This window comes from Manis pentadactyla, chromosome 4 (genome assembly GCF_030020395.1).
Source record: "Manis pentadactyla isolate mManPen7 chromosome 4, mManPen7.hap1, whole genome shotgun sequence".
In the NCBI taxonomy this organism is placed as follows: domain Eukaryota; kingdom Metazoa; phylum Chordata; class Mammalia; order Pholidota; family Manidae; genus Manis; species Manis pentadactyla.
Window position 1 is genome coordinate 109,927,331 of NC_080022.1, and position 72,089 is coordinate 109,999,419.

At 42.0% G+C, this 72,089-nt stretch overlaps 1 protein-coding gene, 1 long non-coding RNA gene and 1 other non-coding gene across 3 annotated transcripts; 1 reads left to right on the plus strand and 2 right to left on the minus strand.

Annotated features, from left to right (window-relative positions):
• The first annotated feature begins 19,548 nt into the window (after positions 1 to 19,548).
• LOC130683414 (uncharacterized) lies at positions 19,549 to 29,027 on the plus strand. The gene is made up of 2 exons (XR_008997116.1): positions 19,549 to 21,444; positions 24,940 to 29,027. It is a non-coding gene; the product is annotated as an uncharacterized LOC130683414 (long non-coding RNA).
• A 73-nt stretch (positions 29,028 to 29,100) lies between these two features.
• On the minus strand, positions 29,101 to 31,940 carry LOC130683221 (uncharacterized). The gene is made up of 4 exons (XM_057499474.1): positions 31,930 to 31,940; positions 30,690 to 30,798; positions 29,838 to 30,163; positions 29,101 to 29,735 (listed from the first exon to the last, which is right to left on the minus strand). Exons 1-4 carry the CDS (start codon positions 31,938 to 31,940, stop codon positions 29,405 to 29,407), a joined length of 777 nt encoding a protein of 258 aa, XP_057355457.1. The 3' UTR covers positions 29,101 to 29,404.
• TRNAQ-CUG (transfer RNA glutamine (anticodon CUG)) lies at positions 30,635 to 30,706 on the minus strand. The gene has a single exon. It is a non-coding gene; the product is annotated as a tRNA-Gln (tRNA).
• Positions 31,941 to 72,089: the final 40,149 nt, after the last annotated feature.

Sequence of the window (72,089 nt, forward strand, 5' to 3'; positions counted from 1 at the left end):
TTCTGGAAATGTTACAATTTTACCCACAGACTGATACTGGTTTTTAGAGGTATTTTGCCCTGGGATTTCCTCTCCCTGGAGTCACACAGTTAAAAGGAGAAATAAAGTTTAAAACCCATTTACTGTTTACAAACTGCAGTCCAGGGCCGTCTCTCTCCTCTGTTCCTGAAGAAGCAAGCAAGCAAGCAAGCCAGCCCCTCCCTTTAAACTCTCAGGTTCAAATACACCCTCCATTGCCCAGGTAATTACCCACACATATGGAAATAAACTTCTCTCCACCCCAGAGGATATGCAAATGCACTAAAGCCAGGCAAGATACTCTGGAAATGTTACAATTTTACTGACACTGGTATATGTTTTTCATACCATACTGAGTTCTCTTTTCCACAAAAATATTGGTAATGTGAGTAGAATTTCAAAATGCAGGATATTTTTTTCAGTATCGTTGAGCTTCTAGCTCAGAGCAGACAGACAAGGGAAGAAAGAAAGGAAAGAAAATCCTTTGGAATTTCTGGATCATGATGTTCTAAGGTCATAGTGATTGTGACTTGCCCAAGCTCTGAGGTGACAGGCTGTGACTGTGGGTTAATGGTGTGCCCTGTGGCTTCAGCAGCCAATAGTCAAAACTGATTTACAGCAGGAAGTAGCCTGGTTTATGGGAAGTTTTTAATTTATACTTGAAAGAGTAGATGATTGTTTTGTTATAAAAGTAATTGTAAGATAAATTCTAGCCGAAATAATCAGGCGAAGAGAGGCAATAAAGGGCCAGGTAGTTTATTTGAACGCAAATTCCTGGGCGAGGTTTCTCAGTCTACAGAAATGGAGGCTGGGAAAGTCACGCCCAGCAGGGCAGGCAGCAAGTTTTTAAAGAAGGTAGGGGGAGGCAGAGCTTAGATTTTTCAGCGGGGGTCGAGGATTGGCTAGCCTAAGGCGCATTTTTCAGGTTGGGAGGGGGCAGCGGCCGGGGACTTTAGCACATCATCAGTGTCTGACGTGCTCACCCCTCCCCCCAGTGCCTTCAACCTTACAGTAATAAAGTCATGATTATTGACTTCATTGAAAAATAAAATTATTTTATCTTGTTTTATTAAAAATAAAATTATTTATTAAGAACAATTAGGTTAATATTGTTTGGCCTTTGGGAACCATAGGGTTGAGTAGAAGAGTTGAGAAGTTTTTCACCACCTGTATCTTTCTACAATTCTTTGATTGTTATTTCACACACACATACACGCATGTACACACATACATTCCCTCTAGGAGCAAAAGACTGAAGAACTAGAGGACAAGTTCTGCCTTCACCTTCACATGACTGTTCTCAAGTCTGTGCTATCTGGTCACTATGAAGGCATTTTAGACACTCGAGGAATATATCTTTGTTACCACCTGTTGTAGACTGAATGTTTTATATGTCCTGAATGTCCCTCCCAAATTCATATGTTGAAGCTGTAACCCCCTATGTAATGGAATTAGGATAGGTCTTGGGAAGTAATTAGATTGAGATGAGGTCATGAGGTTGGAGACCCCATGATGGGATTAGTAGCCTTATGAAAACAGGAAGAATCACAAGCTCCTCCTCTGACTCTCCTGTGAGCATACAGCAAGAAGGCGGCTTTCTACAAGCCAGCAAGAGGGCCCTCACCAAGAACTGAATCTGCCAGCATCTTGATCTTGGACTTTTCAGCCTCCACAACTGTGAGAAATAAGTGTCTGTTGTTTAGGCCTCCAAGTCTATGGTATTTTGTTATAGCAGCCTGAACTAGGATACCACCAAAAAAAGACCTGAAAGGACCAAAATCAGACTTCAGGTTAATCTATTTTAGAATCATCTGTTTCTATTGTCTATGAGATGTTTCTTAAGCTAATTGTTTGCCTCGGCTCAATAGACAAGGGTTTATAGTAAGTATCCCATACCAGCATAGACCAAACAATTCCATAAGAGCAGTAGGATAACTACTGTTAAGTCCCTCACATAAAGTTCCAAGAATGCAATCTCTCCTCTTACCACCACAAGAAAATTAAAAAGAAAAAATCCATTATCTAAGTCTCCATTTGATTAAAACTTTAAAAGTCTTCCCTTTCCCATTTTTATTTGCTCAGGACCAACCATGAAGGTCCCCTCACGAGGGTGAGTTCTGGGTTCTTCTTCAGCAGCAGAAGCCTGGGCTCTCTGTCACAGGAGCATTGAGAACAGTGCTTCTACAGTTCAGCGAATCCAACCTTCTGAACCACCTCCCAAGAATCCCCAAGGATCAGGAGAACAAGCGAGGACTGCCACAGCACCAGTCCCTTACCTACTAGATTCAGAGCAATGTGTGAGACCAACAAGCAATAACATTCCACAAGCAAAAGTGATGGGTTAGTACTATTAAATGCCAGATAGCATTGCCAAGAAAGGAGTGTTTTCTTGGAATGTGGGAATATGACAAGGTACAACTTCTTTTGATTGCAATTAGTCAGGAATTAGCTAAATTAGAAATGCACAAATACTTTATCAGGAAAGTCTACTTCCAGGAATCTATTAGAAAATCCTTGCACAAGTGATAAGAATATTTAAGGATGTTATCTGAAATTATTTATAACAATGAACATTGGAACCAATGTTATATCCAATAATTGAGAAATGTTTAAATATATAGCTGCCCATCCATGTCATGAAAGGATATGCAGTTGTTTAAAAGGACAAGGTAAATCATGAATATCGTGATGAGATGCCTCTGAAAAGAATTATAGTAGTTAATGTTTAATGAACATTTAGTGAGTGGTCAAATACTTACGTGCATATCTCATTAAAATTTAGATTAACCCATGAAGGAAGTGCTCTTGTTTGCCCCCTTATAGACAAAGAAATCGAGGCACAGGAAATTCAATAACTTGTTCAAAGTCACATGGTGGAAGAACCAAAATTGCCACTTAGAATTTGAGGCTTCACCACAAGCGAAGCCTGCAGTTTTGTTCTCAATTCTTGGGATTTTCAGGTTTTCAGAATGTGCAGTGGTAAAAACTCAGCTTCAGGAAGCAAGAGAAGCTGTGCAATGGCCCTGGGAAAAGTGATTTCTGAAGTCCCAGATGCACGCTCTATTGAAAAAAATCTTTGCTGAAAAATTCCTTCTTCTTGACATTTTGAAGGAACTTGAGTCTTTCTTTGGGCAGCATACTTCAAAGTCTGATTCAATGTGAACAGAGGTCCCAAGACTCCTAGGATACTGTTGCTAACAGTTAACTTAGAGATGCAAGTGGCTAGAAGGACTTCGATGAAGAGAGGTCTTCCCTGGATGTGCACGAACCACCAACCTTTTGGTTAGCAGCTGAAAGCGAAAACGAATTACCCACCAAGAAGCAAAAAGTACCTTTCTCCAAACTCACATCCTGATCTCAGAAATTACTTTTCAACCTCTGGCTGCGGACATCCTCATACTGCACCTCGGAAACTTGTGGCACAGGAGACACTGAGGCCAAGAGTGGTGTCGTTGAGCATGTTTGGACATTGATTCCAGGCCAGAGTCAGTTGGGGGACTCGGACAGCCAAACACCACCAAATCCACTGCTTTCCCACCTGCTTCTCACCTCCTCAGTAGCCACCTAGCTCCAGGTAACCACCACAGCCTCTCCTGCTGAGTTGTAGCTTTCCCATTCTTAGCTCTGTTTCACCCATCGCGGTCACAAAGCGTGCGCGTGCAAAGCACATGACCAGCAGTACCCCACCCCCACCGCGCTGCCTGCTCTTGAGGCTTCTAGATGTGAACTCCACGCAGGACCAGGGAATTGCTGGCGATGCAGCCGGTCCCTCAGAGTGGGGCCTGGCTTCTGGTAGGTAAATGCTCAGTGAAGGATGCATTCTGCCGCAGGGTCCTTGGAACCAACCCCAGTGCGGGCTTTAAGCTTTTAGTGCTACGAGGGACTGGGAAAGGGAGGACGATTCTCCAAGGCCCATGTGCTTGCATCTCCAGAGCTAAGAACCGCCCAAGGTCTCGACTTTCGACACGTGCTCACTGGGACCAAACTGAGCTCCCCACCCTTGTACCACAGTGAGGTCTCAGTCTGGGGTCTCGGTCCTGAGGGGGAAAGGGTTGAACAGGGAGAGATGAAGAAAATAAAGCTAGTGGGAATGCGGGAAGCCTGTTGGAGGGATGAAGAAAACGTCCGCGCTTTGACAGTAAAGAAAAAGGCCAACAGAAAACCAAAAATGTCTACTTTCATGATTACCCTTCCCTTGCCTTTTCTTTATCGGCCAACGCTCCCAGCGTGTTTGTGTGTGGTTGATGCTCTCAAGTCAGAAAGAGGGATGTTTCTCTTTAAAATGCTTGGTTAAAGACCACAAGGACATGAGACGTCGCCCTTTGGACCTGGCAGCTTCTCAAGTCCACACCTTGGAACAGGTGGCAAGGCACCCGTGGCCAGCGCTCACCACAGGAGGGGAGGAAACACTGCAAACCGCCATCCCTGAGGGAACTCCCACTGGGCCCCAGCCCTGCTGGTCAGGAGTCCCTGCGCCCCCCCCTCCACTCCTCCAGCTCTGTGCCCTGTGTCTGGCAGAGGGATGCTGAAGAATATGATGAGCAGTTTGTACTGTTCAGGCGATGCAGTCACAAGCAACCATAGGAGATACTGATAAAGAATTCTGAAGAACAGGATGTTGGAGTAAGCTTAATATCATTACTGGAGCAAACTGAACAATGCTGACTGTTTACTAGGAGTAGGATGATGACAACTAGTTTAAATTCCACATAAATAGAGCTGAAAATCCACTATAACTTTGTAGCCATATGCGGGCTACCTGCAAGGATGCACTCTGACATTTTTAATAAACTTATAACACTGTTTAGCAATGAGACAGGGACCTTGGGATTAGGCAGAATAGGGTGAGGGCCTCTGGAGAAAAATCAGAGCAAGATAATTACAGTCAGAACAATGTAGCAATGTGCAAAGAAGTCCCTACTGAAATTCTGTGATAAGCATTACGCAAAGTCAGAGTCACACTAACTCTCTAGGGTAAAGATACCAGACTAGAAATATAGACATCTTCAGTAAGATCAATTAAAGCTCAAAAGGCCAGCAGCAACTTCTCCTGGAATGTTTCAGTGTTCTGCAGATAAAGAGAAGTATCTCAGCATAACCCGTGACTTCACTGTATCAGTTTAGATCATGACACTGTAAAATTTACCTTAGCCTGCTAAAAGGCCCAGCTTATTTTAACCATACCTATGTGCTGTATTTCCTTCTCTGATCCTAATCAAGTAATCTGCAATCTAGGAAAAAAACTAATTTAATAAACAAGCCCATCTATAAACAGCACAAGAAGTTAAGAAGTAAGATTCTTACTTCAGCAAACAGGCAACAACCCAGCCCACCTTGAGGGCAGGGTAGGCGGTCTTGATTGACGTGCTTCCGGAGGGAAACTGCTATCTTAAGAAAGAATCAGAGCAGAAAATTTCTTCTATTACTTATCAGAAATGAGCATTCTGGGACCACTCAACAAGTCTGCACCCCTAGCCCTTTACCCCCATTCCTGAAAATCCTCAACCGCGCATAAAACCCCTAGACAGTGAGCCTACCACGACTTTCTTGTCCCCTCCTGGCATGAGCCAGGAGCTCTGTCCTTTCACTTTATTTCTAAATAAAAACCTGTACCTTGCTCTCCTTCCTTGAGGGTTTGCGAAGCTCATTCTTCGGCTTCGTGAACAAGAACCCCGGCATCCGCAATGAGTGTTCTTTGAGCCTCGAATTTCTTATTTCCCCAGCAGCCCCCAGAGAAGAGGCACAGAAACCTGGCTCAGCTTGAACTTTCACTTGAGCCTAAAGAGCTTGGAGAAAAGCATTCACGATTGCCATGGAAAGTTGGGAAATTCCAGTAACAGGGTAAAGAGGTGGATCCATGGTAAGTCTCGGTGGGACTCCTTGAGATGGACTGAAAAAGACCCTTTTATCCTGGATGTCCTTTCCATCTAAGTCTGGGGTTCAGTCTGGGTGGAAACCAGCACTAAGAGAGGCATGGTAAAAGGCCCAGGGAGGGGAGTCCCTCGCTAAGCCGGACTCCACTCCACGCAGCAGTTTCCTCCATCCACTACCCTGGTTCCTCCTGGAGCTCAGTAGAATGATCATAGGCCCGGACCGTGATTTAGTGTTGGTCAGCTCTGGCTGGGAGGAAATCCATAAGCTCTGTAGAATCCAATTTCCTCATCCGCAACGTGCGGTGGTTGCCCTCAGTATTGGTTCAAAAAGTTTACACTTGGGCAACTGATCCCAAGCTTCGAGGGAGAAGAGAAGCTCATCTTCTCTGCATCATCTTGCCAGCTCCTATAGAGCGCACAACATCTCATTTCAAGGTCTTGATCATCGCCGGGAGTCCGTGGCTTTTTATTTGGTTTTCTTTGTTTTGGGTACCCACAGTTGCCTAAGCCTTACGGTTCCTCGCGGTGGCCACCAGGGGGCGCATAGCCCTTTCCCTTGGAACTGCTCCCCGGATCCACTATTGCTTATATTTGGATAGTAATTACTGATCTAGTCGGATCAATTTCTGAGACTTGCAGAAACTAAGCTTTCTTATTTTTCACCACCCCAACTCTAGGGTCATCTTGGTTCTAGGCAGGGGAGGTTGGTTGTGTAACCTCAATCGCCCAGCTGAGATTCTACTTCATTCTCTCTGCTATCACACTGTGGAAGCCCCACAAAGACAACTGGATTTGAAAGTAATTGATTTCCTTTGTAATTTAAAATGTTCTATTCTACTCATGAAAAGTCCTTTCCCGCAAAGGGTGCTCAAGTTTTAGTACATCACCAAGGAAGTCCTTAGTAGAAGAGAGGTTAAAAACCTACACACATGGAAAAAGATGTGGTGACACCAGGCAAGGCGAGTGGGAAAGAGAATGTGAAGGAAGATTCAGAGGGAAGAGACATGGAATTGGGAGGAGGAAGAGAGGGGAGGAGAGTGATGGATTCCCAGGACTGGTCCCCAGTAATGACAGCTTGTCTCTCCGGTTTTCCCCTTCCAACTTTTGTCTTTTAAAACAGCCTCTCACTCTTCCACCCATCTGATTCTAGGAATTCTAGTATTTTCTACTAGGCCTACTAATCATACACCAAGTTCCCTCTACCAGGACCAGTTCTTGCTCCTGACAGAGGCCTTTCTCTAGTTCTCTCTTTTGTGGTCCTAGTGATGCTGGAGTTCTTGTTCACGAAGCTGAAGAATGAGCTTCACAAACAGTCAAGGTAGGAGAGCAAGGAACAGGTTTTTATTTAGAGATAAAGTCAAAGGACAGAGGTCCTGGCTCACACCAGGAGGGGACAAGAGAGTCCCGGGTGGTGTGTTGTCTAGGGGTTTTACAGGCAATTGAGGATTTGGGGGAACATGAAAAAAAGGCTGAGGGGTGTGGACTTGCACCACCTGCCCTGCCCTCAAGGTGGGCTGGGTTGTTGTCTGTTTGCTAGGGCTGTTTACAGTGAAGTCACAGGTTATGCCAACCTTGCAGAACTCAAACATTCCAGGCCAAGTTGCCCCTGGCCTTTTGAGCTTTAACTAATCTCACTGAAGATGTCTATATTCCTAGTCTGGTATCTTTACCCTAGAGAATTAATGGGACCTTGATTTTGCACAATGCTGAACACAGAGTTTTGATAGGGACTTCACATTGTCACATTGCTTTGACTGTAAATATCCTGCCTTGCTTTTTCTGGAGGCCCTCACCTTGCTCTGTCTAAGCCCATGGTCCCTGTCTCATTCCCCCCTCTACAGATAGAGACCCTAGCTGCTGCTAGGGAAAGGGGGCGATGACCGCTCTGGCTGCTTCATGCTGAGAAGGGGCACAGTAAAGGGTGCAGTTAGGTCTCCATCAGTGGTCAGTTGAGAGGGCTTCAGAAGATCGGCACTTCTATTTCAGGTTCCATTTCTATTACTATTTGCAGTTTTATGGCTTCTAGGCAAGATAGAATAAATTGTGTTATTAGGTTAAGTAGTAACATGTGAAGTTGGATTTTCCATTTCAGATCAACTTGACAAGATTAAGAATGCATGGCTCAATATGAGGATTAGAAATAATAAAAATTTAATTGAAATTATGGGAGAAAACTAAAACATCTGGAGAATCATAGCCAGATATTTTGAAGAAACTAAAATTCTGGATCTAGTCTATGTCCCAATGACTAGTATTAGGATTTACTATAGATAAGGCTGCATTATTGAAACAATACTTTTCTCTAAAATCACCTTCATTTTTATTAGAAGTAAACAGATTAAAAAAATATTTAACACTTGGTTTTATTATTTGCATAAGTGCAGCAAAAAGAGCAAGTGATTACATAGGCTCTTTTAAATGGGCTTTGCTGGAACTTTTTATAAGGAATTTCAGATTGGACTTTTAAAGGCCTCTTGAGGCCAGAAAGCCAAGCCAGGTTTTGCCTGCAGTACCTGTAGATTTGGGCAACTTCCTCTCTTCTCGAGGTCCCCAAGACATCCTGAAGTTCCTGCACCTGCCAGGAAGTGACCTTTCTTACTCACCTGGTAAGGCTGCTGGGAACCCTGTAAGCAAGGTACCAGGCCAGTTCTTCCAAAGAGCGTTGTTGGCTTTATAAAGTCAACCTTAGTTCCTTAAAGCTGTTCATATCTGAGTTTACACACATGTCTCTCAGGTATAACATTCCAGTCAAAGCCTTGGCAATATAACCAGTGTTTTTTTTTTAATTTTAATTTTTTAATTTAATTTGATATCATTAATGTCACATCATCATTACTTGAACAACATTATGGTTACTAGACTACCCCCATTATCAAGTCCCCCCACATATTCCATTAAAGTCACACTGTCCATCAGAGACTTAAGATGCTATAGAATCACTACTTGTCTTCTCTGTATATACTGCTTTTCCCATGTCACCCCCCCCCCACATTATGTGTGCTAATCGTAATGTCACATTTTCCCTATTATCCCTACCTTCCCACCCACCCTCCCAAGTCTCTTTCCCCTTGGTAACTGTTAGTACATTCTTTTTTTAATTTTTTATTAAGATATGATTGATATACACTCTTATGAAGGTTTCACATGAAATATCAATGTGGTTACTACATTCACCCACATTATAAAGTCCCCACTTATACCCCAATGCAGTCACTGTCCATCAGTGCAGCAAGTTGCCAGAGATCCACTATGTCCCTTCTCTGTGATACACTGTTCTCCCCGTGATCCCCCACACCATGTGTACTAAACATAATATCCTCACTCCCCTTCTCCCTCCCTCCCCACCTGCCCTCCCACACCCCTCCCCTTTGGTAACCACTAGTTCATTCTTGGAGTCTCTGAGTCTGATGCCATTTTGTTCCTTCAGTTTTGCTTCATTGTTATACTCCATGAATGAGGGAAATCTTTTGGCATTTGTCTTTCTCCACCTGGCTTATTTCACTGAGCTTAATGTCCTCCAGTTCCATCCATGTTGTTGCAAATGGTAGGATTTCTTTCTTTCTTATGGCTGAATAGTATTCCATTGTATCTATGTACCACATCTTCTTTATCCATTCATCAACAGATGGACCCTTAGGTTGCTTCCATATCTTGGCTATTGTAAATAGTGCAGCAATGAACATAGGGGTGCCTATGTCTTTTTGAATCTGAGAAGTTGTATTCTTTGGGTATATTCCAAGAAGTGGGATTCTGGGATCAAATGGTTTTTCTATTTTTAGTTTTTTGAGGAACCTCCATATTGCTTTCCATGATGGTTGAACTAGCTTACATTCCCACCAGTAGTGTAGGAGGGTTCCCCTTTCTCTGCATCCCCGCCAACATTTGTTGTTCTTAGTCTTTTTGATGCTGGCCATCCTTAGTGGTGTGAGGTGATATCTCATTGTGGTTTTAATTTGCGTTTCCCTGATGATTAGTGATGATGAGCATCTTTTCATGTGTCTGTTGGCTATTTGAATTTCTTCTTTGGAGAAACGTCTGTTCAGCTCCTCTGCCCATTTGTTAATCAGGTTATTTGATTTTTAGGTGTTGAGGCATGTGAGTTCTCTATATATTTTGGATGTTAACCCCTTGTTGGATGCGTCTTTTACAAATATATTCTCCCATACTGTAGGATACCTTTTTGTTTTGTTGATGATGTCCTTTGCCATACAAAAACTTTTTAGTTTAATGTAGTCCCATGAGTTCATCTTTGCTTTTGTTTCCCTAGCTTGAGGAGATGGGTTCGGGAAGAAGTTGTTCATGCTTATATTCAGGAGATGTTTACCTATGTTGTCTTCTAAGAGTTTTATGGTTTCATGACACATTCAAGTCTTTAATCCATTTCGAGTTTACTTTTGTGTATGGGGTTAAACAATAATCCAGTTTCATTCTCTTGCATGTAGCTGTCCAGTTTTGCCAACACCAGCTGTTGAAGAGGCTGTCATTTCCCCATTGTATGTCCATGGCTCCTTTATCTTATATTAATTGACCATATATGGTTGGGTTTATATCAGGGCTCCCTAGTCTGTTCCATTGGTCTATGGGTCTGTTCTTGTGCCAGTACCAAACTGTCTTGATTACTGTGGCTTTGTAGTAGAGCTTGAAGTTGGGGAGCATAATTCTCCCTGCTTTATTCTTCCTTCTCAGGATTGCTTTGGCTATTCAAGGTCTTTTGTGGTTCCATATGAATTTTAGGATGATTTTGGTAGGAATTGCATTGAATCTATAGATTCCTTTAGGCAGGATGGCCATTTTGACAATATTAATTCTTCCTATCCATGAGCATGGGATGTGTTTCCATTTATTGGTATCTTCTTTAATTTCTCTCATGAGTGTCTTGTAGTTTTCAGAGTATAGGTCTTTCACTTCCTTGGTTAGGTTTATTCCTAGGTATTTTATTCTTTATGATGCAATTGTGAATGGAATTGTTTTCCTGATTTCTCTCTCTGCTAGTTCATTGTTAGTTTATAGGAATGCCACAGATTTCTGTGTATTAATTTTGTATCCTGCAACTTTGCTGAATTCCAATATTAGTTCTAGTAGTTTTGGAGTGGATTCTTTAGGGTTTTTAATGTACAATATCATGTCATCTGCAAACAGGGACAGTTTAACTTCTTCCTTGCCAATATGGATGCCTTTTATTTCTTTGTGTTGTCTGATTTCCGTGGCTAGGAACTCCAGTACTATGTTGAATAGAAGTGGGAAGAGTGGGCATCCTTGTCTTGTTCCTGATCTTAAAGGAAAAGCTTTCAGCTTCTCGCTGTTAAGTATAATGTTGTCTGTGGGTTTGTCAAATATGGCCTTTATTATGTTGAGGTACTTGCCCTCTATACCCATTTTGTTGAGAGTTTTTATCATGAATGGATGTTGAATTTTTTCGAATGCTTCTTCAGCATCTAAGGAGATGATTATGTGGTTTTTGTCCTTTTTGTTGATGTGGTGGATGATGTTGATGGATTTTTGAATGTTGTACCATCCTTGCATCCCTGGCATAAATCCAACTTGATCATGATGGATGATCTTTTTGATGTATTTTTGAATTCAGTTTGCTAATATTTTGTTGAGTATTTTGCATCTATGTTCATCAGGGATATTGGTCTGTAATTTTCTTTCTTTGTGGTGTCTTTGCCTGGTTTTGGCATTAGAGTGATACTGGCCTCATATAATGAGTTTGGAAGTACTCCCTCCTCTTCTATTTTTTGGAAAACTTTAAGGAGAATGGGTTTTATATCTTCTCTGTCTGATAAAACTCCGATGTAAATCAATCTGGCCCAGGAGTTTTGCTCTTGGGTAGTTTTTCGATTACTGCTTCAATTTCTTTGCTGCTAATTGGTCTGTTTAGATTTTCTGTTTCTTTCTTGGTCAATCTTGGAAGGTTGTATTTTTCTAGGAAGTTGTCCATTTCTTCTAGGTTCTCCAGTTTGTTTGCATATAGATTCTCATAGTATTCTCTAATAATTCTTTGTATTTCTGTGGGGTCCATCACGATTTTTCCTTCCTCATTTCTGATTCTGTTAATGTGTGTAGATTCACTTTTTCTTTTTCTAAGTCTGGCTAGGGGCTTATCTATTTTGTTTATTTTCTCAGAGAACCAGCTCTGATTTCATTGGTTTTTTTCTATTGTTTTATTTTTCTCAATTTTATTTATTGCTTCTCTGATCTTTATTATGTCCCTCCTTCTGCTGACTTTAGGCCTCATTTGTTCTTCTTTTTCCAATCTCAATAATTGTGACTTTAGACTATTCATTTGGGAATGTTCTTCCTCCTTTAAATATGCCTGGATTGCTATATAATTTCGTCTTAAGACTGCTTTCGCTGCATCACGCAGAAGTTGGGGCTTAGTGTTGTTGTTGTCATTTGTTTCCATATATTGCTTGATCTCTATTTTGATTTGGTCATTGATCCATTGATTGTTTAGGGTTATGTTGTTAAGCCTCTGTGTGTTTGTGAGCCTTTTTGCTTTCTTTGTACAATTTATTTCTAGTTTTATACCTTTGTGGTCTGAAAAGTTGGTTGGTAGAATTTCAATCTTTTGGAATTTACTGAGGCTGTTTTTGTGGCCTAGTATGTGGTCTATTCTGGAGAATGCTCCATGTGCACTTGAGAAGAATGTGTATCCTGTTGTTTTTGGGTGTAGAGTTCTATAGATGTCTATTAGGTCCATCTGTTCTAGTGTGTTGTTCAGTGCCTCTGTGTCCTTACTTATTTTCTGTCTGGTGGATCTGTTCTTTAGAGTGAGTGGTGTGTTGAAGTCTCCTGAAATGAATGCATTGCATTCTATTTCCTCCTTTAATTCTGTTAGTATTTGTTTCACATATGTCAGTGCTCCTGTATTGGGTGCATATATATTTATAATGGTTATATCCTCTTGTTGGATTGACCCCTTTATCTTTATGTAATGTCCTTCTTTATCTCTTGTGACTTTCGTTTTTTGAAGACTGTTTTGTCTGATACTAGTACTGGAAGACCTATTTTTTTCTCCTTGTTGTTTGCGTGAAATATCTTTTTCCATCCCTTGATTTTTAGTCTGTGCATGTCTTTGGGTTTGAGGTGAGTCTCTTGTAAGCAGCATATAGATGGGTCTTGCTTTTATATCCATTCTATTACTCTGTGTCTTTTGATTGGTGCATTCAGTTCATTTACATTTAGGGTGATTATTGAAAGATATGTACTTATTGCCATTGCAGGCTTTAGGTTCGTGGTTATGAGAAGTTCAAGGTTAGCTTCTTTAGTATCTTACTGTCTAACTTAACTCACTTATTGAGCTATTATAAACACAGTCTGATGATTCCTTATTTCTCTCCCTTCTTATTCCTCCTCCTCCATTCTTTGTATGTTAAGTGTTTTTTTTTGTGTGTGTGTGTGTCTGTGTGTGTGTGTGCTCTTTTGTGTTTTCTTTGACTGTTTTGTGGGTAGTTGATTTTATTTTTTTGCCTCTGGTTAGTATTTAATTGTTCCACTTTCTCAGGTGTGATTTTATTTTCTCTGGTGACATCTATTTAGCCTTAGGAGTGCTTCCATCTAGAGTAGTCCCTCTAAAATACCCTGTAGAGGTGTTTTGTGTGAGGCAAATTCCCTCAACTTTTGCTTGTATGGGAATTGTTTAATCCCTCCTTCATATGTAAATGATAATTGTGCTGGATACAGTATCCTTGGTTCAAGGCCCTTCTGTTTCATTGCATTAGATATATCATGCCATTCTCTTCTGGCCTGTAGGGTTTCTGTTGAGAAGTCTGATGATAGACTGATATGTTTTCCTTTCTAGGTGACCTTTTCCCTCTCTCTGAGTGCTTTTAAAACTCTGTCCTTGTCCTTGATCTTTGCCATTTTAATTATTATGTGTCTTGGTGTTGTCCTCCTTGGGTCCCTTCTGTTGGGAGTTCTGTGTGCTTCCATGGTCTCAGAGGCTATTTCCTCCCCCAGTTTGGTGAAGTTTTCAGCAATTATTTCTTCAAATACAGTTTCTATCCCTTTTTCTGTCTCTTCTTCTGGTACCCCTATAATGCAGATATTGTTCCTTTTGGATTGGTCACACAGTTCTCTTACTATTGTTTCATTCCTGGAGATCCTTTTATCTCTCTCTGCATCAGCTTCTCTGTATTCCTGTTCTCTGATTTCTATTCCGTCTATGGCCTCTTGCATCTCATTCATTCTGCTTTTAAGTCCTTCCAGAGATTGTTTTATTTCTGTATTCTCCCTCCTTAGCTCTTGCATATTTCTCTGCAAGTCCACCAGCATGGTTATGAGCTTTATTTTGAATTCTTTTTCAGGAAGATTTGTTAGGTCTATCTCCCCAGGTTCCCTCTCAGGGGATGTCTATGTGATTCTGGTCTGAATCAAATTCTTCTGCCTTTTCATGGTGATGGGCAGATGGCACATGTGTCAGCCGGGGGAACAAAATCCCTTCCTGCTTGGTCCTTGCGTTCCTCTCCTGGGAGAACGGTGACCCCTAGAGGCTTGTGTTGGGCCATTGCAGGCAGATGGGGTCTCTGAATCTGGCCAGGGCCACTATGGAGTTAAACTCCGTGGTTGCTGTAGGCATGGCCAGCCTGCTCTGCTATGGTGGGGCTGCACCAGAGGGGGAACATGCAGGAGGCTGTTTATTGCCATGAGGGGCCTCCAAACGGTGCTGCCGCCCAGGGGGTTAGTGTGCCTGGAGTTCCCCAGGATTCCCAGCTGCTGGGCTTAGCGTGCCAGGTCGCTTCCATCCAGCTGTGAGGGCCCTGATCCTTTAAGACTTTCAAAGAGCACTCGCTTTTCTTTTGGCCCAGGGCGCAGGCTGCAGGGACCTACTCGCAGATTTTACTGTCCCGTTTCCCTAGTATCCAGCACACCATGCACTGTGTTTCTGCACTCCCAGTGTGGATGGGTAGGGCTGGGTATTTATCAGTCCTGGGCTCCCTCTCCCTCCCTGCTCTGACTCCTCTCCTCCTCCTAGGAGCTGGGGTAAGGGGTGTGCAGGTCCTGCCAGGCTGCAGCTTGTATCTTACCCCCTTCGTGAGGCACTGGGTTCTTGCTGGTGTAGATGTAGCCTGGTTGTTGTCTTGTATCTTCTGGTCTCTCTTTTAGGAATAGTTGTATTTGTTGTGTTTTCAAAAATATGTATGTTTTTGGGAGGAGATTTCTGCTGTCCTACTCATGCCGCCATCTTGGCTCTTGCCCCTATGAAGACATTTTATAATTTCTGGAACCATGTGCTTTACAGCAGTATCTCACTAAGTACAAAATATGTCTACACTTATCAAAACATTAAGATTTTAGGTTACTACAAAAATTCTCAGGCTGTAGGTAGGTATACACTGTAACACACAATTATTATTAAGATGTTCACTTGCTACACTTAGTTTACTCATTCTTAACAACTATGCTAGATTACTTACAAAACAATTACATTTTATTCTTGAAAGATTTAGCAGATAACATCAACTTAAATGACTTTAGGTAAACTTAGGCAGCTGATAACCATAGACATGTCCATTTCAGTTCAACTTAAATTAGCATTAATGTTTAATATTTTCTATTAGAATTTTCTGGAAATTTTAGAATGCCCAATTTTCACAAACGCTTGTCTTTAAATCAATTTTATTAATACTATTCAGAGGTAGAAAAATATTTTTCATTTATATGCTTAGACACAGAAACATACAGATTGAGACGTAATGACTACAGTTAGCAACACTTTTCATAAAAGAACATATACACTGACAGATAAACTGATACGAAGATTTGAGTTACTGAATATCCAATTGCCTTCTTTCCTTTTAGCTTATGTGACTAAAAGCATCTCAGTTTTCAAGAATACACTCTAAGTGCGAGCAGTTTATATAAATGGTTTAAGGTTTAGATGGCCCTGTACTAACAGGGCCGATGAAGGCTCTGAACTGATAGGGACTGTGTGCGTCCAGGGGGCTGGAAATGGAATGCAAGGACAATTCTAGTACCAGTCATTTAAAGCCAGGCTGTATTGTAAAAGATAAATTTCCTCTATTTCAGGGAGTCTAGTTTAAAAACTTCCCAATTTTTGAGCATAACGATGAACCTAATAAGTAGAATAGATTTCCATGAAAAGAATTTAGAAAACTAGTTCCATATTGTCGTAGTTCACAGGACTTTTGACTATTTTCTTTTCTTGCATTAAAATAAATTTGGCTGCATAACCTTATTATATTGTATACTTCTTTCAGTGGCCAAGCCTCTCCAATCAGAGACTTTGTATTGAGGCCAGGCTTGTGTGAAGAAGATAAGGCACTTTTTTAGGGTTTAAGGATCTAATTGCTCCCAGTTCCTCAGAATGCATGCCAGACGCGGGTCTGGCTTTAAACTTGAAGAGGATGTTCTCACCTGGAAGAGAGAGAAGGACAGGTGTGCGACACCTGGTTGTCCTTTCTCTGTGAGGGCATCCCCTCGCCTTGGAGCCTGGGTGACAGTGGTCAGTCACCTTCTCTGCTAGGCCTACTGGACTTAACCACTCCTTACCAGCATGGCCTGCACCTTGCCTTGATTTCCCTCTTGCCTTCCCACTCAGCAAGAGTTGCCTCAGAGCTCTGGATTTAGTGGGACCTTACCAGTGTGCTCCTACTTTATGCCTTCTGGGAGTTTTCCTGGTTTTCTTTGCACGAGTTTTAGTCAATCCTTGAGAGCTCCCTGCATGTCTGGTAAGTGCAGGGACTGTGTGACCTCTGGCTGAAAGAGCCTTGGTCAGAGTCACAAGCCTGTTTCAGTTCCTTGGGGCAGCAGAAAAGGAAACGCCCAGCCCCAGGATGACTGCCTCTAAGGATGTGAGATCAATAGAATAGAGCCAATTACATGTTGGGCTCAGGGTTCATTTTGATTACTTCACAGACCTCATTTACATTACACAGGAGAAAGTGGTGCAGGCCTAAGAGGACTGCGAGGAGCATGGGAACTTTTTCCAAGATCAGAGATAAAATTCAGAGGCTGCCACGGACATTTATGGGGGGGGGGGGCGGTCTATACTCATAAACACCAGTTTCTGCTACTGCATGGTAATTATCCTGCTAGTCACCCACTGTAAGAAATCTGATATGTGAGACAAGAGGTCAAGGGTCATCTGCGACTCTCACATAGGCAGCAGCCTAGCTGGAGGTTCACTTGGTGCCATCAAATGAATTGGCCCGAGCTGAGATCCAGGACCGCTGTCTACTGATCCAGTCTGCCCTCAGAGTCCGCAGTTTAGGAGAGGAAAGTAGGAAATCGGCTCAGCCACTCCCCAACATTACCGACCATCCAGAGGCAGGGGACCAAGGAGCAGCAGACACTGGGTAACCTTTCACCTAAGACTGGTGGCTGATGCTAATCATCCTTTAAGTGGCTAATGGGTTCCCAGACACAATTTTATTTTTATTTTTATTTTTTTTGTGTGTGTGTGTGTGAGGGCATCTCTCATATTTATTGATCAAATGGTTGTTAACAACAATAAAATTCTGTATAGGGGAGTCAATGCTCAATGCACAATCATTAATCCACCCCAAGCCTAATTTTCATCAGTCTCCAATCTTCTGAGGCATAACAAACAAGTTCTTACATGGAGTACAAATTCTTACATAGTGAATAAGTTCTTACAGGGTCAACAGTACAAGGGCAGCCATCACAGAAACCTTCAGTTTTGCTCATGCATTATGAACTATAAACAGCCCAGACACATTTTTATGAGGTAAAAAGTGCAGTATTAAGTCAGGAATAAGAGCAAAGCGTAGATCTCCTACCTTGCAGTGGTGAGCATCGGGTTCCATAAAACTGATGAAATTAGGAGAGAGTTAGGAACATCCCCTGCCTCACTCAGAGGCCAGGGTGGCCTGAAGAAGCAGGCTGGAAGTCAGAGACAGAGAAAGAGAGACTCCTCATGGATACCCAGTTGGGCTGTTGGGGTCTGATTCCAGACACGTGGGCCTTTGAGAAGTCACTGAAGTGTAGCCTCATCCTAGACTCTCGCAGTTGCCCATAGCTTTCCTCAGTCCTTGCATCTAAGGAGATGCCTCTGAAAGGGAATCCTGGCCTTCACTCAGATGATTTTCCTGGCTCCCAAGGGAGATGGGGGATACATTGAGGGAGACACAGGAGAACCTGTCACTCAACTTTGAGATCAGCAGCCAGGCTAGTCCCATTTAAGTGGCTGACGAGTGCCCAATTTTGTGTGCCACAGATGATTTCCTTCTATAAGGACAGTGAAAGAAAAAAGCAGGCTCGGATGCCGACACTCACCTCCGAAGTTATCCTGGACGAGCCCCCAAAGATGATGCTGGGGTTCTCATTTATGAAGCTGAAGAATGAGCTTCACAAACACTCAAGGTAGGAGATCCAGGGAGAGGCTTTTATTTAGAGATAAAGTGAAAGGACAGAGTTCCCAGCTCAGGCCAGGAGGGGACAAGAGAGTCCATGATGGTGCATTGTCCAGGGGTTTTATAGGCAATTGAAGATCTTTGGGAATGTGCAAAAAGACTTAGGGGTGTGGACTTGTACCACCTGCCCTGCCCTCAAGGTGGGCTGGGTTGTTTTCTGTTTGCTAGGGCTGTTTACAGTGAAGTCACAGATTATGCCAACCTTGCAGAACACTCGAACATTCTAGGCCAAGTTGCTCCTGGCCTTTTGAGCTTTAACTGATCTCACTGAAGATGTCTATACTCTAGTCTGGTATCTTTACCCTAGAGAATTAATGTGTCCTTGACTTTGCATAATGCTGAACACAGAGTTTCCATAGGGACTTTACATTGTTACATTGCTTTGACTATAAATATCTTGCCTTGCTTTTTAGGAGGCCCTCACCCTACTGTCTAAGCCCATGGTCCCTGTCTCATTAGGAGAGTCTGTAAGGGAGGCAAAACCTTTCCTCTATCCTCTTAGTTGTCTCCAGCTGGCCTGAGAATTACAGTGACATAAAACAGATAAACAGGAGAAAGTTTACATATTTTTATATGTAGTTGAGAAATCTAATAGGAAAATAGAAACTTAAAGGAGTGGGAAGGCTTAAGTGTTTATATGCAAAATTGAACAAAGAGAGGCAATTGTCGAAAAGTACAAAGATGGGGAGGCTTAAGGAATATAAGTGTTAGTTTAACAAGGTCTGCTTGTACAGATGTCTCTTGGCCTCAACTTCTTGTCTCTGGTGGCCAGTGTTTCTCTCCTGGTAGAGGGAAGGCATCTTTCACATGGGAGTTTTGTCTCCTGTTGTTAGAAAGAAAATGGTGGTCAGAGTGCCCTTCTTGCACTTGCTGTTTTCGAAGTGTCTTTGGCTCAAAATAATTCTTATGCCTAAGTGGCATCTTCTGGGGTGGCATATTCTTCCACTCTCCAAGTTGAAAGCATTGGAATATCCCCAGAGAACAGAATACTCAGCCCAGATCTCCTTGTGGTGCTGTGGGGTTGTCATGCTGAAAGTGAATTCAGCAGACCCAGATCATTCTTAGTATTTACAATAAAGTATAAACAAAATCCTTGGTCCAGATCATTTATAAATGTGAAACACAGTGTTAAAATTATTTAGAAATTAGTAACCATGTGATTATGTTAGGCAGAAGAATATATCTGAGCAGGGTGCAAAGAGTAAGGCCAGTAAAATGCACTAAAAGGGACTCAAAATTGTAACCAGTTAAAACTAGAAAGCAAGAAAAGACTCAGAGTTAACGAATTAATCAGTTAAAGTTCCAAAGGCCAGGGGGAACTTGGCCTGGACCATTTAAATATTCCCTAGATTTTAAAAAAAGCATTTCAGCATAGCCCATGTCTTCATTGTGTCAATTAGATCATGCCAGTGTAAGATTTACTTCAGCCTGTGTGTGGGTAAAATTGTAATATTTCCAGAATATCTCACCTGGCTTTAGCGCATCTTCAGGGGTAGAGAGAAGTATGGCTTTCATACATTTGCATACCAACAGGCGCGACTCAGGGGTGGAGAAAGGCTCATCTACGTATCAATGGGTAATTACCTGAGCAACCAAGTGATGCCGGGGTTCTTGTTTGCGGAGCCGAAGAATGAGCTTCACAAACAGTCAATGTAGGAGTGCAAGGTACAGGCTTTTATTTAGAGATACAGTGAAAGGACAGAGCTCCCGGCTTACGCCAGGAGGGGACAAGAGAGTCTGTAGTGGTGCGTTGTCTAGGGGATTTTATAGGCAGTTGAGGATTTTTTGAGAACATGAAAAAACTTAGGGGTGAGGACTTGTTAAGTGGTCCCTGAATATTAAAAATTAACTTAACTGTAAGGAATTTCCTGCCTTGATTTCTCTCTGGGACACTGGCGCCTTGGTCAGGGAGCACATCAAAAGGCTGCCTGCCCAGCCCCCAAGGTGGGCTGAGGTATTGTCTACTTGCTAAAGAATCTTGCCTCTTGAACTTCCTGGGTGTTAAAAAATGCAATCTTATCTTTAAGATGGAAATCTTTCTGCCTTTTACCATGTCGTCTACAGCTGGGTCGGCTTGCTAAGTTAATTGCTCAGTTTGCAAAATCACCTCCTCAGATCCGAAGGAGGAAAGACAGCACATAGGCCTGGGCCTTTTAGCATGCTAAAGTGAATCTTACACATGGTTACAAATGATTAGCATAATAAAACATGTGCTACTCTTCTTTATCTGGGGAACATTAACTGATCTCACTGAAGAATGATTCTAGAGCTCAATGTTTAACATAGAGTTTTAGCAGGGGGGTTTCCTTGCATGTAGTTACATTGCTCTGACTGCAAATATCCCGCCCTGCCCCCTCCGGAGGCCCTCACCCTACTCTGACTATATCCATGGTCCCTGTCTCACAAGGGCTTATCTGAACCTGAGAGATGAGGGGGAGGACTGGATTTGCTTCTGTGGAGCAGGAAAGAGAGACAGCTCCAGACTGCAGTTTTGTAAGCAATAAACAGGTTTTAAACTTTATTTCTCTCTTTGACTGATTTCGGTTTTAGAGGTATTTTGCCCCGGGATTTCCACTAACTGGAGTTACATTGTAAGAATGAGAATAAGTTAGCATAAGAGTAGCCATCTTAAGGGCCTAGAAGCAGTTTTCTGAAGTTGTGACTTAAAAGAAAAAAAACTGGAACTGGGTAAGGCCTTGGAAAACAAGTTAATCATGAACACCGGGATGGGGGCAGCTGTAGCCTTCGGTCAGCTAACCTTGGTCAGTTAATCCTACATACCAAGCTTATCGTGCAGAACCTCCCTAACAATTGAAGAGTGGTCTTATCTTGCTCTCGCTTAACCCCAGGATGTATGTCTTGCAAAGATAATGTGCAGCTGTAGAAAATTACTAAGAGTTAAGTGTTTTGAAAATGCCATATAAACCCTTGGTTTTGAGTGCTCGGGGTCCTTGTTGAGACCCGCTGCGTCGGGCTGACACTTGGACCCCAGCTAGCTGGTCTCTAAATAAATTCCTCTTGCTTATTGCATCAAGAGACGCCTTTCGTGAGTGATTTGGGGCGGCGTCCTCCTCTGGGGAAATCCAACATTTGGGGGCTCGTCCGGGATCTGCGCTCACCCCGCTTCACTCCCGAAGTCGCTCTTGGAGGAAGAGGTAAGATTAGTGGCGCCTTGGGTTGTCTGTATTCTGTTTTCTGTTTTTCAGTGAGACCGGTCAGAATTCTGAAAGGGTACCCGTTGTCTGGCAGCCGTCCTGGTCCCGTAAGGGGTCGCGACTGCGGTCGGTAGACGTACTAGGAGCACCGCAGGCTGCAACCCTGGGGGACGCCTCGGGGAGGTTGGGGGGCCAGGGACGCCTGGTAGCCTCCTGTCTGTTTTTCCGGCAAAGTGAACCTGATGAGATAGGGTTGGTTTTTGGGCGCCGAGAGTATCAACCCTCTGATTCCTTTCGGTTTCTGTTTGAGACTCTGAGGAGAACTAAACGCGGCCGCTGTGTGTCTAATTTGTGTGTGTCTTTGTTTTTTGTGTTTTTTACGTGTCTAATTATTGTTATACTGACAATGGGACAGACGCAGATGACCCCCTTGTCTCTCATGACAGACCATTTTTCTCAGACGTTAGGGAGAGAGCTCACAATTTGAGCACGGACATCAGGAAGAGAAAATTTCGTGTTTTCTGCACCTCAAGTGGCCATCCTTTAATGTTGGCTGGCTGCCGGAGGGAACCTTATCATTATGTCTCAGTCTGTATGTTTGTGTGTCTAAGTGTGTAAATGAAAATATCTTTCTACCTCCGGATGGTATTAATGAAATTGATTTAAAGACAAGCGCTTGTGAAAATTGGGCATTCTAAAACTTCCAGAAAATCTGATGGAAAATGTTAAGCATTAATGCTAATTTGGGTTTGCCTGAGGCAGGCATGTCATTGTGGTTATCAGCTGCCAAAGTTTACTTAAAGTCATTTAACTTGATGTTACCAGTTAAACATTTCAAGAAAATGCTTGAAGAAAAGCTTGACTTTGTCTAATGTTTAGTAAAAGTTTTCTAAGTAATCTGGCATAGTTGCTAAAAATAAGTAAACAAGTGTAGCAAATAAACATCTTAATAATAATACTGTATTAATGTATAACAGTGTGTATGTATGCAAACAGCTTGAGAATTTTTGTGGTAACCAAAATTTTTAAAGTTTGCTAAGTTATATAGACATATTTTGTGCCTAATGAGAAATTGTGTTGTAAAGCACATTTCCAAAAATGATAATATATATATGTTCATAGATGAATGCTAGTGTAACAGTTTACGGTGGCCTGTTTTTCAGTGTTCACTGAAAGTTAAAGTATCAAATGATTTTAAGTTCTAATGAAAACTACTTAAATAAGGAAAACATTTCTCTATGCTAAAAGATGTATGTTTTAATAAGAGAAGGTATAAAGAATGGAAACTCGTCTGCATGCTAAAGAATGTGTTTTTTGATAAAAGAAAGTGGCTTTGTTCTAAAGTGCAGCTGTTTGTTAAAGAGGGACGGAGAACAGAGACAAAGAGAGAGCAGTGTGGTGCAGCAGCGTGGTGCCTTTTGTTGTAGCGGATCTGCTCAGCCTGTTGCTTTGGAAGAAGGTCAAGATGTTTAGAGATAAGGCGGGACAAACCCCGGCAAGCCCAGGCATAATTCTCACCCATTTATGTGCTTGAGACCATGGGGCAAATGAAGAATAAATTACTGTATTCTTACAGATATAGTCATGCTATGTGAAATTAAAGCAAGTGAGTCTTGATATCAAGTACACAGCAAAATTAGAATTTTGTTTCCAGTTAAAAAAAAAAACAACAAAAAAGTTTTCTTTAACTGTTAGTCTGCTCTTAATGTTGAAAGATTGCAAAGAGTTCTCTAATTGTTTTATCAAAGCAGTTTCTTTCTCATGCTTAAAGTCTCAGTGAGTTGCCAGAATATTTTTTTAAAAAATGAAATCTTAATATTAAAAAGACTAAAAGCTAAAGTTTGTTAACAACTGTGTAACCTTTATTTGCCTTTGAAATATTTTGTTATTGAAAACGATTGCATGGCATGAGAAATTGAATTATTTAAGTTAACAAACCAAAATTTATTCTTAAAAATTAAATTGTGTAGAATCTGGACAAGATTATGTTTCTCCCAGAAAAACAGGTTTCACTGTAAAAGTTTAGATGGGCAAACGTGTGACCACTTTTGAGGAAGGTTGTAATAGATTTTTTTGAGAACCACCAGGTCTTCTTGTTTAATTTATATGCTGTAGATATGTTTGTATGTTTTAAAAAACATGGAGGACTCTCCATATTTTTTAATGCAAATGATCTTATAAGTTGCTATGCAAATTCTATTAAAAGCTCTATCTACTGTTAAAGAGTAAAACATTCTTGAAGCTTTCAGGGAAGACCTGTAAACTTAAGTACTTTCTCTGCTTTTTTGTATCTGGTCTTGGACACTTATGCTGAGTTATGTTCTTATTATTTTCACTGTTTGTAAGCTATTGATTATATATAATCTTTAAACCATCCAAATATCCAGCATACCTTTCCATGTCACCACAACCCACTATTGACGCCATGAATGAAATGGCTGGTTAGAAAGCCAAAGGTCATCATTTCTCAATCCCTAAATGAAGAAGTAAGATGCCTGATCTCTTTCATCTCAAAGCATATTTCTGGTCAAATATGAATATTTGTGTGAAGGAAAGAGACATTTAAATTTGAGATTCTGCTTAAACTTTTAAGTTTGAATATGGCTATAGTCAAATTCTTCTTTGTATGTATCTCTAACAGGTCTTTTGTATGCCTGGTGATATTATAATCTGCCTTGAGTTTAGACAGTTCTTTCAGCTAAATGTGAATTCTTATTGTAGCTTTTTTCCCCTCCTGAAGATGAAAGCAGAAAAATCTACTATCTGCTACCATTCTCTCAAGAATGCTTGGTAACATAGATTATTTTGACTTTGTATATACTGTCTTTAAAAACTGACAGCAGCAGTCTCCCCTGCTGCCCCACCTTTTTAAGATATCTCGTTTACTGTGCTGGGTATTTAGACAATAAATGTGTAATGATAGACAGTTCTAAAAGAATTAAATGCAAAAAAGTGCTTTTACCTCTAGTTAACTCTGATATTTTCCAGAGGGCCCCTGGAACATGTCAGAAGAATTTTTTCTCATTAGAGAAAGTATTTGACTAATTTGGCTTATTTATCTGATATATATATATTTACCAGGAAAGCACTGGCAAAGAGAATAATGCTAAACTTTGTTACTGAATGTTTTGTATTACAGAAATATCAGAATTTCCTTATGTCAACTGTCTTACAGTGAGCTCTCGTCAGATCTTTGACCATTGTCATTTGTAAGTTTTTTGTCATTTATAGTCACTGTTTTGTTGTTCCTGGACTGGTAAAGAACTGGATTTCAGCAGAACAGGTATTAGTTGCATAAGATTACATAAACTAAAGAAAATGGTTTTGTGTCTTTTTGTTTTGAATGTTGCTGATAGTGTTTTGAGCTTGTTCTCTTAAGCTGACAACAGTTTAGTAGATAGCTGTCTTTATAAGCAGAATTGAGACATCCTTCTCTCTACCTGATCCCTACAGAGTTTAAAAACTTTTGGTGACTGTTTTTGTATTCCATGGCAGTATGTTTATTTGCACGAGTTTAGTAAGAATCTGCTTTCCTTGTGAGAAGACTAATTAAGAACACTGGTTATACTGCCAGAGCTTTGGCTAGAATGTCATACCTGAGAGACATGTGCATGGACTCAGATGTGAACAACTTTAAGGAACTAAGATTGACTTTATAGGGCCAACAAAGCCCCTTGGAAGAACTAGCCTAGTACCTTGCTTGCAGAGTTCCCAGCAGCCTTCCCAGGTGAGTAAAGAAGGTCGCTTCCTGGCAGGTGCAGAGACCTCGAGAAGAGAGGAATTCATCCAAATCTACAGGTACTGCAGGCAAAGCCTGATGGCAGGTCTGGCTTGGCTGTCTAGCCTCAAGAGGCCTTTAAAAGTTCAATCTGAAGTTCCTTGCAAAAAGTTCCAGCAAAGCATATTTAAAAGACCCTGTGTAATCAATTGCTCTTCTTGCTGCACTTGTGCAAATAATCAAGCTAGCTGTTAATTATTTTCTTAACCTAGTTACTTCTAATAAAAATGAAAGTGATTTTAAAGTATTGTTTCAATAATGCAGCCTCCTTCCAGAATAAAAAATCCAACTCCAGATGTTGCTACATAACCTAATAACACAATTTGTTTTATCTTGCCTAGAAGCCACAAAACTGCAAATAGTAATAGAAACAAAACCCAAGATAGAAGCGCCAGCCTTCTGAAGCCCTCTCAACTGACCAGTGATAGAGACCTAGCTGCACCCTTTACTGCGCCCTCTTCTCAGCACGAAGCAGCCAGAGCGGTCATCGCCCCTTTTCCCTAGCAGCAGCTAGAGTCTCTACCTGTAGAAGAGAAAATGAGACAGGGACCATAGGCTTAGACAGAATAAAGTAAGAGCCTCTGGAAGAAGCGGGGCGGGATATTTGCAATCAGAGCAATGTAACTACATGCTAGAACTCCCCCCCTACTAGAACTATGTTAAACATGAAACTCTAGAATCATTCTTCAGTAAGATCAGTTAATGTTCCCCAGATAGAGAAGAGTAGCACATGTTTTGTTATGCTAGTCATTTGTAATCGTGTATAAGATTCGCTTTGGCATACTGGAGAGCCTGAGCCTGTGTGCTGTCTTTCCTCCTTCAGATCTGACTAGGTAATTTTGCAAGCTGAGCAATTGACTTAGCATACAGACCCAGCTGTAGACGACATAGTAAAAAGCAAGATTCTTTAGCAAATAGACAATATCTCAGCCCACCTTAGAGGCTGGGCATGCAATCTTTTGATGTGCACCCGAACCAGGGCGCCAGTGTCCCAGAGAGAAATCAAGGAAAGAAATTATCTTTAATATTCAAAGACCCCTTCCCCGTTACCCAAACTGACAACCGCGATTTATATAATAAGTTAAAAGCTCTTCAGGCAGTCCAAAGAGAAGTGTAGACCCAACTAAAAGCAGTCTATGAGCCCGGCACTTCAGAAGCAGCCCACCTGTTCCAAGTTAAAAACTTTGTGTTTGTAAAGCGACACCGAGCGCAGACCCTTGAGCCACGGTAGAAAAGACCCTACTTAGTGTTACTGACCACCCCAACAGCAGTCAAAGTTAGTAAGATTGCCACCTGGATCCACGCATCTCATGTGAAACCCGTTGTCTCAGCCGAGACAGCTGACGACCATCTCACGTGGAGAGCCCAACCTACTGAGAATCCTCTCCAGCTTAAAAATCACCAGAAGACCCCTAAAGTGACCAGGTGCGCGTCCAGAGACACCAACGCTGTTTAGCTGACCCACACACCGTTCTCAAAAACTATTCCAAGATAACCACGTCAGCTGGACAAAGACAACCGTCAAAAGCTAAGACTGCACCGTTCATATTGTGCCTTTCCCCTATTGCACTACCAAACAGATGACCTCTAATTTCATGATTGAAATAGTTACAAGAAGAAGAGGGGAATGTAAAAATGAGAATAAGTTAGCATAAGAGTAGCCATCTTAAGGGCCTAGAAGCAGTTTTCTGAAGTTGTGACTTAAAAGAAAAAAAACTGAAACTGGGTAAGGCCTTGGAAAACAAGTTAATCATGAACACCGGGATGGGGGCAGCTGTGGCCTTCAGTCAGCTAACCTTGGTCAGTTAATCCTACATACCAAGCTTATCGTGCAGAACCTCCCTAAATTGAGGAGTGGTCTTACCTTGCTCTCGCTTAACCCCAGGATGTATGTCTTGCAAAGATAATGTGCAGCTGTGGAAAATTACTAAGAGTTAAGTGTTTTGAAAATGCCATATAAACCCTTGGTTTTGAGTGCTCGGGGTCCTTGTTGAGACCTGCTGCGTCGGGCTGACACTTGGACCCCAGCTAGCTGGTTCCTGAATAAATTCCTCTTGCTTATTGCATCAAGAGACACCTTCTGTGAGTGATTTAGGGTAGCGCTCTCCTCTGGGAAAAATCCAACACTGAGCTCAATTTCATAAAAGCATATGTATATATGTGTATATACATATAGGTGCTTCTTTCTGTTAATATACCAAAAATGACTCCATCAATATTTACCTAACGTTAACAAGTTATTTGTGAACTTGAGATGTTTCACAATTTTTTGTATTTGTATTTTCTGCATCATTTGGGTTTTGTTATAATAAGCTCCTGTAATTTTTGCAAAAATTACAACTTAAAAATTAGACTTGAAGAAAAATATGTAAAGACGTTAACAGTTAATTTCAGGTGGTGGGAATATGGAGGACTGCTTATCTTCTTCCTTATGCCTTTTTCATATGCTGGAATTTAAAAACTGGATGACCTGGAGGTGAAAACAATTCATACCGAAGAGGTGTGGGGTAGGTGAGGGGAAAATGGAAAGAGGAAGGGGAAGAGGAAAAAAAGCCTACTTCTGGCAGGAATTTTGTTTACGTTGGAGATTTTGGGGGAGCAGCTGTTGGCATAACAAGGGTGTTTGGGAGGCAGGTGGGTCGTGAGGATATTCAGCACAGTTTTATACCTGTTACGTGATTCCTCCGTGGTGTTTTGTTTTGTTTTGTTCAAAAGAAAGATACAGACTTAAATGTCAAACATTTTTACCATTTGTATTTCTCTTTTATTAGCAGCAGTACAAACATACGGTTCTGAGCATATCTTCTGGAGCCAGGCTGGCTTTGGTAAAAATTCCCACTTCCGAATCCCACTCTCTAGTTGAGTGACTGAACGGACCGATTACTTAATCTTTCCATGTCTCAGTTTTCTCATAGGTAAAATGGGGATGAGAGTATGATATAGGCCTGTTGAGGATTAAGTGAGTAAACAGGTGTAAAATTTGTACACTATTCCTGGCACATGGCACTCTGCATATAATCACTGAGTGTTAGTCCTTCTATTTGGGGCACAACACTGCAGAAAGACTGGATGGGATAAAAACTGATTTTATTTCAGTTATAGCACTGATAACTTTTCAGTGGCTGTGGACCCTCCCAAGGGAGAGCAAAGTAATCCTCTGATCAGCAGTAATCTGGGCTGGGAGAATCTGGAGGGCTTATTAGAACATTTATTTGGTCCACTCATTAAAAGGGGATAAGGATCCATTTCCTTGTATCAAAAATGCCCCCATAAAAAAATTTACAGTGTTACAGCCAAATGAGACAGGGACCGTGGGCGTAGTCAGAGTAGGGTGAGGGCCTCCGGGAAAAGCAGGGTGGAATATTTACAGTCAGAGCAATGTAACAATGGGCAAAGAAGTCCCCATTGAAACTCTGTTAAGCATTATGCAAAGTGAAGGTCACACTAATTCTCTAGGGAGAGATACCTAAGAATATAGACATCTTCAGTGCGATCAGTTAAAGGTCAAAAGGCCAGAAGCAACTTGGCCTGGAATGTTTGAGTGTTGTGCAAGGGTGTCAGCATAACCCGTGACTCTGCTGTCAGCCCTAACAATCAGACTTTGACCCAGCCCACCTTGAGGACAGGGCAGGTGATGCAAGTCCACACCCCTAAGTTTTTTTCATGTTCTCGAAAAATCCTCAACTGCCTATAAAACCCCCTAGACAAGGCACCACTACGGACTCTCTTGTCCCCTCCTGGCATGAGCTGAGAGCTCTGTCCTCTCACTTTATTTCTAAATAAAAGCCTGTACCTTGCTCTCCTACCTTGAGTGTTTGTGAAGCTCATTCTTCGGCTTTGTGAACAAGAACCCCGGCATCACAAAGACATCTCTAAACATGAAACAGACCCCAGAATCTCTAGTCATACGTGTGACTACACAAAGAAATTCAAAATACAAACAATGAACTGTTAAAAGATCACAGGTTGACAGAGATTGGTTTTTTACTTAGCATATATTCTCCTCAACGTTCCTTTCCCACTTTTCCACACGAGGCCCTGCCAAGGAAAGGAGTGGGTGTCTATTTCCCACCCGCCCTCCGTTCAAGGGAGCCCCGCAAGGCGCCAGACTGGCTCGCACTCACTTGCAAACCAACACGACCCACCTCGCCCCTCTTAACCGCACAGGGAAAGGGCAGTTCGTCAGATCAGGTGCCGGGCAGGCAGCTCTGCGACTTGGGGAGGCACCGGGTTCCCGGGCAGGTCAGGAAAGGGTGGGAGCGCTCCCGGGAGAGGAGCTGCGGTCGCCCAAAGGCAGCGACGGAAACCGCAGCCGCGGTGGGTGGCCCAGCAGCGCCTCTGCCTTCCGCACCCCAGGTCCTCCCTCCTTCTTTGTCGTCCTCCGCGCTTTCCTGTCCCCTTCCCTCCCGGGACTATTTTCTCCCGCTCGCCCAGCCCCGCACCTCTCCCTTGTTCGTGTTCTCCGAAGTGAGCCTCCAAAAAGGCCCCTGTGTTTGTCAGGCCTTTGTAACAGCTGAAAGTTCCAAAAGATAAAAGACAAAGAAGCGCCCCTTAGCACCTGGAGGACATTCTCACCAACTACGCGGGCCGTCCTCCTCCTCACCCAGTTTCCTACCGAGCGAAAGAGAACCGGCGTCCCCACGGGTCAGTCCTAAGGCGTCTTCTCGGGAGAGCGGAGTCGGGGCGGCACGGAGCGGGAGCCGCGCGGGTCCGGGACCCGGAGCTGCTCCGCCTCGCGTCGCCTTGGTCCCCGGAGGAGCCCGACCCGGCGCCCGTCAGGGACCGCTGGTCTCCACGACCTGCCCGGAGGCTAGGGTCGCCGGTGCGGCTTCCTGCTGTCTGCCGAAGTGGGGGGCGAAAGGATGACCCTCCCTGGAGCCGAGTCCCGAAGTCAGGGTAACAGCGCGTTAGTGGCCAATGGAGACGCGGGAGCCAGAAGCTCTGAATAAAATGGGAACAGGTCAGAACAGAACAAATCCAGATTCTTTATGAACGAGCCCATCGAAAACTACAGCAGAGCGCTTCCGATGGACGTGTGCAGCCGTCCACCCCAGAGTACCCGAGCCGCCTCACGGCTCCGCGCGCTCGCCTTTCACTCAGCAGGCGACGGGACGTGCTGGCTGAGGAGCCCTCGCGGTGAGGACGCTCCTGGCCGCAGCCGCTGCCCTTTACTTTACCCCGAGGCCCGGGGCGCCCCGCCGGGGGAACGGCCCTGACTTGCTCACCCCGCTACGGCCGCAGCGTCGCCGTGGATCGCGGCCCGCGGAGCACCCGGTTTCTGGGTCCCCGACTCCGGGAAGGCGGCTGCGAGGCGCCCACGGCCGCCGGGATCAGCAGGGCTGCGGGGACCGAGAGCAGGCCCCGGGGGTGGGCGGAGTAAAAAGTTCGCTCTTACTCCAGCTAAAGAGGGACAGGTCCCACCGAGATTTGAACTCGGATCGCTGGATTCAGAGTCCAGAGTGCTCACCATTACACCATGGAACCCACGTAAGGACGTCCGCCTCCGCTGGGCCTCACTGCGGCTGCGCAAGTACTCGTTGGGCGCCCGCACTTCCGCCAAGAATCTCAGGGCGTTTCTTCCACCGATCCCACAAGACTTGAGTACACTTGACTCGCTTTTTTCTCCGCCCCTTTCCTTTCATTGCCCTCTCTCGTTTCACTTCCACCTCGGAAAGTCAGGTAAAGTCCACTCTGGGCTTAGGGCCAGGAGAGAGCCCAGAAACCACTTGTTCTGCCTCAGTTTACCAGAGTATTCTGCCCTGTGGTGAAATTTCTGCAAATAGTAGTGCTATTTTCCTCTTCGTTGCCTTCACACTCTTCCCACTGCTCGGAGAGGGCAGATGATTGTCAGGGGAGGACTTGGTACTTTCCAGCTCCCTCGGCCCTGTAGCGTCCATCACTCTTCAAAGCCACTGCCGTCTCGCACGCTGCAGTGACGATAGGGGTGTCAGCCGTGGGGTGGGGTTGGGAGGCAGGGGGACATTCCTTTTCTTCTTCCTACACTTCCCGTTTTTTTGTTGTTTTGGTAACTTTTTCTTACTACAAATATAGATTTGTTAGATTTACAATACAAAGTAACCTGCTCTCTGTCAACTAGAGATTAGATTTTTAATGGCTTTACATAAATGGAACAACACATTATGTACCTCTTTATTTGGCTCATTCCACTCAGCATGATTATTTTGAGATTAATTCATTTCATTGCATGTATCAATAGTTCATTCCTTAATTGCTAGAGTTTCACTGTACAGCTGGCTATACCACAATTTGCTCGTCTCTTCACTTACTGATGGGCATTTGGGTTGTTTTCAGTTTTTAGCTATTAAAATAAAGCTACTATAAATGTTCTTGCTCAAGTCTTTGTGTGGGCATATGCTTTCTTTTCTTCATCTGGGAGTGGAATGGCTGGCTTCCAGTCATTATGTTAGGTGTAATGTTTAGCTTTAAAAAAAAACTGCCAAACGTTTTCCAACGTGGTTATGCCATTTTACACTCCCACTAGCAGAGTAAAGACGTTCTAATTCCTCCACATCATTGTCATTGCTTACTACGATCAGTCTTAAATGTCAGCCACTCTAGTAGGTTTGCAGTGCCATTTCATCCTCTTTTTAATTTTAAATTTCCCTCATGATTGATGATGTTGAGTGTCTTTACAGGTGCTTATGTGACACACATATATATCTAATTTGTGAAGGGTACAGGCGTACCTCGGAGACATTTCAGGTTCAGTTCTGGAACAAGGTGAATATCCCAATAAAGAGATTCAAGTGAATTTTTTTTGTTTCCCAGTGCCTACAAAGGTTATGTTTAGACTACACTGTAGTCGGTTCCGTGTGCAATAGTACCATGTCTGAAAAAACAATTTAAACATGCTTTATTGCTAAAAAAAATGCGAATGATCACTTGTGCTTTCAGGGAGTTGTGATCGCTTTGCTGGTGGAAGGTCTTCCTAGATGCTGATGGTTGCTGACTGACTGATCAGGGTGGTGGGTGCTGAAGGTTGGGATGGCCATTGCAATTTTTAAAAAATAACATAACAAGAATAATAGTAACATAAGAATGAAGTTGTTGCATGGCTTGACTCTTCCTTTCACAAAAGATTCCACTGTAACACATGATGCTGTGTGATAGCATTTTCTCCGCAGCAGAACTGCTTTCAAAATTATAGTCAATTCACTCAAACCCTGCTGCTGCTTTATCAGCTAAGTTCATGTAACATTCTCAGTCCTTTGTTGTCATTTCAACAATCTTCACACCATCTTCTACCAGGAGTACTTTCCATCTCAAGAAGCTACTCTCTTTGCTCATCCATAAGAAGCAAGTCTCCGTCTGCTAAAGTTTTACCTCTAGGTTGCAGGTATTCAGTCATATCTTTAGGTTCCACTTCTAATTCTAGTTCTCTTGGTGTTTCTACCACCACATCCGCAGTTACTTCAGTGAAGTCTTGAAACCCTCAAGTAATCCAGGATGGTTGGAATCAACATCTTCCAATCTCCCTTTAATGCTGATATTTTGACCTCTTCCCATGAACCATAAATGTTCTTACTGGCATCAAGAATGGTGAATCCTTTCCAAAGCCACGTTGGTTAAGAACCAGAGCATTAGAGTCTTAAATATATTAATTTATTGTATGTTAAAATCCCTGTTCAGCCTCTAGTGGCCTTATCCTGATGACTGCTGAATCTCGTGACAATAACAGTTTCTGTGTGTATGTGTGCATGCTGAATGTGTATAATTTTTTATTGAAGGCTAGATGCTGCATGTAAAAAGAACAATTGAGAATTACATTAACAGTGTTTATACCTACAATAACCATGCCTATTTTTCCTGTCAGGTTATTAGTATGGGTCTTTGAGTCAATCAAGCAAGGGGTGGAGCTGACTTTGGATTTTATTGTTGCTCTCAGCAGCCAGCGTGATCCCCAGGCCTTTAGTTCCTTCAGCAGCGCATTACTTTTACTGTGTGTTTAGTGTGAGACCTGGACTGCTGCAGGGTTTTTCCCTCAGTGTTTCTGCTCCATTCTCAGCTTTTCATATGCCTACACCATAGACGGGTCTCTTGCTGCACTCTTGCCTCTCCTCTGGCAGTAGATTTGACTGCTTCTGTTTGTTTCTTAGTCCAAGGCTCATGGTGGAAGGGGGAGGTTCCAGTCCCTCTGTTCTAGCCCCAGACTCAGACAGGCACTGTGTACCAAACCTGAGGCCATGCATGCCTCATCCCTGTGTGTCTGTCACCTCCCTCTTGCAGTAGTGGAACTCTGCCCTTCAATACTGGGGAGACTTGGGTAAGAACAAGTCTCTTGCCCCTTTCCAGCAGTAGACAGTTTTTGCTTCTGACGAGCCTCAGCTGCAGCCGACCCATATCTGGCACCACGGACTGGCAGGGTTTCTTGCTCCAACATTGACAGTAGATGACATTTGTTTCATATGAGAGAAGTGACCAGGTTTTGTACCTCTACTGACGTGGTGGCCGGTCATGGTCTGCAGACCTGCACACTGAGGCAACCTCGAGAGTCTCTTGCCCAGACCACTTTTTTTTCTTTTTGTTTTGTTTTCTTTCTTTTTTTTTTTTTATGAACCCTTGGTGGAGGCTTGAGGAAAGACAGGAAATGGGCAGAAACCTGCTTTGATAATGGCCCTCTCAGTGACTGTGAACTGTCGTGATAGCCCACACTTGGCCTTTAAGAAATGGTTAAAATGTCAGTTATTTTCCCCTTCAAAACTTTTATGGCTGCCAGTCTTTCCCTTCGATAACCTGCCAGAGATGAAATGGTTCATGTGTGTGTCCCTCCTTGGAAGGTTTTATGCTGTCGACTTGAGTGTACTCAGTGGCCTTGCAACCTCAGCTCTCAGGGGAGGCCCCAAATGCGTATGATTTTGTAGATCATCCAGCTTTATCTTGTTGTTAGAGTGGGAAAATTCTTTCTCTTACAATTTCTATATTTAGACACACATGGAATTACACTTCCGTTTTGTGAAACCCTTCTCTTCTACTTCTGGCTTCAGGACATTTCATGAATTCCTTCAGAGGATGAGAAGCTCTATGAGGCCACTAGGTGGGGATGATGAGCACCTTAAAGATCCCTGTGAAGCAACACAGGCCCCTACGCTTAGTGCCAATCAGAAACCTTGGTACAGGCCAGTTGAAACTTACAATTATCATCCATAGCTCTAGTTGAGTCTTTGTAATGGGGCTCTTTCTCCTTAATTACTATGCTAATCTCTGTACAGTTTGGAGATTGTGGTTATGTCTGGTCAGATTTTCCAGAAGCAGTTAATAGATATGCTGGGCTTCCCGTCTGTGGTCAAATGTGGACTAGCAGAGTGACGATGATACTCTGGGGATGGAAAAAAGACAAAGAAACAGAATATTACATCCTTATCACCACAGAACAGTGGTCTCAGTGAAAATGGGAATGGATAATTGAAATCCTTGCTTTACCAAGCACGTGATGGTGAAAACTGCAAAAATTGTTGTAGTTGTTTAAATGATTGGGTACTCAGATTGCACCTGAGGGTGCATAACTTGCTGGAGGATTCACTCTTGCTAGGGGAGGCCAGTCTTTTGGTTCTATTAGGAGCTTCAAGAGATTGGATCACGCCTACTCTGTTGGTCCCTCCCTGCGTGACCGGCAGATAAGGGAGGAGACGTGATTAGACATGGAAGATCTGAAAGGACCAGCCAGGGAAGTCAAGGCATAACAGCGCAAGAGTGGTGCTGAGAGGGCACCCTTCGTATTTATTGAGCAGATACATGCTAACAACAATAGAATTCATTGTGGGGACTTAATAGACAACCATTAACTAACTCTAAACTTAATCCTCGGCAGACTCCAGTCTCCTGGGGCGTGAGGTCTTACAAGGTATTGAAACAATAGCAAGGGCAATTAGGTCACAGAAACTGTTTTGGTCTTGTTTGTTCTGTTCCTGATCACTTATCAGGAATTACAGGAAAAATAATCAAGTCATATATGATTATACATTTGATTTCTATACTTGGTTTATATATTAATCCCCCATTTCTCCCTTAGTTTTTAAAATAAAATGTTGAAGTAGTGGGTAAATGTAATAAAGATTAGTTTCTAATAGAAAGCTTTTTAACACAGCTTACTTTTTCATAAAAGATAATCTATTTTTTAAATCTTGTGATGTAATATAAAGATGAAAAGTAGAGTTTAGTGCAGTAAGAAGGCAAGTGTAGGTGGTCAGGTCCGTGCCTTATGGCCTAGGTATTGATCCGAGCTAGACAAGGGCAACAAAACATCCACGGGTGCAGAAGATTTCTCTCAAAACTGAAGGGGGGGGTGGAGCCAACATGGCAGCGTGAGTAGGACAGTGGGAATCTCCTCCCAAAAACATATATACTTTTGAAAATACAACAAACACAACTAGCCCTAAAAGAGAGACCAGAAGACGCAGGACAGTGGCCAGACTGCAGCTACACCAGCGAGAACCCAGCGACTGGTGAAAGGGGTAAGATACAAGCCCCGGCCTGGCGGAACCCGCGCGACCCTCCCCCCAGCTCCCGGCAGGAGAAGAATAGGCAGAGCGGGAGGGAGACGGAGCCCAGGACTGCTGAACACCCAGCCCCAGCCACCCCCACCAGAGCACAGACACAGTGCGTGGGCGGAGGGCCCTGGATACTGGGGGAATAGGGCAGTAAGACCTCTGAGCGGGTGCCGAAGCTGATGCCCCTGTGATAAAGAAAAGCGGGGGCTTTTTGAAAGTCTTAAAGGGACAGGGACTTAACAGCTTGATGGAAACAACCCAGGTCACAGTACAGCAGCTGGAAATTACAGGGAAAACCCGGCACACTAACCCCCTGGACAACAGCTCTGAGACCCCTCACAGAGGTAAACAGAAAAGCAGCACCCCCATCCATTACCCCTCCGGGCGCTGCGAAAGCAGAGAAGCAGCCTGAGACAAACTCCGCCCACAGAAAGGGAAATTTCTCCCTTCCAGCCAGGCAAGACACAAAGACCCAGTCTACACGCAATTACCCAACACAAGCCACTAGGGGTCGCAATTGTCCCACTAAAGAAAGGCCAGTAGCAACTGAAAAGTTTGGCCCTCCCAGCTGACAGTCAATAGCACCTGTCAACATGAAAAGGCAAAAAAATATGATCCAGACAAGACTAACCCAGACAGCTTCGGCATCTGCTACATCTTCCCCTGAGAGGGAACCTGGGGAGATAGATTTAGCAAGTCTTCCTGAAAAAGAATTCAAAACAAAAGTCATAACCATGCTGATGGACTTGCAGAGAAATATGCAACAACTAATGAAGGAGAATTCAGAAATAAAATCAAGCTCTGGAAGGACTTCAAAACAGAATGGACGAGATGCAAGAGACCATTAATGGACGAGAAAACAGAGAACAGGAACGCAGAGAAGCTGATGCAGAGAGAGATAAAAGGATCTTCAGGAATGAAAGAATTTTAAGAGAGCTGAGTGACCAAATGAAAAGGAACAATATACGAATTATAGGTATACCAGAAGAAGTAGAGAGAGAAAAGGGGATAGAAAATGTCTTTGAAGAAATAATTGCTGAAAACTTCCCCAAACTAGGGGAAGAAATGGCCTCTCAGACCACAGAGGTACACAGAACTCCCATGACAACGGATCCAAGGAGGGCAACACCAAGACACATAATAATTAAAATGGCAAAGATCAAAGACAAGGACAAAGTATTAAAGGCAGCCAGAGAGAAAAAAAAGGTTACCTACAAAGGAAAACCCATCAGGCTATCATCAGACTTCTCAACAGAAACCCTACAGGCCAGAAGAGAATGGCATGATATACTTAATGCAATGAAACAGAAGGGCCTTGAACCAAGACTACTGTATCCAGCACGAATATCATTTAAATATGAAGGAGGGATTAAACAATTCCCAGACAAGCAAAAGTTGAGGGAATTTGCCTCCCACAAACCACCTCTACAGGGCATCCTACAGGGACTGGTCTAGATGGGAGCACTCCTAAAAAGAGCACAGAACAAAACACCCAACATATGAAGAAGGGAGGAGGAGGAATAAGAAGGGAGAGAAATAAAGAATCATCAGACTGTGTTTATAATAGCTCAATAAGCGAGTTAAGTTAGACAGTAAGATAGTAAAGAAGCTAACCATGAACTTTTGGTAACCACAAACTTAAAGCCTGCAATGGCAATAAATTCATACCTTTCAATAATCACCCTAAATGTAAATGGACTGAATGCACCAATCAAAAGACACAGAGTAATAGAATGGATAAAAAAGCAAGATCCATCCATATGCTGCTTACAAGAGACTCATCTCAAACCCAAAGACACGCACAGACTTAAAGTCAAGGGATGGAAAAAGATATTTCAAGCAAACAACAGAGAGAAGAAAGCAGGTGTTGCAATTCTGGTATCAGACAAAACAGACTTCAAAATAAAGAAAGTAACAAAAGACAAAGAAGGACATTACATAATGATAAAGGGCTCAGTCCATCAAGAGGATATAACCATTATAAATATATATGCACCCAATACAGGAGCACCAACATACCTGAAACAAATATTAACAGCACTAAAGGAGGAAATAGAATGCAATGCATTCATTCTGGGAGACTTCAACACACCACTCACTCCAAAGGACAGATCCACCAGACAGAAAATAAGTAAGGACACAGAGGCACTGAACAACACACTAGAACAGATGGACCTAATAGACATCTACAGAACTCTACATCCAAAAGCAACAGGATACACACTTCTCAAGTGCACATGGAACATTCTCCAGAATAGACCACATACTAGGACACAAAAAGAGCCTCAGTAAATTCCAAAAGATTGAAATCCTACCAACCAACTTTTCAGACCACAAAGGCATTAAACTAGAAATAAACTGTTCAAAGAAAGCAAAAAGGCTCACAAACACATGGAGGCTGAACAACATGCTCCTAAATAATCAATGGATCAATGACCAAATCAAAATGGAGATCCAGCAATATATGGAAACAAATGACAACAACAACACTAAGCCCCAACTTCTGTGGGACACAGCAAAAGCAGTCTTAAAAGGAAAGTATATAGCAATCCAAGCATATTTAAAAAAAGAAGAACAAGCTCAAATGAACGGTCTAATGTCACAACTATCGAAATTGGAAAAAGAAGAACAAATGAGGCCTAAGGTCAGCAGAAGGAGGGACATAATAAAGATCAGAGAAGAAATAAATAAAATTGAGAAGAATAAAACAATAGCAAAAATCAATAAAACCAAGAGCTTGTTCTTCGAGAAAATAAACAAAATAGATAAGCCTCTAGCCAGACTTATTAAGAGGAAAAGAGAGTCAACACAAATCAACAGAATCAGAAACGAGAAAGGAAAAATCACGATGGACCCCGCAGAAATACAAAGAATTATTAGAGACTACTATGAAAACCTATATGCTAACAAGCTGGGAAACCTAGGAGAAATGGACAACTTCCTAGAAAAATACAACCTTCCAAGACTGACCCAAAAAGAAACAGAAAATCTAAACAGACCAATTACCAGCAACGAAATTGAAGCGGTAATCAAAAAACTACCAAAGAACAAAACCCCCGGGCCAGATGGATTTACCTCGGAATTTTATCAGACATACAGGGAAGACATAATATCCATTCTCCTTAAAGTTTTCCAAGAAATAGAAGAGGAGGGGATACAACCAAACTCATTCTATGAAGCTAACATCACCCTAATACCAAAACCAGGCAAAGACACCACCAAAAAAGAAAACTACAGACCAATATCCCTGATGAACATAGACGCAAAAATACTCAACAAAATTTTAGCAAACCGAATTCAAAAATACATCAAAACGATCGTACACCATGACCAAGTGGGATTCATCCCAGGGATGCAAGGATGGCACAACATTCGAAAGTCCATCAATATCATCCACCACATCAACAAAAAGAAAGACAAAAACCACATGATCATCTCCATAGATGCTGAAAAAGCATTTGAAAAAGATCAACATCCATTCATGATAAAAACTCTCAGCAAAATGGGAATAGAGGGCAAGTACCTCAACATAATAAAGGCCATCTATGAAAAACCCACAGCCAACATTATATTGAACAGCGAGAAGCTGAAAGCATTTCTGCTGAGATCGGGAACTAGACAGGGATGACAACTCTCCCCACTGTTATTTAACATAGTACTGGAGGTCCTAGCCAAGGCAATCAGACAAAACAAAAAAATACAAGGAATCCAGATTGGCAAAGAAGAAGTTAAACTGTCACTATTTGCAGATGACATGATACTGTACATAAAAAACCCTAAAGACTCCACCCCAGAACTACTAGAACTGATATCGGAATACAGCAAAGTTGCAGGATACAAAATCAACACACAGAAGTCTGTGGCTTTCCTATACACCAACAATGAACCAACAGAAGGAGAAATCAGGAAAACAACTCCATTCACAATTGCATCAAAAAATAAAAATACCTAGGAATAAACCTAACCAAAGAAGTGAAAGACTTATACTCTGAAAACTACAAGTCACTCCTAAGAGAAATTAAAGGGGACACTAACAGATGGAAACGCATCCCATGCTCATGGCTAGGAAGAATTAATATCGTCAAAATGGCCATCCTGCCCAAAGCAATATACAGATTTGATGCAATCCCTATGAAACTACCAGCAACATTCTTCAATGAACTGGAACAAATAATTCAAAAATTCATATGGAACCACCAAAGACCCTGAATAGCCAAAGGAATCCTGAGAAAGAAGAATAAAGTAGGGGGGATCTCACTCCCCAACTTCAAGCTCTATTATAAAGCCATAGTAATCAAGACAATTTGGTACTGGCACAAGAACAGAGCCACAGACCAATGGAACAGACTAGACAATCCAGGCATTAACCCAGACATATATGGTCAATTAATATTTGATAAAGGAGCCATGGACATACAATGGCGAAATGACAGTCTCTTCAACAGATGGTGCTGGCAAAACTGGACAGCTACATGTAGGAGAATGAAACTGGACCATTGTCTAACCCCATATACAAAAGTAAACTCAAAATGGATCAAAGACCTGAATGTAAGTCACGAAACCATTAAACTCTTGGAAGAAAACATAGGCAAAATCCTCTTAGACATAAACACGAGTGACCTCTTCTTGAACATATCTCCCCGGGCAAGGAAAACAACAGCAAAAATGAACAAGTGGGACTATATTAAACTGAAAAGCTTCTGTACAGCAAAAGACACCATCAATAGAACAAAAAGGAACCCTACAGTATGGAAGAATATATTTGAAAATGAAACATCCGATAAAGGCCTGACGTCCAGAATATATAAAGAGCTCACACGCCTCAACAAACAAAAAACAAATATCCCAATTAAAAAATGGGCAAAGGAACTGAACAGACGGTTCTCCAAAAAAGAAATACAGATGGCCAACAGACTCATGAAAAGATGCTCCACATCGCTAATTATCAGAGAAATGCAAATTAAAACTACAATGAGGTATCACCTCACACCAGTAAGGATGGCTGCCATCCAAAAGACAAAGAACAACAAATGTTGGCAAGGCTGTGGAGAAAGGGGAACCCTCCTACACTGCTGGTGGGAATGTAAATTAGTTCAACCATTGTGGAAAGCAGTATGGAGGTACATCAAAATGCTCAAAACAGACATACCATTTGACCCAGGAATTGCACTCCTAGGAATTTACCCTAAGAATGCAGCAATCAAGTATGAGAAAGACCAGTGCACCCCTGTGTTTATCGCAGCACTATTTACAATAGGCAAGAATTGGAAGCAACCTAAATGTCCATCGATAGATGAATGGATAAAGAAGATGTTTTACATATACACAATGGAATACTACTCAGCCATAAGAAAAGGGCAAATCCTACCATTTGCAGCAACATGGATGGAGCTGGAGGGTATTATGCTCAGTGAAACAAGCCAAGCAGAGAAAGAGAAATACCAAATGATTTCACTCATCTGTGAAATATAAGAACAAAGGAAAAACTGAAGGAGCAAAACAGCAGCAGAATCACAGAATTCAAGAATGGACTAACAGGTACCAAAGGGAAAGTGACTGGGGAGGATGGGTGGGTAGGGAGGGATAAGGGCGGGGGAGAAAAAGAGGGGTATTAATATTAGCATCCATAGTGGGGTGGGAGAAAGGGGAGGGCTGTACAACACAGAGAAGACAAGTAGTGATTCTACAACATTTTGCTACGCTGATGGACAGTGACTGTAAAGGAGTATATAGGGGGGACCTGGTATAGGGGAGAGCCTAGTAAACAAAGTATTCGTCATGTAAGTGTAGATTAATGATAAAAAAAAAAAAAGCATTTCCTGTGTGGTGACCTCCAATGAGTTCTACACAATGATATAAAGGGCATATAAAAGTGGAGGCAAAGGGTCTGTTTGTGTTTATACAGAGGATCAAAGCCTAATTTGGCTTCCCCGAAAATGAACTAAGATACGATATGAAAAAGAACTTCCAACATCAGCACTCTCAGGAAGACTCATGACAGAAGATGATCAGCAAAAAAAAAAAAAAAAAACCCAAAAAAGATCCACGCACTGCCACAGGTGTAGATGCACTCATCCCACCAGTTCCTGGACTTACCATGGGAATGATGAAGGAGATATCTAAGCTGGCCTGTGCATACAGTAAAACAACAAATTTGACTGGATCTATACTGTTGGAACTCAACCAAGAATTAGGAGAAGTGCAAATTGTAGCACTCCAAAATCTTACAACCACAGACTATTTACTGTTAAAAGAACATATGGGATGTGAACAGTCCCCAGGAATGGGCTGTTCTAATTTATCTGAATTCTCTCAGACTGTTCAAGTTCAGTTGGACAATATCCACCATATCATAGATAAGTTTTCACAAATGTCTAAGGTGCCTAACTGGTTTTCTTGGTTTCACTGGAGATGGCTGGTAATTACAGGTATGCTTTGGTTATGTAACTATATTCCTGTTATGTTAATGTGTGCGCACAATTTAATTAGTAGTTTAAAACCTATCCATGCTGAAGTTACTCTACAAGAAGATATGTCAAAAGAATAATCAATCTTCCCAGGTTTTCTTCTGCCTGCTACTTCTATAGCTTTTCTTCTTCCTACCTAATTACAACCTTTAAATAGAACTCGTGCCACATGTCGAATTTACCGAGTATCATAATTCTTCCAAGTGGTAAAGACACCTCAAGACAAATGCTGGGCATAGAAGCCACAGGGCATAAATATGCAAAGAAGTAAAAAGCTAACCTTTTCAAACAATAAGGCTTCTCTCTCACTTACCAACTTTACATTTCCGTGTATGGCCCTGGAAGATGACTGGTTAGCCAGAGATGGGTAAGATTCCTCAAGGGAGGAACAACCTAAGAGAGGCACAGTCGCAGGGGGCCATCTGGTGAGAAAATGGGGAGCAGCAGAGGTGAGGCTTAGAACCTCCCCCCTCATGTTCTGAGAGAAATCTTCTGCATACATGGATGTTTATTGCCCTTGTCTAGCTCGGATTAACACATAGTCTACAGGCACACACCTGATCATCTACATTTGCTTTCTTACAACACTAAACTCTGTTTTCTACCTTTATCTCTTATCTACCTACCACTTCAGCATTTTATTAAAAATAATAATAATAAAGAGAGAAATGTGGTATCCACATATAAATCAAGTTTAAAAATCAAATGAATATTCATATTTGAACTGTTTATAGTTCATAATGCATGAACAAAACTGAAAGCTTCTGAGATGACTGCCCTTGCACTGTTCACCATGTAACTTATTCACTATGTAAGAATTTGTACTCCATGTAAGAACTTGTTCGTTATGCATCAGAAGATTGGAGACTGACGAAAATTAGGCTTGGGGTGGATTAATGATTGTGCAATGAGTATTGACCCCCCTATACAAAATTTTATTGTTGTTAACAACTATTTGATCAATAAATATGAGAGATGCCCTCACAAAAATATATATATATATATATAAACACACTTCCAATTGTAAAATGAATAAGTAACCGGGATGTAATGTATAGCATAAGGAATATAGTCAAAATATTGTAACAACTTGGTATGGTGATAGCTGGTACCTAGAATTATCATGTATATAAATGTTTAATCACTGTGTTGTACACCTGAAACTAATGTAATGTAATACTGTGTTTCAACTACCCTTCAATTAAAAAAAAACAAAAAAAAAACTGAGGGGGTGAGGTTCTAAGCCTCACCTCTGTTGACCCCCAATTTCTCACCTGATGGCCCCCCTGCGACTGGCCTGTCTTAGGTTGTTCCTCCCTTGAGGAATCTTAACCATCTCTGGCTAACCAGCCATCTTCCGGCGCCATACAGGGTGATGTGAAGTTGGTAAGCGAGAGAGAAGCAATATTCTTTGAAAAGGTTAGCTTCTTACTTCTTTGCAGATTTATGCCCCGTGGCTTCTATGTCCAGCACTTGTCTTGAGGTATCTTTAACAGCTGGAAGGATTATAATACACAGTAATTTTAATTATGAGGCAAAAATTCTAGTAAAGGGCTGTATTTAGGAAGGAAAAAGAAAAGCTGTAGAAGTAGCAAAGGAAGAAAATATGAGAAGATAATTTGGCAACTTCTTGTAGAGTAATGTAAGCATGTATAGGTTTTAACAAACGAATTTAATTACATACACACATTAACAGAACAGGAACACAGATACATAACAAAAGCAGACCTACAATTACCGGCCATATCCAGTGAAACCAAGAAAACCACTTAGGTAACGCAGGCGTTTGTGGAAACATCAATAATATGATGAATATTGTCTAATTGATTTTGAATAGTTTGAGAAAAATTAGACAAATTAAAACAACACATCCTAGAAACTGTTCACATCCCATATGGTCTTTTAACAGCAGACAGTCTGTAGTAGCACGATTCTGAAGCACCGCAACTCGCACTTCTCCTAGCTCTTGATTGAGTTCAGATAATACAGAAACAGCCAAATTCATTGTCTTATTATATACGCAGACCAGCTTGGATATCTCTCTTTGCATTCCACCGACAAGCCCAGGAACTATCAGGATGAATGCAGCTGCAACTGCAACAGAGGTGAGATCTAAAAGCTTCAAGCTGTCATCACAGTCAGATGGCAGAGCTCAGAGAAATCTTTCATGATTATTTCCAGGATAATCTATTAGAGCAGGAAGGATGCATCCCACGCCACATATGCTTTGATAATGTGAAGAGAGGGCTTAGGGTGTAGACTTGTACCACCTGCCCTGCCCCTAAGGTGGACTAGGTGGTTGTCTGTTTGCTAGGGCTGTTTACAGTGAAGTCACGGGTTATGCTGCGATACCCTTCTTTATTTGCAGAACACTCAAACATTCCAGACCAAGTTGCTCGAGGCCTTTTGAGCTTTAACTGATCTCACTGAAGAATGACTCTAGAGGTTAATGTTTTAACACAGAGTTTTGGTAGGGGGGTTCCTTGCATGTAGTTACATTGCTCTGACTGCAGATATCCTGCCTTGCTTTTTCTGGAGGCCCTCACCCTATTCTGTCTAAGATCATGGTCCCTGTCTCATTCCCCCCTCTACAGATAGAGACCCTAGCTGCTGCTAGGGAAAAGAGGTGACAACAGCTCTGACTGCTTCATGCTGAGAGGGGGAGCATAAAGGGTGCAGTTAGGTCTCCATCAGTGGTCTGTGAGAGGGCCTTGGGATACTGGTCCTTCTATTCTGGGTTCCACTTCTATTACTATTTGCAGTTTTATGGCTTCTAGGCAAGAGGACAAATCATGTTATTAGGTTAAGTAGCAATATTTGGAGTTGGATTTTCCTTTTTGGAGCAACTTGACAGGATTAAGAATGTATGGATGAATATGAGGACTAGAAACAGTAAAATTTTAATTGAAATGATGGGAGCAAACTAAAACATCTGGAGAATCATAGCTAGATATTTTGGGGAAACTAGAATTCTGGATCTAGTCTACATCCCAATGACTAGTATTAGGATTTAGTATAAATAAGGTGCATTATTGAAACAATACTTTTCTCTAAAATCACCCTCATTTTTATTAGAAGTAACTAGATTAAGAAAATAATTAACACTTGGCTTGACTATTTGCATAAGTGCAGCAAGAAGAGCAATTGATTACATAGGATCTTTTATATGTGCTTTGCTGGAACTTTTTGTAAGGAATTTCAGATTGGACTTTTAAAGGCCTCTCAAGGCCAGAAAGCCAAGCCAGATTTGACATCAGGTTTTGCCTGCAGTACCTGTATATTTGGGTGAATTCCTCTCTTCTTGAGGTTCCCAAGACATCCTGAGGTTCCTGCACCTACCAGGAAGAGACCTTCCTTACTCACCTGGTAAGGCTGCTGGGAACCCTGTAAGCAAGGTACCAGGCCAATTCTTCCAAAGGGTGTTGCTGGCTTTATAAAGTCAACCTTAGTTCCTTAAAGCTTTTCATAGCTGAGTTTATGCACGTGTCTCTCAGGTATGACATTCCAGTCAAAGCCTTGGTAATGTAATCTGTGTTTTTAATTGGTCCACTTACAAGGAAAGCAGATTCTTATTGAACATATGCAAATAAACATACTGCCATGAAATATAAAAATACTGAAAGCTTTAAAATTCTTGAGGGGTCAGGTAGAGAGAAAGATAAATCTTTCAATTTGTTAGGCTGGAGGAAGGAAAAACAAGGACATGCAAACAGAACAGAGAGATGCCATAGGGGGAGAACAGACCAGACCCCAAAGTCCATGCCTTATATGGAAAGGGGACAGCTCCTCCTGAATTCCCTCCTTCTGATGTGCCGACTAAGACCCAGATGTCAGCCTCCTCCCTCTTGGAAGGAAAAAAAGTTTTAGTTGTCTATTATATCACCTTTAGCCAATCATACCTCTCCATGCCCCCTAGGATAGCTTGCCCACTCCTCCCCCTCCTAATCCCTTATAAGCCCCCACCTCCCTGACCAGGTGTGACTTCCCTGGCCTGTGTTTCAGACTGGGGAACATCACCCGGGAGTGGCATTCAAATAAACTACATGGCCCTTTGTTGCCTCTCTTCGCCTGCTTATTTTGGCTAAAATTTATCTTACACAATTCTGCTTATAAAGGTATTGTCATTTACAAAACTGTTGTCAGTCAGCTTAAGAGAAAAAGCTTAAAACACTTTAACAGCAACATTTGAAACAAAAAGCCACAAAATCATATCCCTTAGTTTACTTAATCTTATGTAACCAATACCTGTTCTGCTGAAATCTACTTTTTTACCAGTTTAGGAGTAATAAAACAGTGACTATAAATGACAAAAGACTTACAAATGACAGTGGTTAAAGCCTTATGAGAGCCTACTATAAGACAGTTGACATAAGAAAATTTGGATATTTCTGTAACATAAAACATTCCGTAACAAAGTTTAGCATCATTCCCTTTGACAGTGCTTTCTAGGTAAATATATATCATATAAATAAGCCAAATTAGCCAAATATTTTCCCTGATGAGGAGAAAAATTTCCTCTGACATGTTCCAGGGGCCCTCTGGAAAATATCAGAGTTAACTAAAGATAAAAGCACCTTTTTGAATTTGATTTTGGAAAGTTGTCAGAAGAAGGTTTCTTTGGCATTTGCTTAAATAAGATTATAGGTTGCCATGAAGCAATACTTATCCATTGAACTAAAATGACAACAAAATATTTCAAAGGCAGATACAGAAGTTTACACAGTTGTTAGCAAAGTTTAACTTTTAGTCCTTTAATGTTAAGATCTCATTTTCTAAAATACTCAGACAATTCATTGAGACTTTAAGCATGAGAAACTATTTTGATAAAACAATTAGAAAGCCTTTTACAATCTTTCAACATTAAGAGCAGACTGACAGTTTAAGAAAACTTTGTCTTATTAACTGAAAACAAAATTCCAATTTTGCTGTGTACTTGATATTGAGACTCTTTTGCTTTAATTTCACATAATTTCACATGACTAAATTAATTTTTCCACAAGCTTTCTACAACTTTCCTTTTACATTCAGTGTTCTCCCTCTTTAAATAAACAGCTGTACTTCCAAACAATTACCTTCTTTTACCCTCAACAAAATGAATTTCCATTCTTTGTACTTTCTCTTATTAAAACACTCATCTCTTTTAGCAAGTAGAGATGTTTTCTTCTTTAAGTAGCTTTAATTAGACCTTAAAACCATTAGGAACTTTAATTTTCAGTGAACACTGAGAAGTGGGCTATTGTAAACCATTGCACTAGCATTCTTTAGATTAACAAATTTATGAACACACTTTATAATTCCCGGAACCATGTGCTTTACAGCATAATCTCTAAGCACAAAATATGTCTACTTAACTTAGCAAAACTTTAAGGTTTTAGGTTACTACAAAGATTCTCAGGCTGTTTGTAGGTATACACACTGCAACACACTGTCATATATTAACACACTATTACTAAGATGTTTATTTGCTACACTTATTTAGTTCACTTACTCCTAACAACTCTGCCCACAAAACTTTTACTAAACAATAGACAAAGTCAAGCCTCTCTTTAAGCATTTTTTCTTGAAAGATTTAACATATAACATCAACTTCGATAACTTTAGGTAAACTTAGGCAGCTGATAACCATAAGGACATCCATTTCAGTTTAACTTAAATTAGCATTAATGCTTAGTATCTTTTATTAGAATTTTCTGGAAGTTTTAGAATGCCCAATTTTTACAAGTGCTTGTCTTTAAATCAATTTTTATTAATACTATCCAGAGGTAGAAAAATATTTTTCATTTACACACTTAGACACACAAACATACAGATTGAGATGTAATAACTACAGTTGGCAACACTTTTCATAAAAAAACATATACACAGACAGATAAACTGATACAAAGATTTGAGTTACTAATATTCAATTGCCTTCTTTTTAGCTTACTTGACTAAAGGTATCTCAATTTTCAAGAATACACTCTAAGGGTGAGTAGTTTACATAACTGGGTTAAGGTTTAGATGGCCCCAGACTAACAGGGCTGATGAAGGCTCTGAACTGATAGGGACAGTGTGTGTCTAGCGGGCTGAAAATGGAATGTAAGTACAATTCTAGCACCTGTCATTTAAAGCCAGGCTATATTTCAGAAGATAAATTTCTTCCATTTCAGGGAGTCCAGTTTAAAAATCTCCCAATTTTTGAAGATAATGAACTCAATAAGAATATATTTCCACCAAAACAATTTAGAAAACTAGTTCCATATTGTAGTCTATGGGATTTTTGACCATTTCCCTTCTTTGCATCAAAATATATTTAGCTGCATAATCTTATTATACTGTATACTTCTCTCAGGGGCCAAGCCTTTCTAATCAGAGACTTAAGACTGGTAGCCAATGTTAATTGTCTTTTAAGTGGCTAACCTATGCTCAGAAACATTTTATGAGATAAAGATTACAGCATTTAGTCAGGAATAAGAGCAATCTCTTACCTTGTAGTGGTGGGCATCAGGTTCCGTGAAACTGATGAAGTTAGGAGAGTTAGGAACATCCCCTGTCTCACTCAGAGGCCAGGGCAGCCTGAAGAAGCAGGCTGGAAGTCACAGAGACAGAAACAGAGACAGACACTCCTCATGGATACCCAGTTGGGCTGTTGGGGTCTGATTCCAGACATGCAGACCTTTGAGAACCCACTGAAGTGTAGCCTAAACCTAGACACTCGCAGTTGCCCATGGCTTTCCTCAGTCCCCCGCATCCAAGGAGATGCCTCTGAAAGGGAATCCTGGCCTCTACTCTGTAAGGCTGGAGGCACTGGAGGGAGGAAAGTGACAACAGTGCAAACAGAACAAAGACAGCACCAAATAGCTCTGTGCCATATAAGGAAGGAATGGACAGCTCTTCCGGGATTCCAGTCCCCTGACGTGCAGACAAACCCTGGATGCAGACTTCCTCCATCTGGAAGAAGGAGACCTCTGGCTGTCCATCACCCGACCCTGAACCAATAAAAATTCCCCACCTAGCCCTAGTGTAGCCCACTTCCCCCTCACTTCCCTGTTCTCTTAAAAACTCCTCTCCTTCCCTACTGGATGTGACTTCCCCAGCCTGTGATAGCCAGACCGAGGAACATCACCTGGAAATTGCGCTCAAATAAACTGCCTGGCCCTTTGTTGCCTCTCGTCACCTGCTTATTTTGGCTAGAATTTATCTTACATACTCAGGAGACTTTCCCAGCTCCCAAGGAAAATGGGGGATCCACTGAGGGAGATGCAGGGAAGCCTGTCACTCAAGACTTTGAGATTGGCAGCAGGGCTAATCCCATTTTAGTGGCTGACGAGTGTCCAATGCTGTGTGCCATAGACTGCTTCTTTCTATAAGGACAGTGAAAGAAAAAGCAGGCTTGGATGCTGATACTCACCTCCCAAGTTATCCTGGACAAGCCCCCAAAGATGACGCCAGGGTTCTTGTTTGTGGAGCTGATAAATGAACTTAGCAAACAGTCAAGGTAGGAGAGCTAAGGGGAGGTTTTTATTTAGAGATACAGTGAGAGGACAGACAGCTCCTGGCTCATGCCAGGAGAGGACAAGAGAGCCCTGTGCACATAATTTTGACAAATTGTAGGACTGTTTAACATTCCTTGAGGAAGTACTTTCTATTGGAATCCTTCTGAAGGAGATTGTAAATTTATGGAGGGTACAGTAGAAGCAAACTTTTCCCTATCTGCCACAGCTAAAGGAATTGTAAAAAAAACAATCTTTAAGATCAATGATAACCATGTCCCAGTCTTTCATAATCATAGCTGGAGAAGGGAGGCCTTCTTGTGAAGGACCTATAGGTTTAAGGACTGCATTAATTTGTCTTACGTAATGTAAGAGTTTCCATTTTCAGGACTCTGTTTTATAACAAATACAGGGGAATTTAACTGACTGGTGGAAAATTCTAATCTATCTAACTGAAGCTGCTGTTGAACTAATGTGTGTAAGGCTGCCAGTTTTTCTTCATTGAGGGGTCATTGATCCACCCAAACAGGTACAGGGATAATGTTTCCCTGTCTGTGAGCCTTTTTGAAATCTCTTAATACATTACACCAATCAGCTAGTCTGAGGGTTCCTTGTGGCGGCAACCAGTAACAATGTTTTTTAGTGTATTAGTGAAGTTGAGCAAAGTCTTTTTAGAAGTTTTTGCTCGTGAGGTTTTTAGGAGGGCATGGAGTAATTTTAAGTAATCCTCTGGTTTATCTGCTTTAGTTGCATGTTGGCCCATTATAGTGTCCCTGACGTCTCGATCCTTTCCCTACGTACACTTTTCCGGGAGTCTTACCAGATCTACGATCTTTGGAGCTTCCCTACTCTGAGTTTCAAGGGTCCCTGTTTGGGCACCACTTGTCAGTCCCTCCCTGCTTCTGACCCACAGATAAGGGAGGAGATGTGGTGAGATACCGAAGATCTGAAAGGGCCAGCCAGGGGACTCAAGGCTTAATAGAGGAAGAGTGGTGCTGAGAGGGTACCCTTTGTATTTATTTAGCAAATACATGTTAACAACAATAGAATTCTTTGTGGGGACTTAATAGACAACCATTAACTAACTCTAAACTTAATCCTCGGCAGACTCCAGTCTCCTGGGGCATGACGTCTTACAAGATATTAAAACAATAACAAGGGCAATTAGGTCACAGAAACTGTTTTGGTCTTGTTTGTTCTGTTCCTGATCACTTATCAGAAATTACAGGAAAAATAATCAAGTCATATATAATTATACATTTGATTTCTATACTTGATTTATATATTAATCCCACACTACTCACACTATGGAGGGCAGCCTGCTTAGCACAAAGTTCACTGATTTTAATGTTAATCTCATCCAAAAAACAACTTCGCAGAAACATCCAGAAAAATGTTTGATGAAATATCTGGGCACCATGGCCCAGCCAACTTGACACATAAAGTTGACCATCACGGGTCCACCCCTTGTCACCTTGACAACTATGTGCATCTCCTTTAACCATACTTAATCTCCACATAAAGACGATAACAAGTTCATACGTTTGCCTAACATGGTACAACTACTCAGAACACAACCAAAAAGCACCAACTCTTTCCTCAGAAGAGGATGTGTAGTTCCTGAGTGATGTTTACACTTCTCCTTCATGTCCTGTAGCTTAAATACTATGCTGCAAAGTTAACAATACTGAAATGCTATCATAGAAAGTCAATACATCTCATGTGATATGATGAGGGAATAAGAGAGGATAGAAAACAAAAATATTTTAGACACACACACACGTATACTTTATAAAATGTGGAGGATATTTTCATGACTATTACAGTCTTTGCTTCTGTAACTGGTCACAAGGCTGTACTGGGTACTTATAACTATCTTCTTCCACCTATGCCCTCAGCAAGCACGTCAGCTGACTGTGGTTCTTTACTTATCCAGATGACCCAAACCTTCATTCCTGACGTGTCTGGGCCCTTGGTATTGGATTGGGTTGTAGTTTTCCATTGGCTTTGACCATAAGGCATGATAATACTAAAAGACACCCTAAGGGATCACCTGTGTTCCAGACATACTCCTCCTTACTTCCCAATTTCTCCTTGTAGTCAGGATCAGTCACCCACACCAACACAGTAACTTTGATTTAGATGCATGAGGGACTAGAAGGGGTCAGGTGGCAGTCTTAATTTCCAGTTCAGTGGAATCGTTGTGTCTCCTGGTAGACACTTTCCTCCTTTTGGAACTAAGACCTCTAGGCCATTAAAACATAAGATTGCAGGGACAAGAAGCAAACGTTTTGCTATTGGGTCACTAGAGGTAATAGTGAGTGGTGTCACTCCTACTTCCACCCTTTGATTCCTGAACCCATGAATCCTGGCTATAGGAGAAACAGCACCACATACTGGATGCTGATTCAGAGTATGTGCAGCCTCCTGGAGAATCTTGCCCAGCTCTGACATATCACAGCCCAGGTGGCACTGTAACTGAGTCTTCAAAAGGCCCTTCTGCTGGTATCTCAAGCCAGCTGCTTCAGGATGGCAGGGAACATGGTAAGACGAGTGAATTCCATGAGCACGGGCTCATTGCTCTACTTGATATTCTGTGAAGTGAGTTCCTTGATCAGAAGGGTATTAGTCTGCTTGTGCTGCCATAACAAAATACCATAGATTGGGGGGCTTAAACAACAAAAATTTATTTTCTCACAGTGTGGAGGCTAGAAGCCCAGATCTAAGTGTTGCACAGGGTTCTTTTTTTTACTTTATCTTTTATTTTGGTATCATTAATATACAATTACTTGAACAACATTGTAGTTACTAGATTCCAGCATTATCAAGTCCCAACCACATACCCCATTACAGTCACTGTCCATCAGTGTAGTAAGATGCTATAGAGTCACTACTTGTCTTCTCTGTGTTATACTTCCTTCCCCGTGCCCCCACCCCCTACATTATGTGTGCTAATCATAATGCCTGGCAGAGGGTTCTTAAGCCTCTCTCTGTGACCTACTAAAGGATATTTTTTCTTTGTGTTCTCACACGGCCTTTCCTCTGTGTGCAGACAGGGCAAGCGAGCTCTGGTATCTTGTTTTCCTTATAAGGATACCGGTCCTATTGCATTCGAGGCCTACATGATCTCATATAAACATAGTTACCTCCTTAAAGACTCTATCTCCAAATAAAATCACATTGGGGGATTAGGTGTCAACATATGAATGTACATAATTCAGTTCATAACCAGAAGCAATGCTGTGTGGAATACCAGAAAGGTGGGTTAGGCATTCTGTAAATCCATGAAAGGTTGTTTTGGCAAAAGCATTGTATGTAGGAAAGGGAAATCTGTATTCAGAGTAAGTGTGTATTCCAGTAAGAACAAAGCACTGCCCCTTCCAGCATGGAAGGGGTCTGATGTAATCACCCTGCCACCAGGCCAAAGACTCTGGGGAATGGTGCCATACTGGGTGGGGACTCAGTGTTGGCTGCCCGCAGACAGGGAAGTCAGCTACAACCAGCTGCTAGCTTCCGATCAGCCTTAGTGAGTGGACGTCCATGTTGCTAAGCCTATAAATAACTTTCATCCCTCCCTGGTAGCCATAGAATGGCTCACCCTACCCACATGATCCTCCTCTCCGAGGTCACTTTTTGGTGAGTATTCATATGGGGCACAGACATCTCCATATTTTCAACTCATTCTGAGAGATCTGCCCACATACCCCTTCCCCAGACTTCCTTGTCACCAGTTCTCCAGTCATGTTCTTTCCCAGTAAAATGAACAACCAGGTCCGATACTCAAACTTGTGCCCTCTGGGGGACTTCCCTTCACACCGTCCTTTAGGGATGTCCCAGAAAATGCTGTGGTACTGCAGCTGTTCCTTTTCAGGACATATCATGCAGAACCACCTGTGAACCAGGCCCCAGTTTTCCCTTTCTGACACTTGTAGGGAACTCCCCATAAGGCCAAATGTGCAGGCTGTGAGAGACAAGGTGGAGTAGCGGGAGTGGGGTTACATCCTTTCTTCATGTAGCTTGCACCTTCATGTGTACATGGGCCCAGTCTTGTATATATCACCTCTATTTGATGATGCAAATCTCATTATATCTGTTAGTCTGACAAAAATATTCACAGGTATCATATACATCATCACCCAGATTGTGTGCTTGAGTGGGAGAATTCAGTGGTGACATTTTGCATATCTCTATTTCAACATCATACCGTGGACCATCAGTATTCTCTTTGGTACTAGAAATAAGGCTTTTAATGCCTTTAAATCTAGTCAGGTTATAGAGCCAATTCCAGAAACCCCAGAACCAATTAAAAGACATTCATTAGACTGTATTCCTCCAGAACAACTCCTAATACCCAACTCTGTATTCATTAGGGTTCTTCACAGAAAGAGAATCAGCAGGACATGTATATTGTCTGTGTGTTTGTGAAATACTTTAAGGAAATGGCTCATGCAACTGTGAAGGTTTGTTGAGTCTAAGTCTGATGGGGTAGCATGGTAGGCTAGAGAGTCAGGGAAGAGTTGCAGTTCAAATCCAAAGGCAGTCTGCTGACAAAACTCCTTGCTTGGGGGAGGTTCTGCTTTTGTTCTATTAAAGTCTTCTATTAATTGAATGATGCCCACCCATACTATGGAGGGTAATCTGCTTTATTCAAAGTCCACTAATTTAAATGTTAGTCTCATCTAAAAACAGCTCTACAGAAACATCCAGAATAATGTTTGACCACATATGCGGGCACCATGGCCCAGTCAAGTTGAAACATAAAATTAACCATCATATAATTATCAGTTAGTAGCATATAATATTTAAGCTGCACAAAGTCAAAGACAGAGAGAACATTTTGAAAGAAGCTTGAGGAAAAAGCACCTTATCTACTGAAGAACAAGGAGAAGTATTACAACAGAGTTCTCTTCTGAAACCACACAAACAAGAAGAGTGTGAAGTGAAATATGTGAAGTGTTTAAAGAACACTAGAATTCTGTGTCCTGTGAAATTATCTTTCAAAAGTGAAGGAGAAAGAAAAACTTTCTCAGAAAAACAAAAATTGAGGGATTTTCATGCCAGTAAATCTGCCTTACTGGAAGTGTTTAAGGAAATACTTTAGAGAGGACGATGATGTAGGTCAGAAACTCTTATCTATATAAAGCAAAGAAGAATATTAGAAAATAAATGGAGTCAAAATCTTTTATTTTTCTTATTGCTAAAGATCTAACAGACAACACTTTGCTCAAAATAATAATATTAGTAAATTTGTCTCTTTCTTCTTGCAAAAATATGTTAGATGATTATAGCTATGGAGAAATTAAATTAATTTTTCATTATAAGCAACAGTACAAGGGATGGTAAGGAGTAATTGGAAATACTCTAAGGGCCTGCACTACCTGTGAAGCATTACATTATTATTTGGATGTTGGCCTAGATCAGTTGTAAATGTATATTACAAACTATAGAGCAACTCTAAAATAATTTTTTGTCAGGAGCCGTAGGCCATAGAAACAATGGTCTTGCCCTTTTCGCCTGGGCCTCTAGTTTCTCAAGCCTGCCCCGTTTACGAAAGATCAATTGACCCAGCTTGCAATTAGACCGCTGGGATAAAGATTAAGCAGCTGCCGTGATAACATCTCCTCCTTAGTAAAACATTGTTTTTTCTCAGTAATCCCCCACCCATGATCTTTTCCAGAGAACATTCTTCAGTTAGGTATCCTAGCAACCTAGATAATCCTTGCCACTTCAGCTGGGGCTGTTTCCCCCTCCTAGCTCCTATATAATCTACCTTGTAAGAATAAACTTTGAGACCTTGATCAGACTTTTGACTTGGTCTCCTTCTTTGTGTCTGGTTTGTCTGTCATCCAGGTTAACTTCCCCTCGAGCCCTTGTTGAACTCCCTGCCGGCCAGGGCAAGTGGCGCCCAACGTGGGGCTCGAGGTACGAAGCCTGATCTGGATGTCACTCATATGGATGGCCGTCCTTCTTTCTTTGGATCGCCACCCCGCCGGTGAGTGAAGATCCTCACGAAGATCACCACAGGAGTACCCACCTGTGACACAGATCGGTAAAGGTAAGTAAAGCGACGCAATCATGGGGCAAACACTAAATAAGCATGAGTTATTTGTTAAGGGACTTAAGGCTTCTCTCAAGACACAAGGAATACGGGTTAAGAAAAAAGATTTAGTTAAATTCTTTATCTTGTTAGAGGATGTCTGCCCATGGTTCCCCCAGGAAGGAACTATAGATGAAAAACGGTGGCGCCGAGTTGGTGACTGCCTGAATGATTATTATCGTTCCTTTGGCCCTGAGAAGGTCCCAGTACAGGCATTTTCTTGTTGGAATCTCATAAACGATGTGTTGCAGGTCCGCCACTGTCACCCAGATGTTTCAAAGATTGTTGACGATAGTGAAAATTATCTGAAGGGAAAGTTTAAAACCAGTCAGACTTCTCTCCACAAAAAGGAGGTCCCCGAGGACCTTCGTCCCTCCTCCCCAGCCTCTAATTGTCCCTCTGTCTCCATTCCCATGCCCGAGGTTAATAATGATTCACCGTCTAGCGGCCCCCCTCCAAAATCTATTTACCCAGTCCTGTCCGGTCTCAAGTCCAACAGACCTGATGATGATCCCCTCTCCCCTGAAGAGGAGGCCGAACTAAAAGACGCTGCCGCTAAGCACCATAATCTTGATTGGCCCCCTCAAGCACCTAGCACCTTTAGGTGCAGGTCCACCACCCTATAACATACCATCCCTTTTCTGTACTCAAACCGATCTAGAAGAAATAACTAGACAAGCCACTGTTAAACACTCTCGGGAGGCACAGTCCCTTAAGGCACTGCTTCAGATCAAAAGGGAGAGATCCCAATTGCTTAGGCAATTACGTGACCTTGACTTAGAAATAAGCTCTCCCCCTGTCCCCTCTGTTCAGGAAATAAAAGTAAGTTCCCCCTCTGCTCCCCCCATTCAGAAAGTTAAAACCAAAAATAAAACCCTTCATGTCTTCCCGGTCACCCGATCCCAAACTAGACCGACCGAGGGAGAACCGACTGAGGGAGAGTCAAATGAGGCTGAACCATGAGAATCAGAAGGGGGAGATACGGACACAGAAGAGCCTATAGCCCAGCTTGAGTCAGAAAACACTGAGGGAGAGGACGAGAATGCAACTTCAACCATTAGGACTCAGCGGTACCACCGCCTTAAATTTAAAAATATAAAAGACTTAAAGAATGCTGTTTCCTCATATGGCCCTGTTGCCCCCTTTACTATTTCATTGTTAGAGTCTCTAAGCGAAGACTGGCTTACAGTTAATGATTGGGGCATGTTAACTAAAGCCACCTTAACAAGAGGTGACTTTCTCTTATCGAAAGCTGATTACACTGAAAGATGCCAGGATACTGCCCGCCGCAATATGGCTGCCGGCGGTCCTTCCAAATCCTGGACATTAGACAAACTTCTGGGCAATCGCCCCTATGACACAAATGAAAAAACAGGCTAAGTTTTCTCCAGGCTTACTCACACAAATCCAACATGCAGCCCTTAAGGCCTGGAAGAGCCTCCTTTCTAAAGGGTCAGCCGTCACCTCTCTTGCCAAGGTTAGACAGGGGCCGCAGGAACCTTACAGTGAATTCATAGGCTGCCTTACAGAGGCTGCCGAACGCCTCATGGGAAGAGAGGAAACAGATAATGAATTCATTAAACATCTTGCTTTCGAAAATGCTAACTCAGCTTGTCAAGCGGCTATGCGCCTCCATCGCCGCGGCAAAAATGTCTCTGATTTTATAAAACTTTGTGCCGATGTCGACCCAACCCCTCGCAATATTGGAATAGCCATAGGAGCAGCTCTTAAAGATTTTACTCAGGGAGCCAGGCCCAAGACTTGCTTTAATTGCAAGCAACCAGGTCATTTTTCAAGAGAGTGCACAGCCCCTAGGACTGAATGATCGCTCCCATCATCCCTGTGCCCGCGATGCAAACGGGGTAAGCATTGGGCCTCCAAATGCTGCTCCAAGGCTGATATACAGGGTAACCCTCTGCCTCCGAAGCAGGGAAACTTGATACGGGGCCCACCCCAGGGCCCCAAAACCTACCCGGGACAGAACCCTGGGGTCGTCAGGTTTGTCCCCCAGTCAGCCCAAAATCCAGCGTCACTATCCTATCCCGAGCAACCGCCGATAGCACAGGACTGGACCTCTGTTCCACCTCCCAGTCAATATTGACCCCAGAAATGGGAACTCAAATTCTTTCTATGGGGATTTTTGGCCCTTTGCCGCAAGGCACCTTTGGTCTTATTCTGGGTCATGCCAGCTCCACTATTCAGGGCCTCACTATTTCTCCAGGAGTCATTGACAACGATTATACTGGAGAAATTAAACTTATGGCTACAGCCTTTCAGGGACCAATTACCATTTCCCTTGGCCAACGGATTGCTCAATTAATATTACTCCCCCTCGATGATAAAAATCCTTGCTATAAGCAAAAGAGAGGCCCCCATGGGTTTGGATCATCAGATATTTATTGGGCACAAGAGATCACTCAAAAAAGACCCCTTCTTAAGTTAAAATTAAAAGGAAAAACCTTTGAAGGCCTTATAGATACTGGCGCAGATGCCACAATTATTTCCAGTAAGGATTGGCCTTCATCTTGGCCTCTCACCGCTTCCATGACTCACCTTAGAGGTATTGGACAGACCTCCAACCCCATACAGAGCTCCGAAGTTATTCAATGGGAAGATGAAGAAGGCAATCACGGTACTGTCCAGCCCTACGTGGTTGCAGGCCTACCTATCAACCTCTGGGGCAGAGATATTCTCTCTCAAGTGAAGCTCATTATGTGCAGCCCTAATGAATTAGTCACTCACCAGATGCTCAATCAAGGCTTTCGCCCTGGGCAAGGGTTGGGCAAACACTCTCAGGGCTCAAAAGAGCCGTCCCGGTCACCATAAAAACTGATCGTGCTGGAATTGGCTATGAAAATTTACTCTAACGGCTGTTGACATACCTGTACCCCATGCAGATAAAATATCCTGGAAAACAACAGAGCCTGTATGGGTTGATCAATGGCCCTTAACTTCTGAAAAACTGGCTGAAGCCACAATGTTAGTACAGGAACAACTTGCTGCTGGCCATATCGAGCCCACCACCTCCCCCTGGAATACTCCTATTTTTGTCATAAAGAAAAAATCAGGAAAATGGAGGTTACTTCAAGATCTTAGAGAAATTAATAAAGCTATGATACCTATGGGGGCCCTTCAACCAGGCCTCCCCACTCCTGTGGCGATTCCTGCGGGATACTGTAAAATCATTATTGACCTAAAAGATTGCTTTTTCACAATCCCCCTACATCCTAAAGACTGCAAGCATTTTGCATTTAGTTTGCTGGTGATTAATTTTAAAGGCCCTATGCCAAGATTCCAATGGAAAGTTCTGTCCCAAGGAATGGCAAACAGCCCTACGCTGTGCCAAAAATTTGTAGCTCAAATTATAGACCCATTTAGACAAAGATGGCCTTCTACATATTTAATTCATTACATGGACGACATCCTCATGGCTGGTCCTAACCCCCCTGAACTCCTTGCTTATTCCCAAGAGCTTTCTAGGGCCCTTACCAGAGCTGGTCTTCAGATAGCCCCCTATAAAATTCAATTAAAACCCCCTTACTTGTTTTTAGGCTTTGAACTCTTTCATAATAAGATTCTTTCACAAAAGGTTCAACTTAGAACCGATTGCTTAAAAACTTTAAATGATTTTCAAAAACTTCTAGGAGATATTAATTGGCTCAGGCCTTATCTCAAGCTAACTACTGGAGAGCTTAAACCCTTGTTTGATATTCTTAAAGGGGACCCAGATCCTACTTCCAGTCACTCATTAACAGCCCCCGCCCTAGAAGCCCTAAAGGCAGTGGAAGCCGCAATTCTAAACCAAAGGGTCACCTTTATCTCTTATGAGAAGCCTCTTCTCCTAGTCATTTGTGCTACTGATTTTACACCCACTGGAGTGTTCTGGCAAGAGGGGCCCCTTTTTTGGGTCCATTTACCTGCCTTGCCACCCAAAGTCCTTATCCCCTATACCTCCTGGGTGGCTGAGCTGATAAAAATCGGACACAACCACAGCAGGAAAATATTCGGTAAAGATGCCGACAAAATTGTCCTACCCTATTCCCCTACCCAAATCCAGTGGTTGATAGAGAATGACGATGAATGGGCAACATCCTGCACCTCTTTCCAGGGAGCCCTTGACAATCATTACCCTGCTAACAAGCTTCTCCATTTTCTAAGGACCCAACCATTTGTTTTCCCTACATTGACCAGGATCCTCCCAGCCCCTTCCTCATGCCCCCCTAGTTTTCACTGATGGCTCCTCCAACGGAGTGGCAGCCTTCACCATAGATAATCAAACCACTTCCCTACAATCCCCATTTCACTCCGCTCAATTGGTTGAACTCTGCTGTTTTACAAGTTTTTCAACAACTCCCAAATACTCCATTTAACCTATACACTGACAGTACTTATATTGCTCAATCCATTCCGCTTTTAGAGACCGTGCCCTATATAAAACCCACTACAAACGCCACCCCTCTTTTTTTTCCATTCAGCAGTGCATACATTCCAGGCAACATCCCTTTTATATAAGCCATATTCATGCCCATTCTGGTCTTCCTGGACCTCTAGCCATAGGCAATGCTGTGACTGATAAAGCTGCCCAACTTGCCCTTCTCGCTGAGCTCGATCCTGTGGCTCAAGCCAAAGAAGCTCACTCTTTACACCACCTTAATGTTCAAACCTTAAGTCTTCTTTTTAAAATTACTAGAGAACAAACCCGTCAGATTGTTAAACAATTGTGCAAATTGTGTAACTCTCCTGCCTGTTCCTCACTTGGGTGTGAACCCTAGGGGCCTAGTTCCCAATGAGATCTGGCAAATGGATGTAACACACGTCCCCTCATTCGGAAATTTTAAATATCTTCATGTTACTGTAGATACCTTTAGTGGATTTATTTTTGCCAGCTTCCATGTTGGAGAAGCTTCAAAAAATGTTATTGCTCATGTACTCAATTGTCTTAGTGTCATGGGAAAACCTGAGATTATCAAGACTGATAATGGTCCTGGATATACTGGAAAAAAATTCCAAGAATTTTGTTGCCAATTACAAATTAAGCATGTTACAGGCAAACCATACAATCCCCAGGGTCAAGGGATTGTCGAACGAGCCCATCTAACTATTAAACATACCTTCCACAAATTAAAAATGGGGGATTCATATCCCATGAAAGGCTCTCCAAGAAATATTCTTCATCATGCCTTGTTTGTTCTTAATTTTCTAACTTTGGACGCTCATGGCAAATCTGCAGCTGATCACCTTTGACACCCACAAACTGATAAAAATTATGCCATTGTCATGTGGAGAGACCCCCTCACTTCCCATTGGAATGGCCCAGACCCCATACTCATATGGGGCTGGGGATCTGCCTGTGTTTTCGACACCAAAGAAGGAGCTGCTCGCTGGCTGCCAGAGCATTTGATTAAACCAATAGATTTACCAGAAGATTTTAAAAAATCTTATCCAACTGTTCAGGGTGGTGACACCCCCTGAGACATCCTTTTTCTTCTTCTCTCAATAGATTCTGGCCGCCGGTTTAGTCCTTGCCTTTATCTTAGGCATAGGACTCGCCGCCTCCATCCCTCCCCAGTGGACCCTTGTACAGCAGACTATTCTTGTTACCACTTACTGGATCCTTGTTGGCGTCTTCACACTTCTTAACTGCACCTTATAAAAAGATGAAGCCCATCAACTCTCACGTTTTCACCTTCTTTGTGGCTGTTTCAGGAACCTTACAAGATCTTCAAGACCAAATAGATTCCCTTGCAGAAGTAGTCTTACAGAACAGGTGTGGCCTAGACCTTCTCACCACGGAACAAGGCGGCATCTGCTTAGCCTTAGAAGAGAAATGCTGCTTCTACGCAAACAAGTCCAGAGTAGTTCGTGACAAAATAAGAAGATTCCAAGAAGATCTTGTGCAAAGAAAGAAAAAACTGTTTGAAAATCCCCTATGGACTGGGATGAGTGGGTTTCTTCCTTATCTTCTCCCTATTCTAGGACCCTTCCTTAGTCTCATGCTTGTGCTCTCCCTTGGCCCTTGGGCCTACCAGAGAATTACCACCTTCATTAGAGAACAGATCAATACTGCCCTCGGCAGACAGATACAAGTTCACTATCACCGGCTTGACCTGGCGGACCAAGGCTATGATGTGCCAGATGACTCCCCTCCTTTAGAAGCTGCATAGGATTCAGACCTATGCATATCAGCTCACAATAAAGTGAGTGCAATATGGGCACCAGTGTGGGTGCGAAGCTAAGCATTGCAAGGGAAGGTCCATGAACCACCTCTGAATTCCCTGAGAGAAAAACCTGGATTGAATGGAGGTTGGTATCTAAAATAAATATGCCCTTCCTCCCCTCCACAAAAGATACCAAGGGCCAACATTGACCCCTATCAATGGGGAGTCTCGGAGGAGCCAGGTCACTACTCCCCCAATTGGTTAATGCCCACCGCTAAATAGTGGGCCTCCCCCTCTTTTGTATAAAAGAAGGGAGGAGATGTCGGGAGCCGTAGGCCATAGAAACAATGGTCTCGCCCTTTTTGCCTGGGCCTCTAGTTTCTCAAGCCTGCCCCGTTTACGAAAGATCAATTGACCCAGCTTGTGATTAGACCAATTAGACTGCTGGGATAGAGATTAAGCAGCTGCCGTGATAACATCTCCTCCTTAGTAAAACATTCTGTCTTTTCTCAGTAATCCCCCACCCATGATCTTTTCCAGAGAACATTCTTCAGTTAGGTATCCTAGCAACCTAGATAATCCTTGCCACTTCAGCTGGGGCTGTTTCCCCCTCCTAGCTCCTATATAATCTACCTTGTAAGAATAAACTTTGAGACCTTGATCAGACTTTTGACTTGGTCTCCTTCTTTGTGTCTGGTTTGTCTGTCATCCAGGTTAACTTCCCCTCGAGCCCTTGTTGAACTCCCCGCCGGCTGGGGCAATTTTTTAAGGTATCCTAATGATATTCTAAAAGAGAAGAGAAAATAGAATAATGCAAAATGCTCAGTTAAAACTAGGGAAGATAGAAAAAGAGTAGAAGAAGAAAGAAGGCTCAATGAACTAGGGCAATGAATGGAAACGATTACAAATATGATTGGCATTCATCCAGCTATAATGATAATCACCTTAAATGTGAATGGTCTGAATAAACTAATTTAAAAAGAAACCATCAAAGTGGAAAACAAGACCCAACTTTGTGTTGTCAGTAAGAAACTTACTTTAAATATAAAGACAAAGATAAATTAAAAGCAAGGAGGTGGAGCAAGATTTACCATGCTAATAATACTACTCAAAAGCAGCCTGGAGCAGCTACATTAATTTCAGATGGAGCCAACTTCAGAGCAAGACACATTATCAGGAGTAAAGAGAGGGGCATTACATTATGATAGAGGAGTTGATTCTCCCTCCAGGAGATATGACAATACTTGAAGAGTATGTACCTAGAAGCAGAGTGTCAGGATACATGAGACAAACACTGAGAGAACTGCAAGGAAAAAGAGACAAATTTACTATTATAATTGGAGAATTCAGCAGCTGTTTATCAGTGATTGACCAATCCAGCAGGCAGAAAATCAGTAAGTATATAGCTGAACTGAATAGCAACCATCAATCAATTGGATCCATTGATGTTTATACATTACTTCATCCAAAAACAGCAGGATACATAGTCTTTTCAAATGGAATGGGACAGTGGAAAGCAGTATGGAGGTTCCTCAAAAAACTCAAAATAGAAATACCATTTGACCCAGGAACTCCACTCCTTGGAATTTACCCTAAGAATACAGCAGCCCAGTTTGAAAAAGACAGATGCACCCCTATGTTTATCGCAGCACTATTTACAATAGCCAAGAAATGGAAGCAACCTAAGTGTCCATCAGTAGATGAATGGATAAAGGAGATGCGGTACACATACACAATGGAATATTATTTAGCCATAAGAAGAAAACAAATCCTACCATTTGCAAAAGCATGGATGGAGATAGAGAGTATTATGCTCAGTGAAATAAGCCAAGTGTGGAAAGACAAGTATAAATGATTTCACGCATCTGTGAAGTATAAGAGCAAAGCAAACACAGAAAGTACAAAACAGCAGCAGACTCGCAGAACCCAAGAATGGACTAACCATTGCCAAAGGGAAAGGGACTAGGGAGGGTGTGTGGGAAGGGAGGGAGAAGGGGAATAAGGGGCAATATAATTAGCACACATAATGTGGGGCTCGGGGAAGGCAGTGTAGCACAGAGAAGATAAGTAGTGACTCTGTAGCATTGTACTATGCTGATGGACAGTGACTGTAATAGGGTATGTGGTGGGGACGTGAGAATGGGGGGAATCTAGTAACCACAATGTTGCTCATGCAATTGTATATTAATGATACCAAAATAAAAAATAAATGGAATGGGACATTCACTAAGATAGACCACATTCTGGACCAGAAATTACATCTTAGCATATTTAAAGCAAAAAATCAAGCAATGAAAGTGCATGTTCTCTGCCCACAATAAAATTAATATGGAAATAAAAAGAAAAAAGAAAAATATCAGGAATGTCCCAAATTTGGACATCACGCAACACACTTTGAATAATAGATGGTTCAAAAATAAAAGTGTCAAGATAAACTAATTATCTTGATCTAAGTTAAAATGAAAATACAACATATGAAAATGTGTGGGATGCAGCTAAAATAGTGATTAGAAGGAAATTCATAACATTGAATGCACATATAAGCAAAAGAGAAAGAATCTAAAAATCAATAATTAAGCTTGTGCTTTAGGAAACTCAAAATAGAATAAATTATATCACAATTAAGCATGTGAACAAAAAAGGAGCAGAAATCAACATAATTGAAAATAGAATATTAGTAGAGAACAATCAATAAAACCAAAAATTAGTTCTTGAAATGATAAAAAAGAATTCATAAACCATTGGCCAGGTTAAGAAAGAAAGAGAGAAGATACAAATTACTAAGAGCAGAAATGAGAGAAGGACCCTCAGTACTGCTCCCATGAACATTAAACTGCTCATAAATTGGGTAACTAAGAGGAAATGGATGGAATCCTGGAAAGACACAATTTACGAAAACACAGGAGAAATCAATCATCTACAGAGGCCTATATCTATTAAAGAAATTGAATCAACAACTAACAACCTTCTGAAACAAGGCATCAGACATAGATGGTTTCACTGGTGAATTCCACCAAACATTTAAAGAATAAATGATGCCAATTCTCTACAATGTCTTCCAGAAAATAGGAGCCAAGGGAAAACTTCCTAACTCATTCTATGAGTCAGGCTTTACCCTAATAAGAAAACCAGACAAATGCTCCAGGATGTTGAGCTAGCATGGGCTGCTGACCAGCTCCACAAAATCAATCACGGAAGAAGTACAGAAGCAAGAAGGAAACATGTCTGACAGGAATGACGAAAAAGTATAAACCTCCACAGAGACTGAAGGCTATTTGAAACTGCTGCCTGTGGACGGTTGATGTTCAGAGGCAGTGAAAGAGGGAAGAGAAGGTGGACAAAGCATTCTCAATTCTGCTCTTGTGTCTCACTTCTGTGGCACTGGGCCAATCATTTCCTACCCCTTCAAGAAAGAAATGACCCCTAGCAAGTATTCAATCTACCAACGTGGCAGCTTCCATTGGATATCTAGGACCCACATCAGCTTTGCTGAGGAAAGGGGTTGATGGAAAAGGAGTGGACAAACCAGATGATCCCTGGGCTCTTCCCTTTTTCAGGGCCTCCTATTTCAAGCCTCCACAGTTAATGACTGTCCTGGCCTCCCCACAGTGCTGCTTCCCCACAACCACAGAAATGTTGCCCTGAACAGAAGATTTCCCAGGTGGGGTGTAAAACATGCAGGGAGGGGAGGTAATAGTGATTTCTTGCATGTGCTGCTCTCCACTTGGGGGTTCATCCTTAATTTCATCAGGATCCCCAAAGACTGAGGCTTACCTGCTCACAACTCCCCTCATCTCCCTGTGGACACCTCCCCACAGTTCTCCCTCCTCCCAGAGTCCCTAACTCTTCCCCCTACACTGGTGTGCCCACTCAGCACTGAGGCTTCTCTCCTTTGGTGAATTTCATCTCTTGGTCACCACACTATAGTGAGAAGTGGCCGCAATGGTCTTTCCAACATCCAGCACGCCAATCAGTGACCAGATAACTCTTTGGATTCCAGAGGTCCTCATGGACAAAGAATAAAAGTTACACTGGTTTTAAACACAAACAATTCCTATGAGTCCTTTGAGACACACTTGGCACTTCAGTGACATAGCCTCTGCAGACTAGAGACCCCGTTCTCACATACTCCTGAATGTCTTCTGCCCCAGAACTAATCCAGGGGGTTAGGTCCTACTTTCTTCCCTTAATGTGAAAGGCGGATCCTGGAGCTCAGAACCCCCAAGTGACCTCATTTTCAGGGGCAAAAAACAAGTGTACACTGCTTCATGTGAATTTCAAGCAGAGGTGATAGTAAACTATGGCCATAGACATCAGAATAGAGGTGAACCAAGTGGGGGAGGGTGGGCATTGATCACTAAGAAAGGGTCTCCAAAGGCCTTGTTGGGGTGATGCAGATTTCCCATAACAATCTGAGTGGTGTTTTAAGTATCTTAACCAGAAAAATGGCTGTGATAGTGAGACAGGGACTGTGGGTGTAGTCAGAGTAGGGTGAGTGCCTCCGGAAAAAAGCAAGGCAGGATATTTGCAGTCAGAGCAATATAACTACATGCAAGGAAACCCCCTACTAAAACTCTGTGTTAAACTTTCAGCTCTAGAGTCATTCTTCAGTGACAGCAGTTGGTGTACCTCAGATAAAGAAGAGTAGCACATGTTTATTTTATGCTAATCATTTATAATCATACGTAAGATTCACTTTAACATGCTAAAAGGCCCAGGCCTATGTGCTATATTTCCTCCTTCAGATCTGAAGTGATTTTGCAAACTGGACAAACTAATTTAGCATACAAGCCCAGCCATAACACAGTAAAAGTCAAGAAGACTTCCACCTTATAAGATTGCTGTTAACTTACTCTTTAGCAAACAATTCCTCAGCCCACCTTGGGGGCTGAGCACGTGGACTTGTTTCATATGCCCCCAGACCAAGATGCTGGTATCTCAGAGAGAAATCAACAGAGCAGGAGGTCACTTGTATCAAGTTAATTGTAAATATCCTGGGATTACTTAATAAGTCCACACCCCTAAGCTTTTATTTCATGTTCTCAAAAAATCCTCATCTGCCTATAAATCTCCCTAGACAATGCAACACTATGGACTCTCTTGTCCCCACCAGGAGCTCTGTCTGTCCTCTCACTGTATCTCTCAATAAAAGTCTCCCTGGCTCTCCTACTTTTTCTGTTTGCTAAGTTCATTCTTTGACTCCGCAAACAAGAACCCCGGCATCAACAGCACCATTTCGTTAGTGGAAGCTACACACAAGGCTCCAGGAGAGGAGGCACTTTACGTTTTGGGGTCATTTCTGCACAAACTCAGGTATCGGGCTTGGCCAAGCATCCCAGTGATGTGGCGTTAGGTGTATATACTGTGGGTTTCCCTTCCTTTCGACCTGCTGCGCTGGTGAGTCCGCTGGAGCCCTGCTGTCTGGAGCGAATAAAGGTCCTAGTCAATTTCGGGATTAAAGACAAATCGAAACACGCTTAAATTCCTGTCAAGACAGACATCAGACACTGTTTGGGGTTGGAACCAGAGTTACTTCAGCCACAACACAGAATGCTAACCCTGCTGTGTTTCCTTTAATTGTTTTGATGTAAAAATATTCACAATATTTCAATGCGATGTTCTTGGGCATCTTGCTTCCTGACAGAATGCAGTAGGAAGCACAAATACCTATGTGCTGTACTTTCCAAAAATGTTTAGTTTGATCAGAATGTAGGACATTGAACAAGATAACTAGCCTGTCCTCTTCAAAACTGATGCCGTCAGAAATGACAAAAAGAAAGAAATCGGGAGAGAGTCCCAGGTTAATAGGGGCTGAAGTTCAATTTAGGAACCTTAATTGGAACATGGAGATATGTCACTACCATAGTACACACTTTTAATCCTTAATCTCTCTTATATATGATATAGATGCATATGAATCATACATACATATATATATATATATATATATATATATATATATATAGATGTGACATTTTAAACAATGAGAAAAGCTTTATCTGGAACATATTAGATGATATTGAATTAATATTAATGTCCTTAGTGTTAGGTGCCTTGTATGGAAAGGGGTCAGCTCTTCCTGAATTCCATCCTTCTGATGTCAGTCCTCCCTCTTGGAAGGAAAAAAGCTTCTAGTTGTCTATTATGTCACCTTTAGCCAATCATACCGCTCCATGCTCCCTAGGACAGCTTGTCCACTTCTCCCCCTCCTATCCCCTTATAAGCCCCCACCTTCCTTACTGGGTGTGACTTCCCCAGCCTGTGTTTCAGACTGGGGAACATCGCCCAGGAATTGTGCTCAAATAAACTGCCTGGCCCTTTGTTTCCTCTCATCGCCTGCTTATTTTGGTTAAAATTTATCTTACATTTGGTGCCAAAATCCTGGGAAGGAGCGTGAGCGCGGGGCCCCTACTGGCCACCGATGGCCCTGCCCTCTCCTTCCCCTACCCAGGACCTCAGCCTGCTCTCCGCTGTGTGGACTATTTTCTAGTGAGTCTCTCAGTTTTCCTCAGTCTGTTTCCCTTCCTAACTCCATTTCACCTGGTCCGTTAGAAATCGTAGCTACGTCCAGGTTGGGGCATCCAGCCCAGCCTCTGCAGGCATCCGGCCCACCCTTGGCCCTGTGGTGTGGGAGACATCCCTAACCCAGGCCCCAGGACGTCTAAGGGCATCTGGCCTGCCCCTGGCCCTGCAGTGTGGGAGACGTCCCTCACCCAGGCTCCGAGGATGTCTCCCCTGACTTGGCGCACTTGAGATGCTGGGTGCTCCTCTCAGTGGGATTAGTTGGGAAGTGGCACAGACATGGGGAACCGGCCTTCAAAAGCAGAGGCTCAGATCCTGCTGTGGTGTCTCATTTCTAATTTGGCTACTCTATATTTGTCCCAGAAAGTTTGCAAATAGAAGCTAGTCTTTCTTTGCTCTGAGGCCAGGCCTCAGTATCCCTTGGACAATCAATCTTGCTGGCCCCCTGAGGGAACTTTGAATTCTGGCCTCCTCACCGACTTGATTAATTATTGCCACCGGAGTGGAGAGTGGAGTAAAATCCCATATGTGCAGGCTTTTTGGACTTTGGGCCCCCACCCAGACCTTTATGTTAAGTGTTCAATGACTCAGGCTCTTCTAGCCCGATCTCCAGTTAAAGATTGCCAGCCTCTTACTCTGCCCAGTCCTTCTTCCTTTTCAGATCCGCCAAAAGACCTCAGTTGCCCACCTCCCTCAGCTCGCAATCCCCTCCCCCTCTCTCCACAACCATCTTTAAGTCCTTTGTCTTCACATGTCTCGCCGCCATCTTAAAGTCCTACATTCTCAACCATGCCATTGTCCTGCTCTTCTCTTCCGGTGGCTGCACCACTCCCCCTTCTGCCTTCACCACCCTCCTCCCCCACCGGAACACGCTCCTCCTACCTTCTGGTTCTGGAAGCCATGGACAGGAAGCTGAAGAGAGGGAAAGCAATTAGATATCAGTGACTCAAGTGTTTATATCAGTTTTTCTGTGTATAAGTTTTTGTGTAAGAAGTGTTGTTGACTGTAGTCATTGTGTCTCAGTTTGTATGTTTGTGTGTCTAGGTGTGTGGATGAAAAATATTTTCCTACCTCCAGATGGTATTAATAAAAATTGATTTAAAAACAAGCACTTGTGAAAATTGAGCATTCTAAAACTTCTAGAAAATCTGGTAAAAAATGTTAAGCATTAATGCTAATTTGGGTTTGGCTGAGGTGGGCATGTCCTTGTGGTTATCAGCTGCCTAAGTTTACCTAAGGTCATTTAAGTTGATGTTATCTGCCAAATCTTTTAAGAATAAAATGCTTAAAGGCTTGGCTTTGTCTAGTATTCAGTAAAGGTCTTGTAAGTAATCTAGCATAGTTGCTACAAATGAGTGAACTAAATAAGTGTGGCAAGTGAACACCTTTTTAATTGTGTGTTACAGTGTGTATACCTACCTACAGCCTGAGAATCTTTGTGGTAACCTAAAACCTTAATGTTTTGCTAAGTTAAGAAGATATACTTTGTGTTTAGTGAGAGATTGTGCTGTAAAGCTCATAGTTACAGAAATTATAAAATGTTCATAAATTTGTCAATCTAAAGAATGCATGTAACAGTTTACAATAGCCTGCTTCTTAGTGTCCACTAAAAATTAAAGTACCTAATAGTTTTAAGTTCTAATTACAACTACTTAAAGTAATAAGGAAAACATTTCTGCATGCTAAAGAATGTGTCTTTTGATAAAAGAAAGTAATTATTCTAAAGTACAGCTGTTTATTTAGAGGGAGAAATCTAAATGAAAAAGAAGGGTATAGAAAGTTTGTAGAAGAATTTAATATGGTCATACTATATAAAATTAACGCAAATAAGTCTCAGTATCAAGTACACAGCAAAATTAGAATTTTATTTTCAGTTAAAAAAGACAAAGTTTCTTAACTGTTAGTCTATTCTTAATATTGAAAGATTGCAATAGGTTCTCTAATTGTTCAATCAAAGCAGTTTCTCATGCTTAAAGTCTCAATGAGTTGTCGTAGTATTTAAGAAAATGAGATTTTAATATAAAAAAGACTAAAAGCTAAACTTTGCTAACAACTGTGTAACCTTCTTTATTTGCCACTGAGGTATTTTGTTGTCATTCTGGTTAAATGGATAAGTATTGCTTCCTGGCCACCTATAATCCTATTTAAGCAAGTGCCAAAAAAAAAAAAATCAAATGCAAAAAGGTGATTTTACCTCGAGTTAACTCTGATATTTTCCAGAGGGCCCCTGGAACATGTCAGAGGAATTTTTTCTCATTAGAGAAAGTATTTGGCTAATTTGGCTTATTTATCTGATATATAATCACCTGCTTAATTACCTGGAAAGCACTGTCAAAGGGAATGATGCTAAACTTTGTTACTGAATGTTTTGTGTTACAGAAATATCCAAATTTCCTTATGTCAACTGTCTTATAGTAAGCTCTCATCAGATCTTTAACCATTGTCATTTGTGTCTTTCCTCATTTATAGTCACTGTTTAATTACTCCTAAACTAGTAAAGAAGTAGATTTCAGCAGAACAGGTATTGTTTACATAAGATTAAGTAAACTAAGGAAGATGATTTTGTGGCTTTTGGTTTCAAATGTTGCTGATAACATGTTTTAAACTTTTTCTCTTAAGCAGACAACAGTTTATTAAATGACTGCCTTTATAAGCAGAATTGAAACTTTATCTTTCTCTCTACCTGATCCCTCCAGAATTTAAAAACTCTCAGTGACTACTTTTCTATTTCATGGCAGTATGTTTATTTGCACAAGTTCAATAAGAATCTGCTTTTCTTGTAAGAAGACCAATTAAAAACACTGGTTATATTACCATGGCTTTAACTGGAACGTCATACGTGAGAGATGTGCGTAAACTCAGATATGAACAGAAAGCTTTAAGGAATTAAGATTGACTTTATTAAACCAACAAAGCCTCTTAGAAGAACTGGCCTAGTACCTTGCTTACAGAGTTCCCAGCAGCCTTACCAGGTGAGTAAAGAAGGTCACTTCCTGGCAGTGCAGGAACCTCAGAAATGTCTTGAGAACCTCAAGAAGAGAATAATTCACCCAAATGTACAGGTACTGCAGGCACAACCTGATGGCAAGTCTGGCTTGGCTTTCTGGCCTCAAGAAGCCTTTAAAAGTCCAATTTGAAATTCCTTACAAAAAGTTCCAGCAAAGCACATTTAAAAGAGCCTATGTAATCAATTACTCTTCTTGCTGCACTTATACAAATAATCAAGCCAACTGTTAATTATTTTCTTAATCTGGCTACTTCTAATAAAAATGAGGGTGATTTTAGAGAAAAGTATTGTTTCAATAATGCAGTCTTAGCTATACTAAATCCTAATACTAGTCATTGAGATGTAAACTTGATCCAGAATTCCAGTCCCCCATAATAGCCTGACTAATGCCCCTACTGAGCCCCTTAATAACAGTTTGTAGTTTACTCTTAGTTGCCCCTTGTGTCCTCAGGTTTCTCCAACAGTTGCTAACCCAGATGACCCAGGTCACCACCAACCAGATGTTACTTCACCATTACACACCTCTTCCCACTAACCCCCCTCCTTCGGCCTAATACCAGCCTCAAACCCCCACCACACCTTTTGTTAGCCAGAAGTAGCCAAATTGAGTCATCGCCCATTATGACCAAAAGACTG

Coding starts and splice junctions, on each gene's coding strand:
- LOC130683221 (XM_057499474.1), bottom strand. Junction 30,164..30,689: donor GTGGGTTCCATGGTGTAATG/GTGAGCACTCTG, acceptor CATTTTATTCAG/AGCTTCTGGCTCCCGCGTCT. Junction 29,736..29,837: donor CGCCGGTTCTCTTTCGCTCG/GTAGGAAACTGG, acceptor TGGAACTTTCAG/CTGTTACAAAGGCCTGACAA.